This window comes from Lygodium microphyllum, chromosome 1 (assembly GCF_053477565.2).
Source record: "Lygodium microphyllum isolate KBCC chromosome 1, Lygodium_microphyllum_v1.1.10, whole genome shotgun sequence".
Lineage (NCBI taxonomy): Eukaryota > Viridiplantae > Streptophyta > Polypodiopsida > Schizaeales > Lygodiaceae > Lygodium > Lygodium microphyllum.
In genome coordinates this window covers 85,769,023-85,841,111 of record NC_141135.1, presented here as the reverse complement: position 1 = coordinate 85,841,111, position 72,089 = coordinate 85,769,023, and the positions used below count along the sequence as shown (strand labels likewise).

At 39.5% G+C, this 72,089-nt stretch overlaps 1 protein-coding gene across 1 annotated transcript; it reads left to right on the top strand.

Moving 5' to 3' along the window:
- The first annotated feature begins 38,710 nt into the window (after positions 1-38,710).
- Positions 38,711-53,497, top strand: LOC148041349 (uncharacterized). Its single transcript, XM_087679092.1, has 3 exons — positions 38,711-39,263; positions 52,223-52,303; positions 52,972-53,497. Exons 1-3 carry the CDS (start codon positions 38,897-38,899, stop codon positions 53,418-53,420), a joined length of 897 nt encoding a protein of 298 aa, XP_087535218.1. The 5' UTR covers positions 38,711-38,896; the 3' UTR covers positions 53,421-53,497.
- Positions 53,498-72,089: the final 18,592 nt, after the last annotated feature.

Genomic DNA, 72,089 nt, shown 5'->3' with positions numbered 1-72,089 from the left:
ACCAAAGTTCTTGAGGGAGAATGCAATTCAATCGAGCATGGAGGTAAGCTCATTACACTCGTAGGTGTGAAAGCGCATATGGCTATGTGAGAGGTAGCCATTGCACTTGTCCTAAATGCTTGAAGCAATAAGCAGTCCGTGGGTCTTGGTGGTCGAGCAAGAAGCTCACATAGTTTGTGATAGTTTGTTGTCATATGGTTCAAGATAGCACTTCATTCATTGTCTGGAGGTCACTTATGCTTCCTGGGATGTCTATTTGATGTTGAATCACCTAGGGATGTTATGCCAATGTATTGGAATGCTATGGGACTAATCTAAGCACTCTTTTTCTTAGTTCTATAGAGGATCTTTTATTGCAATATTAACCAAGGCTGAAGCTTATTTAATCAATGAAAAACATGCCTATTGCTCTCGAGTGCTTACCGACTACTTGGGCAATGCATAGCTGCTTATGGTTCATGTTACATGCTTGGTTATGCTTTCAGATTATTGTTGGTCTAAGATTGGAGCTTTGAATCTTGACATTGATTGTCATTCACTATTATATACGGTTATTTAATGCTTCAATAAGAGCTTTGCAAGTTACTTGCGTCAGATGCTCTTGGATATATGCTACTTGGATCTTGGATGTATGGATGCCTTCCACATGATATTTTGAGCTTTGTTTGCATTTGGCATTCAAATTTCATTCCATAGGAGTCAATTCTTGGCATTTGGATGTTACATTGAGCATTTGGTTGTGAGACCGTGGGACTTGGTGACATGTACATGCTCTTGTCATGCTTTATGTATGCATTTGATGCTTAGTGAGCTATTCTGACATTTCTCTTGGGCCAGCACCTACCTCTGTCATGATGTTATGAGTGATGTATGCATCTTGGGTGGTTATGTACTGAGCTTATATTACATTGCTCAGTCCATTATGCCTTTGGTTGGTCTCTTTTATTACCCGTGACATACACTCTATGCATGATGGTTATGCCAATTGGATGTATCTCAATCTGACACACTGATTCTTTGACAATCCTTGGTGCCAATTAGATATTCACTCACTACTAATTGGAGCTATTCCCTAGCAATTGGTAAATGATCGCAACATTGCCCCTAGTAAGTCCAATGTTAAGATTGAAGAGATTAATATTGTGCAAATTGATCCTAATAATGCTTTCATACCTCTAGCTTCTTCTCTTGATAGTTCATAGCTGACTAATGCTTCATGAGGGTATATTCAATGTTGTTTAATAGATTTAGGGGCTTTGTTTCATGTGATCCCTCATAGAGAGTGATTTCACTCCTATTGTAGTATGAGTCGATATATTCATTTGGATAATGACCTCACATTGAAGATAGTTGGTATTGGTGATGTCCAGCTACATTTTGGTTCATGTTGCATGTTTACTTTTCATAATGTATGTCATGTACCAGCTAGCAAAGAGCCTTATCTCTGCTAGCACTTTGGATGATGTAGGTTATGTAGTTTCTTCTGGTGATTTCTCATGGAAGGTTACCATGGGAATCTTGTCATTGCATGTGGTGCTAAGTCCAATACTCTCTACCTCTTGCTTGTATTTGGATCAATTGACCATATTTTGGTAGTGGATGTAGTTTCACATGTATCTCTTTAGCATTATCACCTTGGACACATGTCCTTGAAAGGAATGAAAATGCTTACTCGTACGTAGTAGCTGATTTGTATCAGGCTTGTCTCATTTGCTCACCTCAAGAATGATCCCAATGTGGTCTCCTCAAGCAAGTCTTGCCTTGTTTCTATACTCCCCAATCCACTACACTTACAAAAGCACAAAAGTAAAGGACCCAAAGAGAAAGCTAAGCCAAAAGCAAAAATGCTCTAGGCTCACAGAATGTGGGTCCTTTGTTTAGAATGGAAATATCTCAAAAGTTGATGATTAGTGAGGTTCATATAATCAATGTTGGCTTGTCAATCCAAGAATCTTATAGAGCAACTCATCCACTCTCCTTTATGCAAGTATATTAATGCTACATGAATCTACACTCTCACTTTGCCATCCATCTTGAACATTAAATCGTGACCATTTCTATAGATCAAACCTATTACTCAACTTAGCTTTTTGAACCACAAATCATCTTCTTTCCCGCTTTTGCATATCCACTACTGTATTCAACCTTTTCCTGAAATCAATAGTGATCTTCCTCCAATTTAAATCACATGTTGGAAGCTTCCATTAGTTGCATAGGAAAGTCAGGGTTTAAGATGACACTAGCAATAATTCATGCTAAATACTCCCTTTAGCATTAACCTTAGTGAAGCTCTTCCACATTCAACAACTTTAGATCTTTGATAATGGTTATCATGATGCCTGCTTTTTCTCTCTTTGTTTCCAGATTATATCCCCTCCTCATAAGGGTTCCCCTTTGATCAAAGAAATGACAATTGACCTTAAAATTCAAAGTCTTGAAAGCAATGGGTAATTTAAAAAATGTAAGAGCTCTACTTATTTATTCATAATTTTAAAAAATCATAAGAGCGCTACTTATTTATTCATAATTGAGGAGCATAGGTTGATTGTTGTTGAGTATATGCTTGGATATATCTACCAAATTGTGGAAGTCATTGTAGTTTGTGAGGTCTTTGCCTCACAATATTTGCCATTCTCAATTGGTTTGTTGTAAGGTACTTGTGGCATTGTGAGCCAATAGGATAGTAGTACATTATTCCAAGACACCAAAAGAATTATTAAGAATTGATCATCCATCCAACATCCCACTTGCGATCGCTATTTTTGTTTTGGACTATCAAGAATCGATCTCATCAATCCAACGTTGCACTTGCAATTTCTATTGTTGTCTTGGACACTACGAATGACACATCAATGATGCTCAAAAGTTATAGCTATAGTGGATCAGCAATGGGGAATCCTTTTTGTATGATCTAGCAATAGGGAAACCATGTGCTTTTTTGTATGGTCTAGCAATAGAGAAACCGTGTGCTTGTTAGCTTGCAAGAATGAGGATTGTGCTTGAAAAAGCCATTCAAACTTGCATTTGTTGCAACAATGGTCACTTGTTTGTGAAACAGTGGTCAAATGCTACATGGTGACTATTCTACAATATTTGTATATTGTTAGTGTGCCAATGATTCTTGTATATTCAATTTCACAAGATTATTCAAATTTGTAAATATCATACCAACTCATGACACATGGTCTTAGAGATGTTTTTTGTGGGAAGCTATAGTTTTTCTTTTCCTAGAAGATCTTATGTTAACCCCAATGCAAGACATAGAAAAAGGAAGTAAAAGAAAATTCAAGAAAAATCAAAAATTCGAAGCAAGGAAAAAAAGGTGTCCTAACTAAAGAATAAGAGAAGAAGAGGCCCAAAGCACAAGGGTAGCCTTGAAAGTTGAGGCGAAGGCAAAGGCGCATTTTGAAATGTAAAAGCGCCTCCAAATTTTTGTAAAAGACCACTAGGCCCTCTTGTGCAAGTTGTAAAGAGTAGATGGGTATAGGCAAAGGCATAATATAAGTAGAGGAGAATAGGAAAAGAGGACCTTGGCAAGATGGCCAGTCATGTAAAAAAGGGGATGGGTGCCTAAGGGGATGAGGGCATATATAAAAGCCAAAAAGTGAATAGAGAAGCTCCTTCTTGGTGTGTGGCAAAAATGGCTCTTCTTCTTCTTGCTTGCTTGTGCTTGAGCTTTGAGGGAGGGAGTGTGAGGGTGTGAGGGAGTGAGTATGTAATGATGAGAAACCGTTCTTCTCCTCTATTCTTCTTCTCTTCTCTTGTCTTGCACACAGCTATGGAGAATGGATCTTGAAGGTGGAGGATTGAGCTTGCTTGAGCTTCCATCTTGAATTGTGGAGTTACCAATGTGCTTGAGAGAGGAGGGTACTCGATCGGGCATTGAGGTAAGCTCACTACATTTGTAGGCTTGAGAGCACGTACGACTATGTGAGAGATAGCCATTAGCATTCGGCTTGAAATTCTTGAACAATAAGTAGTCCGTGGGACTTAGCGGTTGAGAAAATGTGGGAGCTTTGGCTTGACCACCAAGACCCACGGACCACTTATTTCTCAAGTGTTTCAAGCCGAATGCTAATGGCTACCTCTCACATAGTCGTACGCGCTCTTAAGCCTACAAATATAGTGAGCTTACCTCAATGGTAGATGGAGTACCCTCCTCTCTCAAGCACACCAGTAGCTCCATGATTTGAGATCCAAGCTCCTCCACCTTCAAGCTCCATCCTCCATAGCCACACACAAGACAAGAAAAGAGAAGAGAAGAAGAAGAGAGGAGAAGATGGAGAGCTTCTCCACCACCGTCCCTCACCCTCACATTCCCTCTCTCAAAGCTCAAGCATAAGCAAGCAAGAAGAAGAAGAAGAAGAAGAAGAAGAAGAGCCACTTTTGCCACACACCAAGAATGAGTATGTCTATTCACTTTTTAGCTTTTATACATGCCCTCATCCCCTTGGGAACCCATCCCCTTTTTTACATGACTGGTTATCTTGCCAAGGTCCTTTTTTCCCCCTCTACTTATACTATGCCTTTTCCTATGCCGATCTACTCTTTACAACTTGCACAGGAGGGAGCATGGTGGTCTTTTACAAAAATCTGGGGGTCTTTTAAATTTCAAAATGTGCATTTGCCTTCGCCTCAACTTTCAAGGCTACCCTTGTGCTTTTGGCCTCTTCTTCTCTTATTCTTCAGTCAAGCCAACCTTTCTGCCTTGCTTCACATTTCTTATTTTTCTTGAATTTTCTTTTACTTCCTTTTTTTATGGCTTGCGTTGGGGTTAACATTACCCCCCTCCTTGTCGAGTGTTAGTCCCATTGCACTTGTCAAACTTTGTTGATGAGGACTCGTGTGATTAAAGGGTGGTCGTGTGAGTCAACGATGGGGGCTTTCATGGGGATTGGGCATGGGAGAGAAGCATGTCGAAATGTTTGAGGTTGTGGAGGCTGAGGGTATATTGAGTGGGTGATGGGGGGCCTCCTAAGTCGATGGTTAAGTGTAGGTTGTTAGATTCTCCTAAAAAAGAAAAGGGAGTGTGCTACACCTGGGGGTGTGCCTACCTCACTGTGCCATGCATCGTGTCCGTGCCAGTGGGTGGAATTGGGAGTTGGGTCCCTCGGGTGTTGTCCCATACTTGAGGACCCAGTTCATGTATGGGGAAAGTGCGGTTAGTGTAGCTTAGGGAGACATGTCTAACCATAGGTGAGTGTGACCTCCCTAGGTATGTCCTACCCTTGATATGCCCTAAGCATAGGGTGGGGGCAAAAGGACTAATGGGGTTAGGAATAGAGCAGACCGACCAAGGACTTGAGGACCCCTAGGTGCTGTGATTGTGGCACTCATTAAGTGAGGTGTGTTTTCCCAGTTTCCATTTTATCTTCTTTTCCCTTCTTCTTGCTCTTGTCTTTCTTTTTTCTCTTTTCATTATCTTTTTCTTTTTCGTGTTCCCTTGTCCTTTCCCCCCTTTTTTTCTTTTTATTTCTTGATTTTCTTCTCTTTCTCTTTTTTTTTAAATGTGCACAAGGAACTAATCCTCGAATTCCAAGTTGTGAGAGGAGGAGGCTGGGGGCTTAAGAGATTTATTACAAGAGTTTCTACTTTGCATATAGTCTTTTAGATGCATGCATACATTTAGAGTTGTTGACAAAAATGGATGACTACACACCTAGTGAATCGATTGTCATTCATGTCTCCTTGTAAGGCCACACAAAAGGATGGAAGGAGGGTGGCTCGCATTATGAGCTTGGCCATAGCACAATTGTCTATGTTAGCTTTCAAATCAAAAAATAGGGGTGCTAGGCATAGTATTTGTGAGAGGTAGGTGGCTGCTTAATCAAAACCCTAAGTAGCCTAAGGTAGTTATAGGTTGTGATAAAGGCAGGATCGAGGTAGGAGGAGAATTCGCTAAGGAAGTGGGAGATGGAGGGTCCTAGGTCATTTTTGGAGGAAAAAAGAGCTTCCTCCTACTTAGCAGCATTTACATTGTAGATTTTAGGGAATTCATAGAGATCATGGATGTTGGGGTTAAAGTCCACCCCTACCCTTCTTGGATATGGCTGCAAAATGACATCCATGCATCTACATTCCCATTCTTGTGCCTCTGACCCCCGTTGTGTTAGATGTGTCTCTCTTTCTACACTCCATTGCTTTCCAAGCCTTCTACCCATGCTGATCACTTCCTCCACCCCTTCATGGGATAATGCCCGGTTGAGTGTGTGTGGGTAGCGAAAGGTGAATTTGAAGGGCTTGCACTTGTTCTCCCACTGCTCCCATACTATGAGTTCCAGGTTCTAGTTGACTACAAAGTATTCTTCTCTTTGCAAGGATGGGGGCTTTTGGGGTTGCTAGGGGTTGTGCCCTTAGCCTTTTGTGTACTTGCTCCAACATCTTCTTTCTTCTTTTCCTGATCTTCTCTTTTCTTTCCATCGTTGCATCCTCAAGTGGAACTTCCTACTAGGCTTTCAGTCTTGGAGAGGGTGGTTGGGGGACTTGTTCCTCATCTTGTTGCCTTACTTCAAAATCTTACCCCTCTTCTAGTGGTGCCTACTATTCTTCCTCTCTCATTGGCTCTTGTGGTCCCTAGTCCTTTGCATGCCCTAGCCATTCCATCTCGTGTACAGTTAGTCTTTCTTAGCAAGTACTCCCTTTGCTCTCATAGGCTTAGGCTTGGTTCTGCGTCGTGAGCTTGAATACATAGGCCATGTCTTATGGCCCTCTGAGTGATTTCTAGCTTCCTTTGTAGGACTTCAATGGCCTCCTTTTCTTCTGGATGTGTGATATCTAAGATTCTGTTGAGGAAGGCACATTGCTGAGATTCCATGCTACTGTCGTGCATTCTGCCAACACTTTGTTCCCTTTGGCATGAGCTAGATGGCCTATTAGTTCCCTTACTCTCCCCTCACTTTTGGCAACCCATTCTTCTACTCTTTGCTTCATTTCCTCTAGATTTTCATTATGCCTTCATGCTAGGGCTGCCATTCTTGGTTCCAATTCTCTCCACCTCTAGGTTGCTTCTTCTTTTTCCTTCTCCATGTGCTCAATTTCCCTCTCTAGCCTTTCTTACTCTTCCAGCTCTGTCAATAATCTATACTCCATTTTTTCCATGTTTCTTTGGAGTTGTTCCTCCCTCTGGGCTTTCTTTGCAAACTGTTGCCTCAAGCTCCTCTGTTGCCTTCTCTATTCTCTTCAACTTCTCTCTCAACTCTTCGTGCACAAGGATGAGCTTATACTCCCTCTGCAACCCTATGAGTTCTTGTCACTCTTCTTTGAGCCTTCCTTGCTAGTTATCTTCTTCTTTCTTTCTAGCCTTGAGTTCCTACTTCAACTCATAGATCTCTCTTTGATAACCTGCCACCTAGCAAGTCCTTTCCAATTAGAAGGTTCACATTGCTTCTCTTTCCGCTTCCAGTTTAGCTACCATCATTTACTTTTCTACCTTTACCCTGTCCAGCTGTGTGAGAAACTCTTTGACATATTCATCATAGCCCATGGACGATGGCGATGCTGTCAAGCATGGTCATTGTAGATGCATCTATTCTTTGCCTCCTGGGGTCTTGTCTAGATTCGGCATTTGCAACTCTTGTCTATCTCTTTGTCCCAGTCATTGTCGAAGCTCCCCTACTCGAATCTGGGGCTATTTCTTACACCTTTTTCAGGAGGTATTGCACCCAAGCTACCATAAGGTTTCTTACATCCACTATCCTAGTGGCACCTTGGGTGGTTGTGGGAGTTGTAAGTTAGGGCACTAGAGTAGGCAGGAGTGGATACATCAAGCCCTTTCCCTTGACTTCTACCATCGGTGGTGGTTCAGTCTTGGGCACTTTGGTGATGGTGCTTGGGCCTTCATCCCTCGATGGACTTATCGTAGCTAGCTCCTCCTCCCTCGAGGACTGTTCCACCAATATGTGGATGGCATGAGTCTACTTGCACCCTCTATAACTTAGCCTTTTCTTCCTTTGTCATCCTTTCCCTATTCTCTTGCTACTGCTTTTTGAGGGGTTGTCTTCTTTGGCCTCCTACGCCCTCCTTGGCCAGATGGTACCTCTAGTTCTCAGCCCTTACTTATCATCCTCTCACTCGATTGCTCCAACTCCTAGGGTGGTGACCTTTGAAGTGTCTCCCCCACAGCCTCTTGGATTATGGCAGTCAATACCCAGACAAACCCTATGATGGATGCCTTCGATAATGACTTCTTTCTTGTCATCCATGCTATGGAAGTCGGGGACTCCTCACCTACTAGTCTTGTCCCTATGGCTATAGTGCCTTTGCCAAAGCTTTGATTGTTTTTTGCATGTAGCCATTTCAATTTACCTCATCCAGGGACTTGTTGGCCGCAATGCTCACTAGCAAGGGCACTCCAATTCTGCTCATTAGGGCAATGTACCTTTCACTAAGAATAGCGCATGGATCACCTTTTTCTGCAACCTGATTTTGAGGTCCGGGATGTCGACTAGGCTGATGCCATCATTAGTGTGGATTAGGGGTTTATCCATCCCTAGCATGCCATAGACATCCCTCTTGGGTTGCCTCTGAACCTTGTTGGCCAAGCCCAAAGCCTTTTCCATCACTTTTCTAAAGCCTACTAATATAATGATGCCCAAACCATAGGTGGTGCATAATTGCATTGACACGAGCCACTTGTGACTTTGTAGATGAGCAACCCATTGGCCATAATGCCTATATTGTAGTTGGCACCTTCATAAGATGTGGCTTTAGTACCACTCATTGGCCATAATGTAAGATGCAGTCAAATGCCTTGGAGCTAGATGATCTATGCACATGCCATGCATTGCAACCACATGCATTGAAAAAACATTGAAGGGTCACATGAACCACACAACATAGCAAACTCTCACCCTTCCATTGATGAGCTTGGATTGCAAAGTTAATTCAAGTTGATGGACATGGCTCTCCAATCTTGCATGGTTCTTGTCACAAGTTTGTTGTGCCAATGGGTGGTAAATTCAAATTTGACCTATGCTTTTGATCTGCCATGCTATGTCACCTGAGTCACTCAATCAAGAGCAATGAGCTTCTACTAGCCAACACAAACTAGCAAAAAAAATGAAAATACAAACCTATCGTGTATGAAAAAGTGGGATCACAAGTTTTGGGTTACTAGTTTCAATTGAGTTTGTTTACATCAAGCCCATGTTAATATACACTTTCTTTAAATTAAGGTGAAAGGATTTCAGACTTGAAATACCATCAAACTTCAAAAATGTGAAAATCACATCACTAATTATTAGTTAATTTTAGAGCCATAAAGTATCCACATCAAAAGTAATGACCTGCCAACACAGATTTCAATCCCCATAGGGTACTTCTTTTTCTTAGGTTAGTTTGATGTGATTTGGTGACACGATTTTGTTTTGAGATGTGTGCGAACCCCTTTATCATAGATCCCATGGCATTGGGAGATGGATATCCATGATGGAAGACAATGCAGAGGGTAGGTGGAGAGGTTAGAGACAGGACAAGCAAGAGAATGCCAAAATAAGGTGATGGCTTCTTTCATTTTTATTAATTAGATTTTGAAATATTAATAAGTCCTATTTAAGTTAACATTAATCTATCAACAACACCACTCATTGATAACAAATAGTGGATGAGATGACATTAGGTGGAGTAGAGGTGAAAGAAATAACACTTTTCCATAGGTTGGGATAGGTGATGTGTAGCCAATGGCAACTACAATTAGTAATGATAAAATGGAGGTGAAGCTAGGCTAGTTAGGATGGTCTTTTTTAACAAATTAAATAATAACAATTAGTCCCTCCCCATAACTCTATCAATAGTCACGTGTTGGCAAAAAGGGAGTAGTTGCTACCAACACTAGTGTGATGAATTAATGATAAGAATTGAATCACACCAATGCTACCAACATGAACAAAAATGCAATCGGGCCCCAAGGGAGGGTGTGTTCCCTACTAGGATCATGCATGAGAAGAGGGGAGCAACTTAATGAAAGAATCTTCACATTAATGGTGGAAACTAGTGGACATTTCCCCCCAATTGGTGGATAACTACACCAAAAGCTGATCACACATATCAAAATAGTCATTGACTACAAACCGTGCTAGCTTTCCCTTAGCATTGCCCTTCTTGCAAGGGTTTGTAGGGGTGATGAAGGTCTATTATAACCCTACTCACTCCTTCATTTCCAAGCATGATAGTGTGTTTGTGGGGGGAGGGGGTTTACATTTCCCCCACACCATTAGAGCCGAGTGCAACCCTGCCTAAAGAAATTACAATAGTGGGTCTTATAATAATAGGCCCTCTTTTCTTCTTGAATAAATAGTCTTATTGTTAGATGTTGACCTAAAGTTGTAAGCCTCAAATTCAACACGCACTAATGGCCTTTAAACACTAGCTCACTTGCATACTTGTTGCACTATCATATACAATAAGCCTTATATTCTTATCAATAAAGCTTACTAATAAAACTTCTTTCCCCCTTCATATTCAAGGGTAGCCCTAGTGAAGCTTTTATTTAATAAATAAATAATCAAATATAAATAATCAAGGCTACAAAACGTTATAAGAGCCCCTCTCCCCTTCATAGTGAGAAGAAGACAAAGGCTAAAGAGGGTAATAAATTGTACCTTGGAGAGGAATACCCTCCACCCATCCTAAAGCAAAAATAAAATTTTATTTCATTTGATGTTGATGTCCCCAAGATTTAATGGGTAAAGAAGAGAATAATTTTCCCCCTTCATATTCAAGGGTAGCCCTAGTGAATCTTTTATTTAAAAATAAATAATCAAATATAAATAATCAAGGCTACAAAACGTTATAAGAGCCCCTCTCCCCTTCATAGTGAGAAGAAGACAAAGGCTAAAGAGGGTAATAAATTGTACCTTGGAGAGGAATACCCTCCACCCATCCTAAAGCAAAATAAACTTTTATTTCATTTGATGTTGATGTCCCCAAGTTTTAATGGGTAAAGAAGAGAATAATTTTGTTTTGGAAAAAGACTTGCACAACTAACTTGAAGAGGAGAGAGAAAACTCGAGTCCATGAGCCACTATTGAACTAGTAAACAATAGGATTTTTATTGATGTTGTTGAAGATGATGATGATGATGCCCTTTATGCATGAGATAAAGCTATGGTTGAAAGCAACTAATGCACCAATCACCAAAGCTCTAGTACTGATGTTGCAACTCTTCATCATATAATACAAAATATCAACTAAAAATTAAGAGAACACAAATAAAACAAGAGAGAAAAATAGAGACAAGAGGGCATAACATAAGCATTGGGTATAATCTTCCCATTTCATTAGTGAGCACCTCCCCTATGTACATATTTATGGATTTTGTATTAGCTTTTTGTGCTCAATATACATCAAAAAAGCATTTCTTTTTGGGCTTTCTTATTTCTTTATTTGAGTTCCATGCTTTTGCCTAATAATTTCTAACTCCTATCTAATAAACTTTTTCTATTGTTTAGAAAAATAATTGTCTAGCCCTCTTGGCCTTGCACAAAGGTCAAGATCAAATAAATAAATTGCAATTGTGTAGACTATAATTTTATACTAATGAAGTGACCAAAAATATTTAATCCTTGTGCATTAAAATGCACTCTATGTAAAATAATTATCATGTCAAACTTTATCTCATAATCTACTTACCACAATACAATACACATTAGTTCCCTACTACCTCCTACCAGGCATAATGCAACCAAGGTTACATGTAGTACCTTATGTAACAAGTCATGAATCATGTGGCAAATAGGAAATGAAAATCCACAAAGATAAATAAATAGAAATAGTATTATTTCACAATGATCATAACATTAAGGGAAAAAAAAAATCATCTTATTTTTGTAGCAATTATCATAACAAATTTCTCATTCATTATGTTGTTGATATATTTTATAGGTGATTGGACATGGACCACCAAGCACTATCATCTCACGAGTTGCGAGATGTTGTTGTGGTTTTGAGCATGGAGAGAGCAGCATTGAGAGCAGTCGAGAGGAGGAGGGAGTGAGGAGGACATATGTAAAAAGTGATCAATTAGATCTTTTGTTAGCATTGCCCTTTAGGGCATACGCTTTATACCTTATACAATGGTGTAGTGGCAAGATGGTGTACATCCCAAAAAAATGACCCAATGTTAACTTTAGTTAACTAGTCCACTTTTCACCCTTTTAATTAAGAACTATTTAACTTACTTTAAGTTCACTTTTTTTTTTCGATCAATCTTGAGAGATCCCTCATTGTTGGGGATAAAGGTGCATGTGCCTAGCTGCCCACATTTACTCACTATACATATTGTACTTGCATACATGTATACTACAAGCAATGGGTGCCTATCATTCTCACTTCATTCTTTATTCTTTTAATGACTATTGAATGAGGAAAGATTGGACACACAATGTGATTGTTGGAGTTCCCACATATGGTATCTCTCTCTCTTGCTCTCTTACTCCATCCCCCATAGCCCTTGCTTCACTCTTGATTCCGCTTGTGTGCTTCCACTTGGGATCTACCTTTCAATCGGTATTAGATCTTGGAATTGAGGAGCTTTGTGGATCATTTGCTTCAATCCATGAAAAAGATTCAACTCAAGGTTTCATGACAACCATTATTTCTTCCTCTCGAGGTATGCACTAAGTCTTCCCTTCTCCGGCTTGTTCCAACTTACTCTTGGCTTAGTAAGAGCTTCCCAATGCTTACCTAAGCCCTATTACATGCTTATTGAGTTGATAAGTAGCCATTGTATCCATTTTTAGTGGATATAGAGCATGCTATAGAAGTCATGGGCAGCTATGGCAACTTGACAATACTTTCATATTTTGGCCATAACTTTTGCATATGATATTGGATACATGTGTTCTATAGCTAGAAATAAGGAATGCAATGAGAAGTACATATCTAAGCACTCATAGAGTTAATTTTTTTTAGTTTTGAGTTCTTTGTTTTACATAAAATAGAATAATTCTACTTTGGATAGCAAGCATTTGATTGGTTCATGCTCTACTAATACTTATGGGGAATGTTTGCAATGCCTAGATGAGGCATTTATGCTCCCAAAAGGATTTTGGGCTTATTAGAGCTTGATTAGATCAATCATTGAAGTTCTTATTGTTGTAATAATAGTTTGATCATCAAGCATACAATAGTGACCTTCATGCTTTGAATGCCTATTGTGTCTGCATGGTATTTCAAGTATGCTACATCTACACTCATATCTAGCATTGATATATGAGCCTAGATATGGTTATGGCATGCTTTGGCATTGGATTTGAGCTACATTTTATGTGCTCAAGCTTTGTTCAATTGCTTTGAGCTTCTATGCTTACTCAATTGTGGGTATTGAAGTGTCATTGGACACGTATCATCCTAGAAGTATTTGTGATGTTCTTATGTTTCTCATATGCTTTGATGCATATATCTTGAGCTTTGGCTGCTCACTTTGCATTCCCTATTCACTTCGAGTGGGAGACGCTTATGCTTACTTGGAAGATCTTAATTCTTTGAGACAATGGGACTCTTGGTTCATGTATATACTCTCTTGTATGCTATTGGATGAAGTTACACATGTCAATGAGTTGATTTGATTTTACATGCTTTGCACACTAGCACTTATCTTTATCAATAGTATAAACACTCTTGAGATCTTCTATATTCATAATGTATATGCTTATGGGATATATGGTTTGCTTATACTTTGAGTATGTGACAATCTTATTGAGAGAGTCAAGCTCATCTACTACTATCTTATCCTCGACACAATAGCTGTGTTGCTTAATTGTCACTAGCATGTGTGTGTGTCCTAAATAAGTCGGGCACATTATGCCTACTAGAGTTAGTAGACTACAATTAAGATGTAAAACCTAGTCAAATTCACCAGTGTTTTGTAGACAATGAAGTATCATGGCATGAAAAGAGAATAATGAAGAAGAAGAGAACATGCACCTCTTAATCTTTGCTCCATCTCTATCATTGTCTTTCTCTCTTGCACTTTTGTCATGGTATCAGAGCCTGTTTTATTTCAAGAAGGTCTACAGCATGGGGTCACTATAGTTGCTATCCAAGGCCTATTGAGGCATCAAATGGAGGGTTCAATGGCTTGCAAGCTGTGTGACCAGCATACATTGAAGAGCAACAAACATGTGATTCTATCTAGCATGGACAGTGCTAACAACAATGGTCTCAATCTACGTGGACAACACATAGAGACGGAGCATATTCAAGCTAACTACGTGGAGTTTTTGGTTGATGGTATTCATAGCTACTATAGAGTAGTAACTCTGTAGCATCTTGGGCATTTATGACTAAGCAGTTTAGGCAAGAATCAACAGAAATAATCAATGTAAACAGTAGGTAAAATGCATCAATTTTCCCTTGAACTATAAAGAAAATTTTAGCAGGTCATCTGAAGTGGGTATCTCACTGAGATACTAAGAAGTCACTATGCATCGATTTGAGGGATATAGTTGGCATCAATGAACGCCACTTGAAGCTTGGTATTGGTCTCATGTTTACAACAATAATAAATGCATCAAATTAGGCCTAAAGATCACTTAACCTGGCTTGAAATGTACATGATGATCTCTTTGCATTGGCAATGATTAATGGTAGCCCACTGTTGATGAATGCCATACTTACCTGTAGAGGATACAATGACTAATAGTGATCATGGTAATACTTTGTGTGGTTGAGCACTTGTGGAAGCTATTGAGCTTCATGTACAGGTAGTTCACGGTAGACATACTATTCTCATAATCCTAGAATAACCTAAATCTTGGAGTTTTGGAGCTCATAGGAGCATGCATTGATGCCTAACCATGCCTAGATGAGGTCACATGGTTATTGGATGGCTTATGGAAGGTTGTGAGCATTAAATTCTCAGATCTAAACTAGTTTACTGATGTTATTATAGTGGAATGACTATTGATAGTCTATGGCAAGCATATGTGGCATTGTTTCTGCTTGAAGAACTAGACAAGCATTGGTGCCTATAGGATTAGGTATTGGTTCCTAGAGATTGTGACACATGGCTAGATTGAGTTAAGACTATCTCATTCCAATAGAGAATATACCACTAGTTATTCATAGACTGGTGGTTACAGATTGTTGTCTATCATTGAATGTTGTGTATACCTACATGTCTACTACATAGACAATGCTATTTGCTTTGGGATGCTATTACATCTAGATGTTTTGCCATATGTTTGGAAATGTAGAAAAAGCTTTTGATGATGCTTCTGGCATAATAACTCCTAGCATGATGACCTCTAGATATGATACAGCTAATAGCTTGGACAGTGAGCTTAGAATCTCGTCTGTGTATACTCCTAGTGTTAAGTAGAGTAGATATGTTTTGCCTCATGAAAGAGGGGAATCAAGTAGTGCATTACCATTGAGAGCTCATAAAGGGCAAGAAACCTAGTTTTTTATAGACTCACATACATTGGATATTCTACAAGCCATTATGTATACATGACTAATGTCATGGAGTACAAACTAAGGGAAGTTACTATATGTATATCCTCTACATCACATGCGTTCAAGGTCTATTTATAAATATCCTTATCTGTGAATTTTTCTTGAATAAAACATAACCCTTTTCTATTCGATATGTAAATAATCCCTTTATATTACACCCCTTTGTATGTAAAAAATGTATAAAAATTATATTTTAAAAGTACCCTATTTTGAACCCATATGATGCACACATATATTCATGAGTAACTTACCCAAGTACAAAGAAGCCACTACATTTGGTGATGTTGTCTTGGATAAGAACTAGTACAAAGAGAAAATGATTGCATTGGCTAAAAATTAGACTTGGGACATAGTTGCATTACGTGAAGGCAAAAACAATATTGGCTAGAAATGGGTGTATAAAGTTAAATGCAAGTCTAATGGCAACATTGAAAGATACAAGTCCAGGTCAGTAGCAAAAGGGTATGCTCAGCAAGATGGTTTAGACTATGAAGAAACTTCTAGTCCTATTGCAAAGATGGCAACTATCAAAATTGTGATTGCTTTGGTTGCAAAAAAGGTTGGAAATTACAAAAAGTGCATATGAAGAATTCATTCTTGAACAGTGACCTAGAAGAAGAAGTATTGATGGATCAACCTCTTGAAGGGTATGTACACCCATAGTATCCAAACTATGATTGCAAGTTGAAAAAGTCTCTCTGTGGGCTAAAACAAGCTCCAATAGCCTGGCATGTGTGCATTAGCAGTTACTTGTAGAGTTTTGGCTTTATAATTGGCAAAGCTAATCAAAGTTTATTTACCAAAAAGATAAGCTTGGTTGTGCTAGTCATCTATGTAGATGATCTCATTATTACAAGTGATGATGACATTGGAATAAAAGATGTGATGACTATGTTGAAAATTGAGTTTGACATGAAAGATTTGGGGAGTTGAAGTTCTTTTTGGTCATTGAAGTGGTAAATTCAACCAATGGACTTTGGTTGATGCTATTATAGGTGATGATGACATTCGAATAAAAGATGTGATGAGTATGTTGAAAATTGAGTTTGACATGAAAGATTTGGGGAGTTGAAGTTCTTTTTGGTCATTGAAGTGGTAAATTCAACCAATGGACTTTGGTTGATGCAAAGACAATATGCATTGGAAATGCTGAACAAGTATGGCATGGCATATTGTAAACCACTTAATACTCCATTGGATCAAAATACCAAATTGAATGTAGACACTAGAGATGAAATTGCATATGTTACCACGTATAGGTAGATGGTGGGAAGTCTGATATACTTAACCATCATTAGGCTTGATCTTAGTTATGCAATTGGGCTTATCAATCATGTTATATGCAGAAGCCCAAGGAACCCCATTTGGATACAGTGCAAAGGATCATGCGTTATGTCAAGGCAATGGTAGACTATGCACTCTTTTATGAGAGAGATAAGGACCTGAAGCTCATGGGATACACTAATGAAGATTGGGTAAGATGTCCTTATGATTGATGGTCTACTAGTATTGGCTACGCATTTAGCCTTGGCAGTGGGATGATTAGCTAGAGTAGCAAGAAGCAACTGACAGTTGCACTATCTAGTACTAAGGTAGAGTACAGAGGTGCTGCATTAGCAACTTGTGAGATTGGTTGGTTGCTGAAGTTAATGGATGATTTGGATATGCATGTAGAGGCTCCAGTGACATTCTATTGTAATAACTTGAGTGGTGTACTTCTGGCTACAAACCCTATTTACCATGCTAGAACAAAACATATAGAGATACACTATAACTTCATATGTGAGATGGTACTTGCAAGAAAGGTAGATCTCCTATCTTTCTAAAGTTTAGTCACTTCAGAAAATTACTTGGAGTACATTACCTTTCTTGAGCTTGAGGAGGAGTATTGAGAGAGTCAAGCTCATCCACTATTATCTTATCCGAGACACAATAGCTATGTTGCTTAGGTTTCACTAGCACGTGTGTGTCCTAAATAAGTTGGGAAAATTAGGCCAACTAGAGTTAGTAGACACCCAAAACCATTCAATGGTTTACCAATAGAAGATATGCTAAATTGGATCTACCATTTTGAAAACATGTCCGACTATCACACACGGATGAAGACTAGAAAGCCCTAGGAATATTTGATGTTATTGGAGGGCATTGTTGGGTATTGTTGCAACCTAGTTCATGCAACAACACATTCAGACCAAAGCAAACTGGAGAATGATGAAAGAATCATTAGTAAGAGATTTTGCATTGTAAAATGTCAATCAAACTCATCTATATAAGAAATAAGAAATAGAAGGTCTCAAGCAAAAGTGAAACGAACCTATTACACAATTTTAATCAAACCAAACTAAATTGGAGTCTAAGGAAAGAATCATTAGTTAGAGATTTTGGTCTATAAAATGTCAATCAAATTGCTCTAAAACAAATAGAAAAACCATAAGCAAAAACCAAATGATCCAATTGCACGATTTACTATAAGGTAAATTAGTTTCTTTTCCTAGCAAACCCAACAATGCTTGAAGAGATGAAGCTATTTTTCTTGTGGCCACAACTAGTACATGACATTTCTCGCAAGGTATACAACTAAGGGCAAACAACATATCACCAAGCAATACAAATAGCCCAATGCATCAAAGTAAATGACCACCCAACCAATACAAATAGCCACAGCAAAGCAATAGTTCGATCGGCCCACATTGATGGAGATAGACATTCAAAACATCCAAAACACATAGAGATGCACACCATATACATCAAGAACACAATCAACATGCATTTACTCCTGGCTAATGATACACAAGGATGTCCAAAATGCTTCTTCTACACTAATTATGGACGCATTAAGAAATATTGCCACAAGCTGGAACAAACCCAAACACAAAACCTACAAGTTGTGACACGTAAACCGATAGAACTAGCAATAATTCTAGAAAACATCTAGGTGAATGGATGACAAAGGCCAAACATTTGCAATGCAGCATGGATAAAAAGCCTTCATCATGTAGACACAGGGAGTACCATAACCTCTATTGCAACTTTTATATACTACCCACACAAGTGTTTCAGGTTGTAATGTGACTTGATTGGCTCTTAGAAAACCAAGCCATAATAGACGTTTAAACATGCACACTAAGGATAGGTATGACAAATGATATATCACTAAATTTGCTAATGAAGGAAAATAGAATAGAACTACACAAGTAGTAGAAGAAGAACGTAAAATCTCACCAAAAATTTGAAGAAAAGTTACAAAAAACCCCATCAATAGCCACAAAAGTAGATCTTCAAAGGGGGGAAACACAACGGGGAAAAATATTCCAAAGTTGACCATTAGTTTCCAACACCTTATCCCTTATTCTTTTGGGGAGGTGTGGTATCCAAGTGTGACACTAGCCATCTTTGTATAGGGATGTTTACACAAGTAGCTACCCCTTAATCAACACTAGATGTACATAAGTCATAAGTTTAGAATTCATAATAACAAATATTATTTTCTTTAGTTTTGGTTTGATTATGAAAAATTTATGAATGCCCATATTATTGTTTTATTTTCTCTATTGGTTATTGTTTGTAATGTTTAGTATATTTAAGCTTTGAAATCTTTATGATTGTTAACTAATACAATGTTAATACAATGTGCTTGAATACATGTGTTGAGTGTGCTTTTTCCATGATGCTTAAAGTTGTAAATCTTGGGTTCAATTGCATAATTTGTCAATAAGGTAACAAACTGTGAAAAGGCTTACCAAGGAACCATGTAATTCTGGCTTGTGTTTGGGCTCATAAGCCCATTTTGGACACATCAACCTGGATGTGTCTAAAATGAGTGTTGGAATACTTTGCAAATTTCAATTGGTGAAATTCTCACAAAAATTTGTTCAAGTGTGGAAAATTTTGGTGGACCTGACTACTACAAATGAGTGCATAGACATGTGTGCTTGTAAACACAAGGTAATGGGAATACTATTTCAATAGCGAGGTGCAATGATCAAAGAATGTTACCAACAAGTGGTGACCCAATTGATTGGGAGGGTGTCTGAGTTGCTTGAGGTCTCTAGTTCAAAATACATAGGGTAAGGGGGGCCAAAAAGTGATAGCCCCCCCTTTTGTGACATTTTTTTGGGTCAAGCGAAGGCCTATTTTGTGTCGACCCCACACACCACTTCAAAAAGGGGAGGCATACAAAAATAGAAACACATCTCTCCTTGCAATAAAATTTATGACTCATCACATATTTACAATTGGAGATTAATGAAACCCATACAATACAAGCCATCCCATCTTATCCAATATTGCCCTCCTTTTGTCCAAGCCTCTCACTAAATCGGCAATTACTAGTTTCTCTGATCCTGGCAAGGCTATTAATCATAGTACAAATCTATCCTCCTCATGCCCAAATGCAATATAGAATGGGATTATTACTATCCTTGCTCAAATATTGGCCAAAAACTCATAAGAAAATGTAACATGTTAAAAAAACCTATTACTACCAATGTTGGGGGAAAAATAAATTGTCAAGTTGAAAATCTACATTAATACTCACTTTGGATCATCGTTCCATTTTTTAAATGCACACAAACATGTGCCATTTCCCTTTAACTCAATCCTACAATAGACCAACCCACCAATTACAATGCACTATGATATTTATAAATTCATATTCTCTCTGATCTCCTTCTCTAAATAGCTCGTAACCTACCTTTACCTAATGTATGCCACACTTCCAACCCTTTGTGAGTGCAAGGCATGTTTGACTACAAGACATCCCTTTGTTGCTCATATCTTGTGCACAAGCTTGCTCTTGGATAAACAAAGGTGCAAGGTTTGTCTTTGTGGGGGCATACATGTTAAGCCTATTACATTTTGCACTACCCATAAGTGAGCATCTTCTTGCAAAATCCCATCCACTGTGGTGTTGCCTATATTGCAAAGAAAATTGCCAAAGCTAATTCCTACTTTAGAATCTGTTGATCTCTCATCTCAATCTATAGCCATACAGCCCCACCAAAGAAGAGGATTCATTGAAAGAAAATTGCCAAAGCTAATTCCTACTTTAGAATCTGTTGATCTCTCATCTCAATCTATAGCCATACAGCCCCACCAAAGAAGAGGATTCATTGTTCAAATTAATCATATATGCTAAAGTGATACATGCTTGATGTGGTACTTGTTAACTCCAATACCTCACACTTTTGCATTACCTACTAATCTCTATTTTAGTCTATAATTCCAATTACATTGTGAATGATTTTTTTATTAATATGTTATTATGCAAAATTATCATTGTACTCTTCAGTATTCATTATTATCTCACCCCTTAACTAACACTATCTTCATTTGCTTCATGTTTCAAGCAGACTAGTTGCACCTCTCCCCTACAAAAAGAATCCCAAAGAATGCCTCATTCTCTTGTGTTTGTGAACACAACAACCTATTTTTTGTGTTTGAAAACCTCAAAGAGTGGCTCATTCTCTTGTGTTTGTGAACACAATAGCCTCCTTCTTCTTACCACCATGAGGACTAGATGCACAAGGATTACAAAAAAAAAAAGGAAGTGAAAGGGGGGTGAAAGGCATATGTTCACACCAACCCAATGATGTTCTCTTCCTCTCCCATCCAATGCTAGAAATACACCAACAGTTTTGAAGGAGCTTGAGCCATCAAATACTCCAATTTCCAACAGTTTTGAAGGAGCTTGAGCCATCAAATACTCCAATTTCCAACCCTAAGAAATACACCAACAGTTTTAAAGGAGCTTGAGCCATCAAATACTCCAATTCCAACCCTAAGAAATACACCAACAGTTTTAAAGGAGCTTGAGCCATCAAATACTCCAATTCCAACCCTAAGACCAAGACAAGACAACTCCATTGGAAGAAGTTGGATATGGCCAATGCAATTATTGTAGATGATGAGGATATGTTTACGAAAGAGTGCTATAGGAAATTTGGCATGAGTATAATAGCCCTAGCTACTTGGCTGGATGGCAAATCCAAAAGGAAGTGAAGGGACCAAACTATTGTTACAACTGGTGATGAGGAGGAAGCCCTTCTCAATTGGACATTCAAAATGCAAGACATTGTGTAGCATGTCTCTTTAAGATGCCTAAGATTAAATGTTGTCGAATTATGTCAAATGCATGGGACCCCTTTTGCGAATGGCGTCCCCAAAAAGAATGGGATGGGTTTTGTAGAAGACACCCACATCTTACTTTTTGAGTAAGTGAAAATATGGACAAAGCAAGGGTAATTAGTCTTCATCTAGAAGTGGTAAAGACATTCCATGACAACTTGTGGAATGCTGATAAAATAGGAGTTCAAGATAGCAAGGACAAAGATATGCATGTGTTGGCTCAAAAGGGTTTAAAAGTTGTGTATGGCATAACATCAAACAAGTATGACTGGCTCAGATTCTTTATTGTGTCAATGTTGTTGAAATAGCCCTTCTAGGTTATTACATCTTTAAAGGGAAGAAAGCCATGCAAAACTACTTGATGGAATGTGAGGATGGAGCTATCATGTCAATGCAAAGGAAAGCATGGACGACTAGGCAACTAATTGAGGCATGCTTAGAACGTTTTAGAGCTACATTGCCCAATCCTCCACCTCCCTCTATTAACCACAAGAAGTAGGCAATGCGCAACATGCAAGCAAGCACAAAGAAGGAGCCTAATTTTCAAACTATTAGCCACAACATAATGTGCATGAAGCACTTGAATATTTGAATTCTCAAAATTTTGTAATGATTTATCATGTAAATTCTCAAGCTAGCTTGATCCCATGCAATTTGTAATAGTAGAATAGGCTCCCAAAGAAAAAACTGCAAAGGTTCTAGTTCATTCTCACCATAGGAAAAGCATGTAATAAGAGATGACCAGTTCTTGAGGCCCAAAAAGTGGGGTAGATGCCCAAGAGGGATGGGGAAACCCTAACCCTAAAAAGTGTACGAAAAGAATGAGAATGAATAGAAAAAGCTATTCATGTGTGTGTAAACTTGTAGCAGTTTTATTGATGGTGTTTAGACATGCATCTTGTTTCAAAGCGAATTATGTTTGTAGATAAGTTTTTGCATTGTTTAAATACATGGAGGATGTCGAAAGGAGAATATGTATGCATATGTAGTTCGAGTCACTAATCATGATTTTGAACGTTCACATATCTTTTGGTCATAGGCACCATGGCCAAGTGGAAATAAGAAAACAAACAATGTATTTTCCAAGGTGATATCTAGGTAGGGCAAGGTTCTTGCAAGCAAACCATCCGTCCTAAATGTCATTGTTCTTTCAACAAGATAGTTATTATTCCATACTATGTTGCATGCAAACTCATGCTAATCAGTTGTTTGGAATGCATGTCATCGACTTGGCTTGACTACATTTTCGAGTAAACTGTAGCATCTTTCACTCTCATAATCTGCTTGGAGCATTGGGTCAAATGGAGAGCTTTCATGATGGAGCTCTATAATCTTTCGATGGATTGCTTGTTGAGGATGCAAATCCCTGTCCTTAGATGTGGACTTTTTGTTATAGCCATGTACTTTTGGATCAATGGATTATGAGCATGTTGAAAGCAAACACATCTGCAATATCGGATGTAGTCAAGTTAATTCTAGTAGATGGCTGTGAAAGCGATCCATCATTCCAAGAGACTAGACGATTATCGAGAATAGATCGACAATCCAAGCTTTTGTTCGCAATTGCTCTTGTCATTTTGCAAACCAAGATGGATGTATCAATGATGCTCAATAGTTTAAGTTGTAATGGCTTTGCATTGAGAATTCGTTTTGTGTAGTCTGGTAAGAGTTACATCACATATTTGTTTCTCTCTTTCTTCGCAAGACATGGTCAGCATTTAGTTATCATCATGTTGACACCATGTTGGCATGCAAGGATGAGAATAGTGCTTGACAAAGTCGTTGTAACTTGTATTTCTTCTATAGATGGATCGTTCTTTTGCGAGTTGACAGCATGATGTTGCATTATGACTATACCACACGATGCACACATTGTTAGTCTTCCAATGATGCTTCCACATTTTGTTGCCCAAGATTATTCGATTTTTTCTATGTCGTACCAAGTTGCAACAAATGGTTTTAGTGATGTTTATCTAGAAGCCATAGTTTTTCGTTTTCTAGAAGTCCTAAAGGATACATTGTGACTTTTTTTATCCATAGCATCCATTGATGGTGATGAGAACAATATGTTTTTATCATAAAATTGCAGTATACTTGTTCACAGAAAAACATGTTAAACTTCATAATTTTATTTTTAAAAGATAATTCATTTTTTCAATGTGCAAGGATGATGATTTTTTTCTTCTTAATAGTAAATTTAATAAAATAAATAAACCAAATTAATAAACAATAATAATACTTTAAAAACTTTAAAAAACTAAATGAAATGAGAAAATGTGCTATATAGTATGTCGAAGAGTTGACACAAATCTCTTCATAATTAAATAATTATGGAAGAATGTGCCATTCCTCAGTCCATTCAAAATATCTGGTTTGTTGAAGATTTACATTTCATTTTTTTCAGTACGTTTGAAAGTTCATTATGCTTTTGTTTTTTGCCATATGCTCAAAAGATCGGTTCCTTTCATTTTCGGTTTCACTGCTATTTACTAATCCTAAAAAGAACGAATGAAGAAGATTTGAATCTAACCTTTTAGCTTACAAATGCGATGATCGAGGAACTGATGTATGCATCTCCACACACTTGCGTATGACCTTCCTCTCTCCTCAAATAAGAGATAAATTTTGTAATGAAAAGAATGGCCCATACTACTTAACTCTCCCCCCTTTATATAGACTTAAGGCTTCCCAAAGTTCAAACCTTTCCTTTAAGCTTTTTAAAGCTTTTGTAGTTTACAAACTTGAAAAGCCTAAAAGCTTTCAAACGTTTAAGCTTTTCTTAAAAATCTTTTTTTCAATTTTAGGTGTACGTTTGTGTTTTCCTTTTTTACCCCAAAAATAACAAAAAAATCATTACAAAATGTCACATAGTTACACTTCTAAAAAGGGGGATCCCCCTGCCCCCTGTAAGGGTATAGGCTTTGTAGCTATACCATGGTGTTAGAGCTAGAAACACCAATATAGGGAGTAGTAGTGACTCTAAGGTCAACTTGGTTTCCACTCTACTTGTGATTCCCTATACTCAATGGTGAACCTTCACATGTGCGGCATCACAAGGGTGTAGTCCTGAGATGTGAGTTGGTCCCGTGAAGGTCCATAACACTTGATATCAAAGCAACTCTAGCACGAAGCATACTAGCTCAAGAGAGGAGCAAGCTCACGAACACAAAGGAGATCCTACAATAACATGTCGCAATGCAACACGATGACCTCGACACAACACAATGCGACATGACCCTAACATGACATAACACGACATGACATGGTGCGGCTCCCCACGTTGTGACGCCCTCCCGGGCAAGTTTTCTACTAAAAATTGGAAGAGAACCTGATGTGCCAACAAAGTTGAGAGGGAGCCATGGTGTGATAGGGACGATGTCAAAGAGTTTACTGTCCATGATATAAATAATGGGATTCTTATGAACTCAGAAGAGTTTCACTGGGAATTATATGAGATATTTGCATACAAAATTCAGGCATTGTTATCCAATATCTACCTTAGTTATACAAGTTCTTTTGTATTTATCATATAATTTGCAATTATACCATGTACATTTATGAAAAATAAGTCTATGGGAACCTATAACTTGGACATCTGGAAGTAAATGACAGTCTGTTGGATAAATCACATTAATTCAGGTACAAAAATATGGACAAAACCCAAAAATATTGCCAAAAACTGTCAAAAAGTCCACTAGGTCCACATGGGACCAAAAGTAACTGGCTTAGGTGACCAGCAAGAGACCTAGGCTCGTCAAAAAGTGACCAGGGTTAGAGCAGAGAGCAACCCGCGTTTTTCGGTGCAAAATGCGGGCTGCACTGCCTGAGGAAGGCTGGAGGAAAGCTAGAGCTGAGATGCATGAAGTGGAGCATGCAAACTGAAGATGACAGGCCCAACTACTGAAGATGTAAACATGGTGAGAGCTCCACTTCTCTGCCTCTTTGGGCTGACGAAAATGCATGCTGAAACTGTCTATAAAAGAGGGGAAATCTGAGAGAAGAGTATTCAGCCTGCTCTTATCCACGACTTCTCTCATCTTCTCTACCGTATTCTTGGTCTAATGAAGCCCGACTTGTGCCCAAGTACTTGAGTGACTTTGGGGCAAGCAAAGGGTGAGGATATTGAAGACTTATGGACTGTTATGGGCTGAAATAACCAGTCATAAACAGGGCAGCCCACTATTTTGATCTATTTTTATGAGCAAACATGGGGTTTTTATGGTTTCAATAGAGGAAAATGACCTCTTTTCTTCAGGACATTGTTCATAGATGATCAAAGGTGCTTCTTCTTGAGTTTATGCACTCATTTTGAATTTGTTTATGGGCTGGAATTTTCTGTTTTAAAACACGGCTGAAGCTAAAATTATTCTTTTCCCATTCATTTCATGTATCTTTGGCCCAAATCTTGGATGTATTTGATTCTAGCAACAATATGCTTGATCCGAAGGATTGAAATCCATCTATGTACATGAAATTAATGCCATTAGAGCTTGCATTTGACATTCATAAATGAATTAGAAATCTGAAAATATCCTTTATGAAATGATGTATGCATCCTGAAGCATTTGATGTAATCAAGTTAGTCTTATTCCTTCTGTTCATGTATGTTAAGTACAAAGTGAGAAGGCTTGTATTCCCCTTCCGTACCTAAATTATTTCTAAACCCCGAATCTTATTAAAACCCAATCCATTTTTCCTTTTTGAATCTTGAATCCCAAACTCTTCTTCTGCACTAAAAGCCCCGATGGTAGACCTTCAACTCTTAAAGCGACGACAACGCACGTGGCATACCATTCAAAAATGTATCGGAGAGAGCTGAGGCTATGGGAGGAAACTTTCTCTGAAGAGGAAGACAAGCTATGTCACTAGCTCAAAATCACATACAAGAAGAAAGAGCTACAGCTCAAAATGATGAAGCAAATGAAGAAGACCATCAAGATGCTAAGGAAGACCCAACAAGGAGCAGATGTGCTATGCAATCTCGAAGAGAAGGCTGAAGAGTTGGATAAAGACCTCGAAGAGGTTGACTACCAATTGATCATGGTGCAAGAGAGAGCCAAACTATGGCAAGTGAAGATGGTCCGAGACCTCGACATGGAGTTATAAGAGAAAATCATGCAGAGGTGGGACTGGGAGACTTCCTCCAGAGTTGCAGGAGCCAAAGAGAGGGCCAAACCATACCTGAAGCAGATGCGGGCTGAAAGAGTCTAACAATCGAAGAATGGAGTGAAGCCAACCAAAGAAGAATCAAAGAGCCAAGAGAATAAGAAACAGGTGAAAGAAGAAGAAAAAATATGGTCGGATGCAGATGACAATGAAGGAAAGGGGGAGGATGAGCTCCACAAGGATCATGGAACACCTCGTCCCCAACAAGAAGAAGCCAACGGCTACTACCCAAAAGACTACTATCTAGAAAGCTATCCTAAAGACCAGTACTTCGATGACGAATAATACCTCTACATAAACTACCCCTATCCCAAAGAATGCCAACATGAAGGAGTTCAAGCAGAAGAAGAAATGATGGAATATTATGTGAAGGGAGAAGGATGGAAAGATGATGTGTGTTCAAAGGTAGAAAATATTATGATAGAGTTAGGATACAAAAAAGAAGAGGAAGCATGGTGGACATGTCAGAGGGAACCACTGCACCACAAGTCGTGGCCCAATCGAAAGAAGAACCAGTGCCAGAAGAAGAGAAGGGGGAGGATGAGCTCGATCCTGATCTTGGAACACCTCCACCTGTGGAGATTGAGGGTGAGGCCAAGTTGGCTCCCTCTTGTGAGGCACGGAATGCCTTTTATGAAGAAGAAGATGAAGAAGTAGATGAAGAGATAGAGTTAGAAGATGAGAATGGAAGGGCAAAAGCACCTGGGGTAGCAGGGCATCCACTATATGGAGCCAACACTTCTACTTTAGATGATGATATAGGTGAAGGAAAAGAAAGGAGAGAGGAATTAGAAGAGAAGAAAAAAGAACAGGGGGAGGATGAGCTCAGCCCAGATCTTGAACACCTCAATCTCAACAACCCCAACAAGAATCAACCAAACCCTCATAGTTCAATGATGATAGGCTATGAAAAGAGTTGAAGGAGAGAATCGTGCAAATATGGGATGAGATAGAAGAAGATGATGGGAAAGAAGAAGAAAAAGATTTATTAGATGGAGCCATAGAGAAGATCAAGGAAAATATGAGACAAGAAAATAGAAGAAAGGAGATAGAAGAACAAGTAGAGTTAGCTAGAAAGAAGCTAGAAGAAGAAGAGAAGCTAGACCACGATAGGAGAAAGCAAGTAGAAGAAAACAAGAAGAAGAAAGTTAGGAAAAAGATTGAGCAAGATAACAAAGACGAAGAAAGCAAGTTGAAAAAACAAGTATGGAGAGCTAGGAAGCCAAAGGAAGAAGATATGTTAGAGCGAGAAAAGATAGATCAAGGCAAGAAGGCCAAAGAAGAAAAGATAGAAGGCAAGAAGAAAGAAGAAGAGCAAAAGGTAGAGAAGGAAAAGAATGAGAACGAGACAAAGAAGAAGGCAAAACCAAACACCAAGAAACGAAGGTAGGCCACCAAAGCCAAAATGAGAGATGAGAATGAAGATGCCTCCAAAAACCCCCAAACTCAACTCGTGGCTAAGGAAAAGCAACCCTAGCTTTTGATCCAAGGCCACATCCCATCCCAGCCAACTCAGATCAAACTAGGAACCAAGTGCACTTCAGCAATGGAGTCTTTGGCTACGCCTTTGAGCCCGAAAAGGAAAATCCTTATGAGCTTGGACAGAATGAGTCAAAGGACAAAGCCTCAAAGAAGGGAGAGCATGAGGGAGTGCTCACAATATGGTCCAATCAAGATAACTTAGTGCCATGGAAGGGAACCTTGCTGGTTGAGCCTTGGAGAACTCTTCAACTCACTCTTAAGGTGAATATCTTTGGACTATGGAACCCATTGGGACCATACTCAATGCTGACAAAGATTGAGATCTCTGCATTTAGGTCGCAAGTAGTGCAAGGAGTTGTCATCTTGATCCTATGGATCTGTGACACACCAAGCACCACACATATGGGCATCACCCCAAGAACTTCAAGGATGTCTCTACTTCCACAAACCAAAATCTGGTCAAGTGTGACGACTTAGTCCATTCCCTTCCAAGAACCTCAACTCCAAATGAGGCTAAGAAGAGCTAAAGAGATATGCACCAAGACCACACCTTCTGTGCGAGAAGACAAGCTGAACCAACCGGTTTGTCTACTACAAAGCAAGCAAGAAAGATCCGACGGCAAAGAGGCCAAGGAAAATAGCCCAAGTTCTTGACTTGGCAATGAGGGAAAAGCGTCTTGGCAAAAGAACCAAGCGACCCAAGTCCCCACGGCCCAAGGTGATGGCACGAAGAAAGGGAGGACTGGCGCAAGGAGCAACTCAATGGACTACGTCCCTTAAGGCGTGGCACAACATGGCGACAACCGCGCCACCACGCCTTGACCCCAACAATGCGACAGCTTAGGATCACGTCTACAAAGATTGGCATGCAAAGCCATAAGTGCCAAGCCAACCTTGAGTTAGGACTATGAAGCCTCCACTCCTCGAATGTAATTAAGGGAATGCAAAACAATAAAAAGGAACTAAGTCTAGATGGGCACAAACCCTAGCTAGCTTGATAAGATAAGCTGTGTTAAGACCCCCAAGTCGTAGTGCGGCAAAAACTGACCAACTTGATAGAAAAGGCTATGTTAAGACCCCACTAATGAGTCAATCATCCTAGACTGGTAGACACTGACCAGCTTGATAACAATTCATTAAGTGAGGGCGAGTGTAAGGGTATGCGCTTTGTAGCTATACCATGGCATTAGAGCCAAAAACACCTATATAGGGAGTAGTAGTGACTCTGAGCTTAGCTTGGTTTCTACTCTACGTGTGATTCCCTATACTCAGTGGCACATGTGCGGCATCACGAGGGTGTAGCCCTAAGATGTGCCTCAATGTTGTATCTTTCGATATCATGAATACAAAGGTTCCTTATTGATATATCTTGTGTGCCATTCCGATGTGCCTCATGACAAGTTATGACTTGAAGTCCCATGAAGGTCCATAACACCCCCCCCCCCCCAACGATCATCTCACTGCAGAAGCTGCCCACTACACCAAGGCTCTATCTTCCCGCTTGGGTCTTCACCGTCTGTGCCCGGGCCACACATTCCCCACTACTCTACCTATCTGTTGTCTCATCTCAGTCATCAGCCTAACACCCCACTCGAGCCATGGCCTCCCCACCACCTTGCCCCCCCATCTCGAAAATTGTTTTAACTCTACCTTCCCAACCTCTTCTCCACCGTCTTGTCATAGCACACGCCTTAGGCTGCCCACTATCTATTATGCTTGCTCCTTCTCCTCTAGCCTTCTCCCACCTTCCCCTCCTCTCTAGCTCCTCCCCTTCTTCACCTTCTCCACTCCTTCGTCTCTCTCCACCTCCACCTCCTCCCTCTCTCCTCCAACCTTCGCCTCCTCCCACATCTGCTGATGCCAAGCCGCTCAGTGCCTCCCTCGCCCCCTCCCCCGATTCCACCATCATCTCTACCTTCATTGTCCTTCTATGCCTCATCTACCCACCACAGATCCATCACTTGCCAATGTTGGGCTCCAACCAACCATGTGTGCAGCCTCGTCACAACTTCACCACCACACTGCCACTAGGCCAACCCACCCAGATCCACCACCACAAACCAGCACACACCTCTCCCCATGGTTAAGTACACATACACACATTGCACATCCCCCCTCCCAATCCATGTGGATACCTATAAATGCACCACATACCCACACACACATTCCATGTACACACCACATGCACACACTCACACCCAGCACCTCACATGTTTCACACCACCTATCGCACATTAAACTCACACAAGACACCCCCCCGCACACACACACACACACACACCCCGTACACTACCTACACACATTATGTATGCATAACACACCCTTACACACATGCACAATACCCTTACACATAGCCCTATGCACATGTGTACACACAAACATGCACTTGCACATAGACCCATGCACATGTGCATATGTATACATACACTTGCAGGTTGATGGATATACGTGCATGCGTGCACTTGCAAATAGACCCATCCATACATGCTAAGCATACATGCACTTGCACATAGACCCATGCATACACATACACACATATGTACTTGTATACAGACCCTTGCACTTACACCCTACACACACCCTTACATCCTATAATACACACCATTGGATTTACATTATGTTAGACCGTAGGGCTTGTAGGGAGAAAACATTGAGAAGAAAAGAGAAGTGAAATTTAGATGAATGAAATGAATAAATGAAGTCAATCTAATACAAGGGTGCCATAGCACGAAGGATGCCCTAGAGTAGGGAGACTACCGAAAAGGCCTCTGAGTCTACAAATGGAGGGATGATGAAGTGTTTCCTCAAGCTAGGAGATTGTTGTAGAAGAGAAGCCTTTGAATCCACATCATAGGGATGATGATTGGTGATGCCTAAAGCAAGGAGACTACCGTTAGAGGGTGAGGAGCCTCTGAGTCTGCTGAGCCAAAAATTGAAAATGCAAATGTAGGTAGTCTTTAAAGATGGTGGTGCCATCTGGAAGTGTGACACCTGGTGAAGGGGAGTGGCCAGGAACCAAAACCCAAATGTGTGGAGTCTAGAAAGCTGACACCAAGCTAATGATGTAGACACCAAGTGAAGGAGAAGTGTCCACAACTGAAGGCCTAAAGAAGATCATGGAAGGAGAGAGGAGAGATGAAAGTCTCAGAAGAAGTGAGAGAGTGTGCTGAGAGTACAAGTAAAGAATGAATGGGAGGTGCCATATATATAGGCATAAACAGTATTGAGTCTTGCCTACTAAAGTCTCTCGTATAACACTCAGACACTCTCAAAAGATCCTAGAAAGCCTTTTTGGGGTTGGAAACCAAAACCAAAAATGGGAACGAAGAAGGAAAACTATATAGAATGATGTGATTTCTCAATACCCCCTCCCCTCTCAGGCCCAAAAAGGAGAACAAAAGAGGAGTGAGGTGAAGAGAAGAAGAATATCCACCCTATAATCTAAGAATGCCACCTAAAAGGAGACTTGTGAAGATAGTCAGGAGACCAGATGAGCAATAGAACCTAAAACATAACCTCAAGTGAGAAGCCACTAGATCTGTTACACCATGCTAGAAGGAATATAGAGGCCTACTCATAAAGTCACTGCTAAAAATCCAAGAGCCCTAATCAAAGATAGATCCTCTAGAGATTGGGTAGAAGTAGAGGAAAGGACTGCTCAAAAGAAAGCCACTCCTCAAAAGTAAATGATGGTTGGTGAGGAACTTCGAGAGTAGTAGGGTCCCCCTATGAAACTAAAAGAGTAGGATCCCCCTCTGAAACTGAAGAAAAAGAAGATGCCCCCTCTGAGGGCAAAGGAAAAAGATTCCCCTCTAGAGCTCCCCCTGAGAGAGATAGGGATCCCCAACTCATGGATCACAGACTCTGAGGTGTCTAATGACAAAGGAAGTACTGCTGGTCATGCCAAAGAAGGTATGTTGGCCTCGAAACGAGCAGAAGCCAAAGAGCACCTAGGGATGTCTTCTCAAACCTAAGGAGAAAAGGGTGGGATAGGAGAAGATTCATGGTGAGCCAAAGGTGGGGAATAGTTGCGGGCTCACAATGGAATGGATTGTGGAGGAGATGGGGGCCGTGGGAGCCACTAGACTCGGAAATGTGTGGGGGAAACTTCCACGTATTGTGGTGGTTTCTAAGAGGACTTATCTCCTCATGAGGTCTTAAAGCCTCCATCTACTCACGAGGACTTAGTGTGCGGGGGATGTGGCTTATGGCCTTGAGCATAGTAAGGGGAGAGCCAATGTAGAACAATCTTTGTGGCCTAGAAAGGAGAGGTAGCACATGGAGTGCTTGGTGGAAGATGCATATACTCCAGTGGGGTAGGGAGCAAAGGTCGATGTCAACAATCTTCAGGGATGTGACTGTTTTTGCCGTAGTAGGAGCACCTAGTAAACATGCAATTTGTTGATGGAGATGTCATGGTACCGAAGTGGCAACCTTGAAAAGGGAGAATGGGAGGGAGAAGAAGGATATCTCTCCTAGTGACACGATGAAAGAAGTAAGGAAATCAAATGTGGATGTCGAACCTACAACTTGTCTTTGCCTTCACTAATGTAGAGGATCTTCCAAGCTCACTTAGTGCCTCTAGCTCCGATACCATGTCAAGAAATTATTAAGCAACTAGAGAAACACTAGGGTTTACATGGAGAAACACATAGTGTGTATGGCAAATAGTGAGAAGAGAAGAGAAGTGAAACTTAGATGAATGAAATGAAATAATGAAGTGAATCTAATACAAGGATCTCATAGCACGAAGGATGCCCTAGAGCAAGGAGACTTCCAAAAAAGCCTACGAGTATACAAACACAGGGATGATGAGGTGTTGTGGAGATTTTCATAGAAGAAGAGCCTCAAAATCCACAATGCAGCGATGATGATTGGTGATGCCCGAATCAGAGAGACTTCCATTAGAGGGTAAGGAGCAAACACAGGCCTAATGAGTGACACCAACTTTTGGGAGTGATGTTGGAGAAGATGGAAGAGCCAAAAACTAAAAATGCAAATGCACGCAGTCTCTAAAGATGGAGGCACCAATTGGAAGTGTGAGACTTGATGAAGGGGAGTGGCCGGGAACCAAAATGCAAATGTGTTGAGTCTAGGAAGCTGACACCAAGTGAAGGAGAAGTGTCCATAGGTGAAGAAAGCTATCGCCAAGTTGGGGATGTTGATGCCAAACAGAGATGAGCTATCGCTAGAGTGGAGAAGTTGACACAATTCGGATGGGCTCCAAATGCAAACCTGAGGCTGAAGGTGACAGGGTGCCTAAACAAGATGATGGAAGGAGGGAGGAGAGACAAAAGTCTCGGAAGAAGTGAGAGACTATGTTGAGTACAAGTAAATAATGAATGGGAGGTGTCATATATGTAAGCACAAATAGTCTTGAACCCACTAAAGTCTCTCGTATGGCACTTTGACACTCTCGAAAGACCCTAGAAAGCCTTTTTGGGGTTGGAAACTAGAACCAAAAATGGGAATGAAGAAGGGAAACTGTAGAAATGATGTGGTTTCTTAGAGCCACCTAGGTGCACCTTGTGCATTATACCTTGCACATGAGCATTAACACCTCATTGCTACATCTACTAAGGTGCACTGCACACACTAAAGTGCTCCCAATTAGGAGCTCACAAGCACATACGTGCATGAGAGCAACATGACTAGTGTACTTACATGCACTAGCATCCCCCTTGGTGCAGCACAATACTTTCCTAACTATCCATGTGCACACTTAGGCATATCCCACATTCGGACATATACGCTAGGCACAAGTGCATCGACATTTGGGTGCATCATGCATTGAACACCTTAGCCTTGCACTTGAAGTTAGTGCACATTTTTCCCTTAGAACGGATTGTGTGATTTCCCATACTTGCACTTTCATAGCACTCCTAATCGCTTAGTGCACCTAGGGTGTGCATGCACTAAGGGCATGCATGCTGATCTAACCGAGTTAACTCCCTTCCATCATAGGCACATACATATGCAATCATAACTTTGTGCACATAAATGTTGCACTCACATACACCCATTCCACTGCTGGGTTGAACCTACCTTGCAACGCATCACACACTTGCATTAAGCACTTACACTGCATGTGTGCAAGCTCTTGTAGTCACATGTAACTCATGTTGCATTTAGAGTATGAACATGTAAATAGTGCACTTTTAGCACTATCCATACACTCACAAGTAGAGCATACACTACCACTTGCCCATTGGATGCCACAACCATCACAAGTAACATGCATTTAGCTTGCATCATTGGTTATACATGCACTCACATTGTAGGAGAGGGCCCAATCCTTGCTTATCAATGCAATCCCTTGGGATTAAACTTCGAGGGCACACATTCCCAACCCTAAAACATCTTTTAGTGCACCCATGCAATCGCTTATGGCATTACCTTAGTCTACAAGTGCATAGCACGAGTACCCAATGTCCAAGGCATACGTACACTAGAGTAGCATTATAGTCTATTACATTGTGCATCAACTCACCAACCTCTCCTCTTGCATACGCCATATATAGACACACATTCTTGCACATGTAGGCAACTCCTTAGTGCACTATCATTACACATATACCTATGACTTGATCCACACACTCCAGCACTAGTAGCTCCACATGCACATGCACATGCTCGCCCACACATCCATCGTAGGATCCACGTACCTACACATTTACCTGACATCTCACATCCACACACACGTATAGATCTAGGGCATACAGGTTACATTGCACTATCGCACATGTAGACATTGTTGTGCAGGTGAACTTTAAGTATGGAAACTAAACCAAAAGTAGGAATGCAAGGATTTGAGGAAAGTAAAAGTTGAAATATGAGGAACCATAGAGACTGGAAGCTCAAGAGCCAAGAATGCAAAAGTTACTATGATCATTGACATCATTTCTGACTTATGTATAGCTTAATTACTGTGCTGCAAGTTGTTTTAAGCACTCACAAGTGTTTATAAGGAAGGAAAGCCTGCTTGCGCACTACGCACATACACGTAATTGAAATCATGAAAATGTGCATTCTTTGCTCATGATAGCCAACATATGACCAAAACCTAGCACTTTCAACTCTATTATTCTATTTTATCCCCATCAAGAACAAAAAACTCTATACTAGCAAAAAGTATTGGACAATTTCCTAGCAATCATGAGTTATTATCAACACACTATGAAATCAAACCTCTCCACAATGACCCTAAAATACATAAAATAGAATGGCCATGGTGTAAATTGACTAGTAGATACAACGAGAGGTGAGAGGATTGAGTGCTCTAATGCTTCCATAGCTAAATCCACCAATGCTCTTGATATAGAACAAGGAAGCCTTGATTCTTTAAATACTCAAAACTTGGAAAGGAAAAACATGTTTAGAAATCCCAAACTTCTTCTCCAACTCCACGAAAAGACAACCCAACTACAATGCAAAATGAAAAATCTATACGACTGATTCAAGAACACAATACAAATAAAAAATGCCATGGAATCCTCTCATGAATTTCCCCATAAATACATAGCCCACAGCCCTTATAAGGCTAAAGATTATCAAACTATCTATCAATTAGGTCATGATGGCCACTACTGTCCTAGGCCATCTGTCTTGGGCCATGACCCACTGCAAATGACCCTCAATCCATTGAATATAGATCCACTCATCTGTTTCACAATTGTATTGAATGTAGGGGACCCCATAGCAATTCTCACATGCATGTTAGGCATGCTATCTCCACCCCATGGCTAAGGCTACCATAATTGACTCAAAAGATGATGAGCTAATCCCACCTACCTACCTTAGGGTCAAATTAGTTGTAAGGTGAGAGCACATCACTGAAGCTCTCATTGACGAAGGAGCTAATTACAATATCCTCACCTATGAGGCATGGACTTGCATAAGACAACCCAATCTTGTGCCTATTGAGGCTATAGTCAATCCTTATGGAGGATCACCGTAGTCTCTCTTAAGAAAATGTAAAATTGTAATAACCCTTGAGATTGAGAGTTTGCCAACCATGTTCTATGTGCTTCCCAACAAAGAGGACATATGAAAGGAAATTCTACTTGGACAACCTTTCAAGCGCACCATAAAGTGTGATGTGGACTTTTGAGCACATCAAATATGCCTAACCCAACTTGATGTCAAGATAGTCACAACTTTTGACAAAAGCAATCTTGCCAATGCACACAGGAAGACCAAGCAACCTATTGCTAAGTGAGCACGAAACTCAAGTAGAGAGAGTCACAAGGTTCTCAGAGAACTACTAGAGGCACAATACTAGAAGTAGATACCCACTAGTGCAAAGTTCCCTAGTTCTAGCGAGAGAAACCAAGCATCTAACATCTCTAATATAGTTCCTAATAGTGCCAAGAAAAAACCTCCATGAAAAAAGAGGTGAAGAACTTAGGGAACTCAGGAAACCAATGGATCTGGCTACCCAAACCCCCTATATCACCAACTCTGTCAACCAATGCCGAACTCTTGACCAATGCAAGGGAACATTGAAGAAGACCCAAATCAGGCTCTAGGTCTATGTCCAAAACTGTGAAAGAAATTGAACCAACTAAGATAGAAACCAAGAAGTTGAACTTTCTCTCTATCAAAAAAAGGAGAGTCAGCTCAACATTGCTGAAGCACAGCTGCTTGATGTTGTTGCCAAATCTAGGGAGAGACTGATAATAGCTAACAAGCCATCAACTTCAACAAAGGGAGCAAGGTGCCATTCACATTGTGCACTCTAATTGAAAATGAATGCTCAATGAAGGAGAAACTAGGGCCATTTATGAAAGTCAAGCAACCATTAGAGACTGTGATTAGCCCACTCATGAGTTCAACATTTGCTAAATCAACTTCAACTAAGCAAAAATAGGAAGCCTAGTAGCAACAATCTCATGTAACTGCTCAACCTATGCAAATAAACCCACAAAAGCTAACCAAGGATACTGCCACTCCCTATTAGGCTAAGGATTTGATCAAACAATCAACCTCGACTGACAAAAGTAACCATCCCACTAACTCAACTACTACCACTTCTGAATGGGGATTTCAACAGCCACAACCTTTGGATGTGAGACAACAGTCGCCACGTCCACAAAGGAACAAGCCCTAGTAAATCCACTCTCAGGAGTGATCTTTCAAAAAGCATATTTGTCGTATGTAGATCCTCCAGAGCACTTAAAGCCAAGGCATAAGAAGAAAACACTTGTGGAGATGGTTGAAGAGATAGCGGAACAAACTCACGAGCTAGAAATGAAGTGTTTAGTCTAGCTAGACAATAAGCTAACATCACTCATGCATGCATATATTTTCCCTAACATTGGTAAACAGACAAAAGAGCACATAAAGCTCTTAGAAAAGCCATTGATGTGGGATGAGCAACAACACATCTACTCTTGTTACATTGTTGGAGGGGTTTTAGTCGGAAGGTTGTATCCACAGGGGATCAGAGAGAGAAGGAAGTAGAGAATAAGAGATAGAAGATAAGAAAAAGAACAATGTATAATCCTTTTCAGCCTTCCGAATCTTCACCACCCCTCTAATCTCTCTTGTAAAGATGAAAACCTCATACATCTTTGTGCAAATCACATATAGCAATCTCTCTTGCCTAGAGTCAAAACCTTGTGGAAATTGCGCTTCTTGCTTAAGTCTAGCACTATTGTTGGAGAAAGGCTAGACGTCCATGGTGAATTGAAAGTCTTCTTCTTTTTCTTGAGAGTGATCCTCCTCTTTTCGATGTAGTTGTTGGTAGTGGTGTCTTTGGTTTTGTTGAAGTAGAAGAGGCTGGTTTGAGGAGCAGAAGAAGCCATTGTTGTTGCCAATAGAGAGGGTTGACTTCTTGGTTTTTCATGGAGTATTGAGAAAGCCATGAGAGAGAGAGAGAGAGAGAGAGAGAGAGAGAGAGAGAGAGAGAGAGAGAGAGAGAGAGAGAGAGAGAGAGAGAGAGAGAGAGAGAGAGAGAGAGAGAGAGAGAGAGAGAGAGAGAGAGAGCATGCAAGGTATCATGCCACTGAAGTAAAGTGGCATTGTCACTGTACTAGAGTAATAGTACCACTTGGCAGGGCATTACTAGTCATAAAAAGGGGGGAAGGTGTGTGCCGAATTGTTGGGCATTTTTTCCATCTCTATTTTTCCTTTTCTTGATTAATCCACCTCCAAATTGACATGTGGCAACGCCAAGTTTTTTGTGGGGTTCAAAGAAGGGCGAGCCTTGGTGGTCATGTGGTCAGATGGGTAGTTTGTAATAAAAATTGCCAGAAATGGGTGGGCCCCAATAGATGTCCCTAAATAGGCCCCCTTACCCTAATTGGGCAGGTCTACCACATCTTATCCTAAATAGGTTGAGTTTCGAACCTCAAATTTCTCATTACAAAAAAATTAAAGAATGCTAAATTTAGAAAGACATCTCAAAGCAATGTTAAGGCTTTAGCGGACCTTAATAATTGTGTTGGGAAGGGCGTTATCTTACAAATAACTTTCTAGACGGATGATCAACTCTCGATGCCCGAACGGCGGTAATGTGGTTCTTGCGGCTGTGCGAGAGAACGCCAGCTAACATGCGTCCCCTTCTCCGGCTTCATCGGCTGTAGGGCATTTCTGCACAGAGAACTTTAGAAATCCGAACCCTAATTTTCTCTGCGCCTCAGACAAGACAACAGATCCTAGCTCGATGAAGAGAGCCGGCGATGCCTTTGGCGATCTGTTGCGCCAGACTTTCATGTCCAGGGACGAGTACAGGGAGCTGCGGGAGGAGGAGAAAGTGTGGCGATGGCTGCTGCGGCCCTTTCTTCTGACCGTGGCCTGCTTGCTGTTCGCGTCCGTGCTTGTTGCGGCGTTCGTCTCCCTCAGCGTGGTCTTCCCAAGGGGAGGAAATCGGGCGTTCTGCTCCAAGCACCCCCTGCCTCCTTCTGGCATCACCGATGATTCTATGCATTCCTACTACTTCACAGAATATGAAGCGACACAGTTCTTCTGGCTTATGAATTTTATCCCAACCGCCCTCCTCCTCTGCATTTCATCCCCATACCTGATCGCAGGTACACCTAGTCTCGAAGCCAAAGTGGGAACGTTTTATTTTTTACTCACCTTCGATATTATCTATCTCGCTGTATTGGATCCTTCCCCTACCTGATCGCACGGTCGTCAAAGATAGACCAGGATTATTTATTCACTTGCCTACTACATCATTTGAATCCCCAGTAGTGGTCGCAGGAACGTCTAGTCTCAAATGTAGATCATGATCATATTTACTTGCCTGGTGTATCATGTATATTGTAGTGGACAATTTATGTTAAATATTTTGTTGTATTGGATTCTAGGTCATCAAGGATCAATGGCATACACCATGGGATAGGAGTCTTCATATTTCAGTTCCAACAACTAGATTCTTATGGTGTCTTTTCTGTGTTCCTGTGGAATTTGTCTTCGGCTAATAACATAGATTTGTATATGATCTCTTATCCGAACTGATAGCCACCAACATGCTACCGAGCTTGTAGAGATCAAGTCGATCTGAGAAGCCTCATGGGTGCATGCATTGTTGTATCCTAGTATTAAGCATTATTGCTGGTCTTTGCAAAGTCCCAATGCACGATTGAGAGTAATCGATGTCTGTGCGTGTGTGCTAAAAGAACTCAAATTGGTTTTTAGCATACATCAATTCATTATTTTCACTCTTCTAGTCTTGTAGCCAAGATCAATTGGTTGTTGAGGGTTTATTGGTCTGTCCTCCTCCCTCCAACAAACCATTAGAGACTGCTTCAATGGATCCAAGATGTGGGAAGAAATTGGCCATATTATTAGTGTTTTTGGTCTAACTTGAAATTGAGACCATTGTTTTTGCAATTAACAAGCATAAACAAGTATTAGGTTGATGATGGTGGCAAATATGCAGTAAGGTTTGGTGATGATGTGACATTTTATAGTTTGAGTTTACAATAGTTGTTTTACTTGTGGGTATTCTTTGTTATAATATCCCTATTTATATCACATAGGACAACTATGACAACTAAGGTAAAGGGGTAGGTTGCACAAGGGCCCAACAATTTTACTTTAGCCTTGATAACTCGAGAACTCAATGAAGAAGAGTGGATAAGGTGTTGTGACATTACCTTGGTAATCATTTTACCAACATGATTGCAGCAAGTGCAATTTTTAGTATTGACCATTGCATATACCTTGTATCTAAATGGACCTCCTAGAATACAATTGAGCACTCTTTTTGATGTCACATCATATGCCATGTCAAGGAGGCATGCTTCTTATTGCACTATTGCGAAACGTTTATATTTCAAGTGCTGTCTCATTTGCTTAGAATTGGTTGTTACCTTCTAAGGACATTTGGAATGTTGTCAAGTTTTAGATACATCATGGATTCCAGGCATAGTTTACATTGAAAAGTGTAAATAAATGGTTAGGGTTTGTGGGAAGCAATAGGTTGTAGGCCAAACATTGAGATATAGAATTCAAAAACATAGATAATGAATGACATGATGAATCATGTGCAATGATTATAGGTTGGAGACTTGAAGTCCATGTCATTGGGTGAAATTGGCTTGTAGGTTTGGTCTAAATGGCAATTTCATAAACCAAGCTATACACATGAAATAAATTAGCAAATAAACAAAAAACTCACCAAATAGGAGAGTTAGAATGCGCTCTTGCATAGTATATGAAACATGGTAGATCCTAAAGGTTGATACCCCTTTTCAATATTTCTTTATCAATATTTAAAGCTTGTATGGATCACAAGTGACTTGTTGTCACAAAAGGAATACTCTCTTGATGCGAGTGATTCCTATATGCCTTGCTTTTTGAATTAGCTCAAACTTGTCTTCAATGCAGTATCCTCAATTGATGTCATGAGGATATACATTTTTAATTCTTAGCTTTGATATTATGAAATTGTGCACATGTACGGTGCACATGTGAAGGGCAAGTTAGTTAAGGCATGATAATAGCCTAAGTAGTCCAAGTGAACATTGGGTGACATTGACAATAGTTGTACAAAGTTATGCTGGCTAGGTACCTGTGGCTACTTGGTGTGAGTTTGGATTCTAGGCCATTAATTGAGCCATTAAATATCCAATGGTGACATTTGTGGGACTAGCCATTAATTTATAAATTAGTATTGGTCCAAGGTCAATTAATGTGGATTGGGTTTCATCTTCCTTAGAGACTTGCCCTATTATCAACATGGAGGCTTTTCCTCGAGGCAGATCTTGTGATATCTCTTGAAGCTATCATAAGTGTTGCTTTTCTTAGCTTTTGTAGTCAGGATGCTTCATTCACATCCTCTTTCATGATACTCAACACCACATAAAGATGGACATTAGGCTGCTCTTTATTTTTCGGTATCGACATCCATGGTTGAGAGGGGGTTTCTGCCCTTCGTTGGTATTCTACGAGTTTCAACGTTCGTCTTCAACATTAGCCTTCCTTCTCTATTGCACCTCCCCTTTGTATTGCATGATCATCATCATCTTTGTCAAAGGATACTAAGGCAAGTGAATAATTTTTTTCCAAGGGACACTATCCAAAAGTGGCACTTGTTATGTGCGCATTCTCATCATGTAGGATTACTCTATGCATCTCATTGTGAAGAGCATCCCTAAGCAGATTGTGAGTTGTTTTCCACTAGTGGTTCTTTCACCATCTTATCACCATGCCTACATACTTTTTCTCCCTTTTTCTATGAGAATGTATAATGGAAGAGAAACACGAATAGAGAGAGAAAAGGAGGAGAAAGATGATAGGAAAGAAAGAGAAATTTGCATGGAATTTAGAAAGAAAGTTGAATACAATGCTAGATTGATCAATCCCTACCTAAGCCCAAAGTGATTGTGAGGGCATCAGATCAAGCTAAAGATAATGGCAGCATTGGAGGCAGAGAGGGAGATGTAGATGGAGTGCGCAACTTGTAGCCTTGCTACTAAAGATATGTAGTAGGCCTATTAGGCCATCAATGGCCCTAAACCTCCAAATTTGATCAAGCAACGAATTACTACTAAAAATATATAGTTGACTTGCCCAAAGCTGGTTGATTAGTCCAATTAAAAATGTTGATGTGGCACACTTTGGGTTGATGGTTGATGTTTGGGGTTGCATAACATTTGGTAGGACATGTGCAATTATTGAGATATTGTGCATACACCTTTGACACAAACTGGAGGAAGGAATGCACACAAAACTGAGTGGAAAAGATAGAGCTCCAATATCTTTGTTTGACTTTGACGAAGCTCCCAACTAGGAGATGACAAATTGATTGATTAAAATGGTAGGCTAATGCCTCCTCTCAAATCTTGGGAGTGAGCCTGTGGAAGAGACTTAATGAAGAGATTTGTTGCATTATCCTTTGTGGAACAATAGACAATCGGTAACTCAAAATTCATGATCTGCTTCACAACAAAGTGGTACTGAACCTCTATGTGCTTCGTATGAGTATGAAACACAAGGTTCTTTGCTAGATCTAAGGCACTTTGGTTATCCATGTGCAATTATGTGGGTTTTGTTTGGGGAATGATTATCTTCGTCAACAAGTGATGGAGCCAAATTGTCTTGAGTTGTAGAACGAAGTGCACAATACTTGACCTCTGTAGAAGATAAGGCCATGGTAGGTTGCTCCTTGTTGCTTCATAATATGGCTTCTAATGCGCGGGAGAAAGTAAAACCTATAGTGGAGTGTGTCAACTCCACACCACTTGCTCAATTTGAGTTACTCTATCCAGCAAGAGTGACCCCCTCTCCACACATGATCTCTTAGGATTGACTCCTCTTTAAGTAGTGCAACATGCACAAAGTAGCCCTTTAGTGAGCTTGACTAGGAGTCTTTATGAAAGAAGACAACAATTCTACCACAAATGAGATGTTTGGCCTAGTATGGATGAGCCAGATTAGTGATTCAACAAGATGTGTGTATTGTGTAGTATGCACAAGGGGATCTTTGGTAGTAACCAACTTGGACTCAAGGTCCATGGAGCAAGAAATAAGCCGACACTTGGCCATACCAAACTCTGAAAGAAGCTCGAAGATGTACTTGTAATGGGAGATGAAAATGCTTTGTACCATCTGATAGAGCTCTAGACCACGCAAGAAGTGAAGGATTGCGAGGTCCGTCTTGTTGAACTCTTGCCACAAGATCTTGAGTTTGATCAATCTCTTGTGAGTTACTCCTTGTGATAATCAAGTCATTTGCATACAAGATGACTAAGGCACACTTGTCATCTACAATTGTATAATGAAGGTTGGGGTCATGATTTGAGCGATGGAAGTGACTCTTTAATAAGAATCAATCAATCCTGTGGTACCAAGCCCTAGGAGGTTGCTTCAAGCCATAAATAGCCTTTTGCAATTTTTAGACACAATTTTCCTTTTCTTACACAAGATAACTAGGAGGTTGTGAAACATAAATCTCCTCCTCAAGTATGCTGTCTAAAAAGGTAGACTTCTCATCCATTTGAAATACAGGCCAACGGTGATCGGCTGCAAGAGCCAAAATAGCTGGAATAGTAGACATATGGGTTGTAGACATGAAAGTTAATAATCCAAACCCGCTCCTTGGGTAAAACCCTTGGCAACAAGCCTAGCTTTGTGCTTGTCCAAGGAACCATCAGCTAGGTATTTAATCTTAACGATCCACTTCACTCCATTCACATAGAGTAAAGTTGTGAACTATCCCATTGGGCATGTATCCTGGCTGATCTATGTGGGTCTAAAGGGTTGCAAGAAAGTGAGTAACACCTGCATTCTCCATGACCCGTTGATACCATTGAGAAATGGTGATAGGCTCATCTTGTTGTGAGGGAGATCGAGAGGTCTCATGTACCTGCAATGCACATGTTTGGGAAAGAGACTCCCTCTCATTGGGTAAAGGTAGATCCCCGTCATTAGAAGAAGAGGGTTCCTTCTTAGACGGCTCAAGCCCCCTAGAAGACACCCAAGGGGATGGGGAAGAAGTAGAAATAGTTTAAGAAGAAGGAATAGGAGTCGTCAAGGTGGAAGAGGAGCAAAAGGGGGAAGACGAGAAGGAGTACACTGACACTTATCGGCCAAATAACTGTCCTAGGGTCAAAATTGATACCAACTGACCCCAAAGCCCAACTAGCATAACTTATTACAACTTTTACACATCCTTGCAATACCAAGTGGGGGAGTGTTATATTAATAAGGTAAATTACGGGAAATAGGCAAGAGGGATGATCGTCTGGGGCCTTGGGCGTCCGAACGGGGTTTAGGGGAGCCTAGAATTAAAGAGAGTCCAGGAATAGTAGGACTCACCAATAAAGTGACGGCTGGCAATCGGATTACGATGAGAGTTGCTAGCAATAACTAGGCAAGGTTGGGAGGAAAAAAAGAATCTCGTGCCCTTTGAGTGTCGGACTGTGTTCTCTTCCGCTCTCTTCATCTTATCAGTCAACTTATAACATTGGTATTAGAGCTGCCATCGCATCCTGCTGGAGTCGTCGGGTCCTGATTTTGTTAAGCTATTCACGAAGTCTTTTCAGGCGACTAAGGCGAGGGTCAGGCGACTAAGGCGAGGGCTAGACGATTTGACGGACACGTCACCCGTCATTCGTTTAAAGACGCCGCAAGGAGACGTAAATCGTGTGACGTTACGAAGAGCGTGAGACGCTGCAGGGAGTCGTAAAGAGTGAAACGGTACTTCACGTGCCACACGCCACACACGATTGTCTTCGGAGAGCAGTTTTACAGCGGATTCGTCACCAGCTGACTGAAGTCAGAGATCAAATCCGTTGCCAGTTGACTGAAATCACTCAGACCCGTCCTATACATAGAAGACATACTAGTGGTTCACGTGACCATTAAGAAGGGGAATATTTAGTCCCGTTTCTGCCAATAAACTTCATTTCTAGCGTGACTGGCTTAGTTCGGGAAGATAAAAATTATTCCTCACTCTTCGGGCTTATTAATAAAACCAGCAACAGTTGCCCTGTCATTATAGCCAGGGAAGTACTTTACTTTGTATACAAATTTCTTATCTTTGCTTTCCAATTCCAGTGTATTAATGGCAGAAAAAGGGGAAGAGGGAGTAATGGAAGGTTCTAGTTCTGGGGACCACCCTATGGTAGATCCCCATGAAACGGAGATGCAAGAAGAACAGTGGGAAGAATTCTTTGCCACATGAGAACAATTTGATGATCTAACTGCTCGTGTGCAGGCACAGGGGGTTCAAATGGAATTTTTAACTCAAACACTCACTGAAATAAAATCTCAATTAACTTTATTACTACAAAGGGATAAAAATAAGATAGAAACCTCGGATATCCCATCTTCATCGAAAGATTTAGATCTGACTATGTGAGATCCTAAGGAACCTCACCACAAGTTGAGGGATAATCCAGTTCTAAAAGATATGAAACCCCCTTAGTTTCACGAGGAGGAAAAAGATAGAAATAAAGATACTATCTTTAATTTTCTCCAAAAATGGGAAGATCTACATAAACTTAAAAATACTCCACCACATCTCCAAGCACTGGAGGCCAGTTTAACTTTGGGGCCAAAAGCGTATAAATGGTGGCGAACTTTAAAGGAGGCAAATAAAATACCTGAAACTTGGGCTCAATTTGAATCCGTCTTTTTGAAAGAATTCCTTCCTAAAAATGAAATGGAAAGAAATTGGAAAGATTGGGATTATGTCAGACAAAAGGAAAGACCCCTGTTGACATATTTGGAGGAATATCGTGAGATAATTCTCAAATTGGAAGGAATAGATGAATTTCAAAAGACAAGAGGATTCATTAGGGGACTAGATAAGGCTTGTAAAAAGGAAGTAAAAAGGAGTTCACCTAAGACGCTGGAAGAGGCAATTAAATTTGCATTAATCAATGAAGATAGTACGCGTCCAGGTACACTCACTAGTCTCACTGATACGGAGCCCAAGTCTAAGGAATTGGAAACCTCAAAATTTGTGGGCAAATTTAAAAGGAAAATGCCATTTTTTAAGGGCAAAAAACAACCTTTTGAAAAGAAACAATATGTAAGGCCAAAGTTAAGTCTAGATGACTTTGATAAGGCAAAAAAAAAAAAAAGTTGTGTTTCAATTGCCTATCTCCTAACCATGCTGCTTGGAATTGCCCTCAAAGGAAAAAGGGGGAAGACAAAGGAAAGGATAAGGACAAGGGCAAGGGAAAGGAAAAACAAATCCATGTAGTGCAGACCTTAGAATTAAAGGGACATGAAAGGTATAAATCTTTAGAGGTCTTGGACATGGATGTACAACACAAGTGTTGTATGTCAACTTCTATGTGGCAGCCTACCTTTGGGCCACATGATTTAGTTAGAGTGCACGGATTGATAGGTGGAAAGAAGGTTAGAGTCATGATTGATGACTCTGCTACCCATAATTTCATAAATTATGCACTTGTCAAAAAATTGAAACTTCCCCAATAAAAGAGTGGGCATCAATATGTTGTTCGTATGATGCAAGGTCAAGATAATAAAATATGGGATACAATGGCATCTAATTTGGAAATTGAGATCCAAGGATATAAAGATAAACTCGATTTCCAAATTATGAATATGGAAAGAGCCGATATTGCTTTAGGGAGGGAGTGGCCATGGGGATTGGAACCATCCTTAAAACGTAGTTATCATCATAATACATTGGAATTTGAAAGGGATGGTAAGACTTTTGTCATTCAAGGTGAACATGAAGTATCTGATAATCCTTTGCTGTGTTCCACTGAGGTTCAGAAGCTGATAAAGAAGGAAGCTTGTGAGGTATATATGTTATGGTCTCTTCCTGTACAAAACACTTTTACTTTTTGTAATATAAAGCAACAATTTTTTTATGTTTGTGAGTTGAATGTAAATAATGAATTAAGTAGTTTGTTAGATGAATTTAAAGATGTGTTTCCTTCTGATTTACCAAGTGGCCTTCCACCAGATAGGGGTGATATAAATCACCCAATTGACACAAATAAGGATACATACCCTATTTCTAAACCACCTTATAAGTTAAGTGAAACGCAGCACCAAGAAATTGAAAGACAAATTAAGGATTACCTTGATAAAGGGTTTATACAACCCAGTAATTCACCTTGGGCTTCCCAATTTTATTAGTAAAGAAAAAAGATGGTTCTATGCGACTTTGTGTTAATTATAGAGCACTTAATAAAATAACGGTGAAGAATAAATTTCCTATGCCCAGAATGGAAGATCTTTTTGATCAATTACAAGGGGCAAAATTCTTCACAAAGATAGATTTAAGATCAGGCTATCACCAAGTAAGAATTAAGGCACAAGATGTTCCTAAGACAGCATTTCGCACTAGATATGGGCATTATGATTTTTCGGTGATGCCTTTTGGCCTCACTAATGCACCAGCTACCTTTATGAAGCTGATGAATAGTGTCTTATGGCCCTATCTAGGACATTTTGTAGTAGTCTTCTTAGATGATATCTTGATCTTTAGTAAATCAAGAGAAGAACATTTGGAACACTTACAATTGGTATTCCAACTGTTAAGAACACATTACCTTTATGCGAAGAAAACTAAATGTGAATTCTTCGCACAAGAGGTCAAATATTTGGGGCATATTATCTCGAAAGAGGGAATCAAGATGGATCCAAAAAAAGTAAGGGCAATTATTGAATGGCCATCTCCAAGGAACCTGGAAGAGCTATAGATCTTCCTAGGTTTATCTGGATTTTATCGTAGATTCATTCAAGATTATGCCAAAATAGCTGTTCCAATGACAGACCAACTTAAAGGGAAAGGAAAAAGTTTTAATTGGGGAACATACCAAAATGAAAGTTTTCAAAAACTTAAAGTAGCTATTGCTACAGCTCCAGTACTATTAATTGTGGATCCCAATAAACCATTTGTGGTTGAAGCCAATGCCAGTGATAAGGCGATAGGCGCGGTCTTATTACAAGAAGGTCGACTAGTTGCTTTTGAAAGCAAGAAATTAGACCGTGCAAAACAAAATTATTCTGTTTATGAGAGGGAGCTATATGCCATAGTATATGTAATGAAGAAATGGAGGCACTATCTGTACGGTGCCAAACTTTTGATCTTGTCGGATCATGAAAGCATTAAGTGGCTTAATGATCAACCGGATCTACACGGACGTAAAGCGAGATGGGCCGAACTCCTCCAAGAATTCGACTATGAGATAAGATATAGAAAAGGAAAGTATAATATAGTAGCTGATGCACTCAGCAGAATGCCCATCATAAATGAATTGAGTTTTACTCAGTTCACTTCCGATTTGCTTGAATCTTTAAAAGGGAAATGCTAGGTTGATCCGGCATATTCCAACGTATGGGAAGCAATAAAAAATGGGGATCCAAATGAAAGTGCTTCTACTGAGGAAGGAATATCTGAGGATGTTCAACAAGGAAATGGAGCATCAGGGGTTGCTCAAACCGGATTCAAGTGGAAGAATTTTACCATTGATAATGGTTATTTACTCTACAAGGGTAGGGTATGTGTCCCGAAAGATAAAGAAATAAGGCGCCAGATACTCTTTGAGTGTCATGATACCCCTAGCGCAGGACATCCAGGAGTTAATAAGACTTATAGTCTTATTAAAAGGCAGTTCTATTGGCCTCGAATGAATAAGGACGTCCTTGACTATGTGGTCAAATGTAATAAATGCCAGGTTAATAAAGCTGAAAGATTGAAAATGGAAGGACTTCTCCATCCACTAGAGATTCCTTCAGGAAAATGGGAGAGTATCTCCATGGTTATTGTTGCATTACCCAGAACAGAGAGGGGGCACGACTCTGTGTGGGTGATTGTGGATAGGTTAACCAAAATGGCTAGGTTCATTCCAACTTCAACTGAGGTTAAAACACCAGAATTGGCTAGATTGTTCGTAGAGAACATATACCGATTGTATGGCTTTCTGGCAAATATAGTTTCTGATCGGGATAGAAAATTTGATAGTCAATTTTGGCGTGTGGTATTTAGTAAGTTGGATGCTAAACTTAGCATGAGTACGGCAGATCACCCGCAAATTGATGGGCAAACTGAAAGGATTAACCAAATCCTTGAAGATATGCTTAGGGCATATGTAAGTAAAAGGCAAACTAATTGGGAAGAGTATCTACCAATAGCAGAGTTTGCATATCATAGTGCCAAGCACTCTTCCATTGGATATAGTCCATTTATGTTAATGTATGGGTTTCAGCCCAGAGCTCCTCATGCAGTAGGACTGCATAAGGAAAAGGTTCAGGCAGCCAAGGACTTTTTGGAGGATATGAATAGTATATTAAAATTTGCTTAAGAAAATATTAAGAAAGCTCAAAATCGAGCTAGAGCTTATGCAGATCCTCACCGAAGAGACGTCTCCTTTCAAGAAGGAGAATTGGTCTATCTTAAAGTGCTTGAACAAACTAAAACCATGAAAACGGGACAATGTCCAAAGCTTTCACCCAGGTATTGTGGTCCTTTCACAATGCTTAAAAAGGTGGGAGAACGGGCTTACCAAGCTCCAACTACCTACTCATAGTAAAATACATCCAGTTTTTCAATCGGATCCATAGGAGTAGTAATGGGCCGACAAGTCTCCATCTCAAAAGTCACCAAGAGCTCTTGAATGTACCTCTACTGAGAGATGAGAATGTTAACAGTCATGTTTGTTATGCCTTGTCATCTCGTGCCTGTGAGCCTCAATCTGAGTCAGACGAGGACATTAGGAGCTCTGACATGTCCGTCATGTGTTATGATGGGGGAGGCTAGTCACTCTCGACTAGCTGTCTTAGGATGTGTATTTCTTTTTGGTCTCTTTTAGTGGGTAGCCACTGGCTGCCCGGCCACTTTTTTGGTCATTGATGTGGGGTGCCCATTTTAGGGCATTTTTAGGGTTTGTCCTTTTGTCTATTTATAGGCAGCCCCCCTCCCCACTTGATCACTTGTCTTCTTGCAGATTCCGACACTCCTCCTCCCCCGTGGTGGTGCTGCCATCTCAGGAAGTGTAGACTGCATGTGCCAAAGGTGATCTTGTACTTATATAACATAAGAAAGAAACACTAGATAGTATCCTTTGGCTCGAACTTCATTTGTTGGAGCTGTTCATAGAAGGTAATGGCATGCATAGTTGAGGGAGCCTCATACAACATTTGAAGCTTCTCCCATACCGTTACAACGATCCTATAGGAGGTGACCGTCGGGAGAACCTCTTTAGAGATGCATTAGAGAAGAGTAGAATACGCACATTCATGATCAGATTCCCATGTAGGCACAAGTTGCTCATGGTTGATAGGGTCCCAATCATCTAGGACAGGAATGGGAGGGTTAGGCCGCACAACAGCTCCAAAAACCATGTTTATCATCAGTAGGACAGCAGGCAAGTGCCATTGGGAGAGGATAGGATGAGAAGATAAGGGAAAGCAGAGAGAGAGGACAGCCAAAACACAGCACCTACTGCACTATCAGGAGTTCACATGTAGTGCAAAGAGGAGCTGATCAGAAAATGACTGCAAAATCTGAGAAGTCCAAGGTGAAGACAGTCAGCAAACATTGACTGCAAAATCTGAGAAGTCCAAGGTGAAGACAGTCAGCAAACATTGTTAAAAGGTTGGAAATGCTGTTGCCCAGCCTGAAAAGCATCAAATGCTGAAAATGCAGCAGCTGTAGGTCAAAATGCAGACAGGCAAGGCATTAAATGCAGTCATCAACATGAAAATAAAGCAGAAAGTCAAAAACACAGGCAGCTGATGACTAAACACAGGTATAGAGGCTGAAAATCAGGCCATTTTGAGCAAGGACAGGTTGCTTGGGCAGCAGCAGATAGGAGGCTGATCAGCAGCAGCTACGTGTGAGGGTAGACTGCACAACATAAAACAGCACCTAGAGCCCAAACACAGAGGTGTCATACCATGTCGGAAGTGAGTGTAGTGATGGAAGCGTAGAAGGCTGTTGTAATAGACAGCACAGCACAAGAGAAAACAGAAGAAAAACAAAAGAACATTTCACAGGGAGAACTCAGAGATATGCTCGAAAAATGGAATCCATATATTGAACCCGAGATAGTTGCGTGCAACAGTGATTCATTGGTTGTGTAGGCATTGGCACTGGCTCCCTCTCTCCAATAGGCCTTGCACTGGGAATTTGCAAGTGGGTGATGATGATACAAATTGAGGAGGGAGCCAAATATATAGGAATAAAATAATGCCAAGAAATAAACAGGTCAGCCATCATATTGTCATAGTGTAGTGAATGTGGAAGTGTATGGACATAAGATTGAAAGAAAATGAACACGAGAGAAAGGGAGAGAGAAAAGAAACAGAAGAATGTAGAAATCTGTAGTCAATGAATGTTGAAATGAAGAGGACAGATATACAAGGATTGTTGATGTATTTCCTTGAGCTGTCTCTCTCCCACCAGCCCTTGAAAAGCAAGTGAGGAGGGCAGGCTGCCAACTAGGCGCCTAAATAGGAGGAAATTATACAATAAAATAATGCAGTCGGCCAGCAAAACTGGCTGACCTAATCAAAAAGCTGCTGACTACATCAATAATGAATAAAATAATCATCAACTAATCCTTAATCCTCCAGCTGCCATGTGGCATTATTGCCCTCCGAAAGTACCTTCTAGAGAAGTTGCTGCACCAATGGTAACCTGAGAAATGCTAGTCCAGGGGATGACTAATCTCTAACACATATGCATATCCCTAGACTCACCAAGGAGCTGACTAATTTGCTAACACCTATTGTATAATTTGACCATCCCGCAGCCTTTTGATGCCAGATTTTTCAAAATTTTCTTTTATCTAGTGACCAGTCAAAAGCTTTCGAAAGGAAATTTGCAAATAGCTCCTTTTTGATGCATGTATACATGTGCATGTGGATGATCCTCAGTATGTGCATTGTCCGTGCATGCAAGCATATCTATCAAGACATGTTGTTCAAGAGGAGAGCAAGTCAAAATATTAATCATGGTTCTTTTCTGCTTTGGTGTTTTTTCTGAGTTTCCATATTTTGTGATTTTTCCACAGCTTCTTGATGATATACAATCAAATTGTGGCAGGTATTGCTGTAGCTTACTCTGCTCCAGAGAGACATGGCTGTATAAAGGTAGTGGAAAACAATTGCTGTGCATCAAAGCGAGGTAAATTACTTTTCTACTTTGTTTCAATTTTTGTTACTTCAGAATTTTTCTGAAAAGGGTGGTTCATTCCCAAATACACCCACTAGAAGTACCTGAAATTCATGCATTTTCAGCCAAATGTGCACCTACTAACTTCTATATTAGAATTGTTTAGGTGTGAGATAAGATATTTCTTCCAATACAATTGTCGGCTAGCAGTAAGGTTCTTAGTGGAGTGGGTTCGAAATCAGTTTTTAGGCTAGTAACTTCATAAATAAGTCTTTCAGGCAGATGAATTGCATAAGACTTTTGAGTGTGTCAAATGTACTGGCAATCATAACAGAGATATTACTCAATTTCTAGATTAATGTGAATGGTAAGTATTCCAAGTTTGAGGGTGAAATTATTGTTGAAAAGCTATTGTATGTATCATGCCTTCTGCCAGCAATACGAAAACAGAGAGCTGAGTGCCAAAGTGTGAATCTAAAGAGGAGGGGCCTTTGTCATATGGGAAATCTTATGAGCATCAGTGTTTGTTGCCTTGCACTTTGATGTCTGTTCAGAGATGTCTAGACTGCTAAGAAAAAGAGGAGACCTTTGTGGTATGGGAAACCTCATGAACACATCTATTTGTTGGGTTGCACTTTGGGGGTCTGTTAAAACTTACTAAAGATTCATCTTTGTTTCAGGTGGAGTGCGTTGCCTAGCTACTTTGAATGCTTCCTTTGCGGTTGTGTTTGGCTTTTTAGCTGTTTTTTTGGGCTCCATGATTTTACACTTCAATACAGATTGCTCCCCTACTTTATTCTGGTGCTATGAAGTAGCTTGTTGGGGCTTGGTATTTGTGTATAGTGGCACTTTCTTCGTTCTTCGTCGTAAAGCTGCAGTAATCATGGATGAAGGTGAGTATTTTGGGAGCCGAACGATTGGTATGGAATTGCTGGAAGCAACGGTGGACCCAGAAATGGAGAGGCGCTTGAATGCAGGATTCAGATCATGGATGGGCTCATCAATTCTTCCATCAGATGAGGAAGATGGACCAGTATTGGGGGGCCTGGATGATGATTGGGATGATAGTGATTTGTATGTAAACCCCGACCGTGGTCTCGACAGCGAGATAAGAAGCCGACAATTCTAAGTTTGCCATTGAGCACGTAGAAAGTTTCTACAATCTGTACACTATGTATATGCTTTTAATTTATGAATATGAATGTTTTTAGCAGTCAGGTCAGATGACCAGTTTATAGAGTTTTGAGCATCATAATGGTCCACAGATATTTACCAAGAAAAAGAGGAAGGCTAAGACACAAAATGAGCTCAGATGTAAGTTTAGTTTGTGTGTGCGCAGAGCGTGGAGTAATTTATATTGCTGGTCCACATTTAGGTTTCCACCACACTGGGTTTTCCGCAGTGTATGCTTGCTATTAGTATGTATTTGTTTAATCCCATATCTACACAGTTGTGGTGAAATCTATGTTGTATGCTCTGTACTTAGTTTTTTAGGTCTGGGCTCACATGAATGTGCAGAGCCAATGTGTATGTCTAATCCAATACAAGTTTCTTATAAAATAACATTGTTATAAAACATCATATGCAGTGCATCTGCTATATTTCTGGCAAATTATTGTACTTAGAGCGGAAGGTATTTTTGGAGTTATAGATTCCTTTTACATTTTCATTTCAACAAGGCTAGATTTGCAGTAGTTTTAGGTAACGATCTTCGTAGTGTTAGACACATGTACTAGTATATACTAATTTTCTTTGGTAGTTTCCACACCAGCCACATTATTTCATCCTAATGGTAGACATTGTATGTAACTATTAATAACAATAAGAAATGCATTCTATTGGATTAAGGGGTGGTGGAATTGAGACGGGATTTTCATCAAAGTAATAAGGGATGAAAGCTTTTTTGTTTGAGATGGTTAAACCTCCGTAGGATGGGACCCTCATTGGTGACCCTACCAAGGAGCAACCATGGAGAGTTCGAGCTATCAGGTGTGGATTTTCACCAATACACCATACGGCATTCCCCCTACACTCCCAAGTTATGGGCCCAAGTCTCAATTGCTAGGCAATCCAATATTGAAACATGGTTCTATGATATTTTCTTATTTAAGAGTGATTTGTAAGCAATGGTCTGCTTGCTATTAAATTGTAGCATATGCGATCCGCACATTACCTTTCAAGTGAACTTAAATAAAAAGTAATAAATAAAAAACAAATGATGTCATAAATTAACTTCTTGTTTTTACGGATGGTCTCACATTATGAAATGGAAAGAACTTGAAAACCTTGATTGAACATTTCTACAAATGGATAGTTGGAATAGTAAGATTTTCTCAATTGATTGCTAGTTGTGAAGGATAAAAGATTGCACATAGAGGAGTAACATGGATCCATGAATGTGAAATGGATGAAACAACTTTGGTAGTAACAAGTTTGGTTACAATTTGTAAGGATTGCTTTGCAAAAGTGACTACCTCTTTAATAATGCTGACATTCCAAATTATTCTAGTGTTAAGAAGCATAAGCTCATACAAGAAGAAAGGTATCAACATATCACATTTCTCCTTTTCCATCATGTCTCCATAGTTAAGCTAGTACCCATGTAGATGATCACTGAAAAGCGACTTGTTTTGTCTTTGAGGTATAGTTATGCTTGTTTCACCAAATATAGTTAAACCTTGAGATTTGGTGGTTGCTTTCATGAATTGAGGCTTCACTCATGTATGGGAAGCTAATTATTCCAACATTGTGCTTGCAAACTCTTTGGTGGACACAAAAACTTATAATTATGAGTAGCCATTCTACATTTATGTGGTTATAGATGGGCCCAATACCATAATAATATCAAAGTAAAATTGATATAAGCTTCTTCAATATGTAAAGCAACAATCGCCTGCAATGTGCACCACAACATTGCCATGTGTTATTTTCTCTTTTTCTCTTGTTCTAGTATTGATAGTTGATAAGAGAGAGAATCAAGCCCTTTAAAAGAAAAAGAAATATAAATCTAAAAAGTGCTAGTTGTTTAGGGCTAATTTTCCACTAAAAAGAGGCAAGACCACCTAACAATTACTCTATCATACCCTTACAAAAAATGTTGACAAAGTATGTTGCTCAAAAGAATGAATATGTGGCCAAGTACATAATCCAATGCATTATGACTTACATCTCCCCTTGCCATGGTTCAAGAAGTTCTCCAAATGTTTGAAGCATCCACGCCAATGCATTATGTCTTACATATCCCCTTGCCATGGTTCAATAAGTCCTCCAAAAGTTTGAAGCATCTTGAATTGGCCATGCTTTTGGTCACTTTCTCATCCATGTCAAGCATTGTCTTAGCAATATTTTTGTTACATGGTTTTTGACCGAGCCTTTTGTTGGTTGTACCTACAAAACAATCTAGATCCAAGCATGCTAGTTCATGTGTGTGCCCCCGCCCCCCCCCCCCCCCCCCCCCCCCCCCCCAGAGAGAGAGAGAGAGAGAGAGAGTCTCTTTTTTGTGGTGCCCAAAGCCTTGTCATCATTGACATGTAGAAACTCTTAACTATATGATGCCAAGGCTTTAGCCATTAGAAGAGGGAGTGTGTGTGTGTGTGGGGGGGGGGGATATAGCATAATCTGGCTTCACATAAGATAGCCAAAGCATGTTCAAGCAATCAAGGGAATATCATTGTCTGGATTCACTAATCTTTCTTCTTAATGATATAATACCTTTGTTGCTTATATATTCATAATAGTATATAACCACTCTGCTTATTTTTCTAAATGTCCCTGCGAATAGCAAGGTCATTTCCCCTTTTTAAGCCTTCTCTCTTCTCTTGATTTGTGAAAGGTTAGGTCATGTATGTTAGACGTGGTCAACATGATTATTTCATGAATATGTATTTTCTTATATAACTTCACTTTGGCTTAATATATTAATACTTATTATTTAGGCAATAATATATGTGCTAGCTTTTGTTCCAATGTTGTGCTACTCTATGGTTATTAGCGTGTCTTAATCTTGAGAGGTGGGGCATGAGACACAATGATCACTTCATTGTTCTACTACTTTGCATGTGTGGAAGGAGAGGAGACTTGAGCATATTCCATGTGGCTGTTCTAGTCCTCTGTGAGTTATCATCGTTAGTGGATCACTTCCATGTGCAATATATCTCTTGTATTATGCATTTATGATTATCACATCTTGTTCTTTTGCTTCGATTGCTTTATTGTCTTTTGACGTATCAAATGTCTAGGTCAAGTTTATGAGATCTTGGTTGCTTTTGGTTTTTGGAGTATCTTATAGTATATCCATGATTGTGTTTCTCATGATCCAATTGTGCTAACCCTGGCATTTTAGTGTCTAGAGGTTGCTTGTTAACACGTGTATACCTACATTTGATGCACAAGTTGGACTTGTGTTTTGTTGATTGGGTAGGCTGATTGATGATCCACCTTGACACTTGATGATGCCATGCACTATGTACACACTACCCCTATGTGGATTGCGCAATGTGACATTAATTAGCTCGAACTTGATAGCATTTGGTGATTGATATGGTCATAGATTTTCTTGTGCTTAGGTTGTAGTGCTTTTTGCTCTATTTGATAATAGATCATTTCAACCTAAGCATACCATTGCTAGTTATAAAAAATGGAAGTTGTATAAAGTATGTCCTTCTTGTTTATAGTCATTACATATGATGGGTTTGAGAGAGCTACTTGATTCAATATCATTGATGAAGTTTTGTTGTGAAAAGTGTTTACTTTTTACATGTGTGCCAAAAAGCATATGATAAAGGGTGCAATAGAGTGTTCCCTAATGGTCTCCCCTTGGTTCTCATTCTTAGTGAGTTATATAATATATTTTGATAGTACAACATATTAAAATCAAATAATAAATTTGGGGCATTTTGCTATCTTTATCAAGTAGACGTAGCTATAAATTAAGGGTTCACAAAATAGTGACAATGAGGGGTTGATGGACTGAAGCTAAAGGATGCACTATTTTGAGGTTTTATAAAATCCAAACCTTAAAGAGTGTTTGCTTGCCTCACATTGAACTTGCTATTAGTAAATAAAAACTTATTATAAAATGATGACTTGTAATATTGTCACTACATTTCAATGGGGTGCATTTTGCTTTTGGAAGGTATCATTTTAGTGGCTTCTTTACCCAACTTCTTGCATCCAAGACATATCTCCATTCATGGGTTGCACTTGGCCTGAGTGATTTATATATTACATTATATACCCATTGGACTTCCCATTGGTTAAGTTCATGTTGTATAAGTCTATGGCTCCAAATGGCTTGACCATCTCTTTTTTGTATGGATGACAAACATCCAACAATTGGTATCTATTTTACACCATTTACTCCACTTGACATGTTGCAAAATAAACCTTATAAGTTCACAAATATAACTCTCTTTTGAACTACTTCAATCCCATGCTAATCTCCCAATTTGGATCACATTTTTTCCCCAGATGATCTTATCTACACCATCACTTTGGCATGCCACACATGTATTGGAATACCTTGCTAGCCTTCCAAGTACATGCATGGATTTCCACACTAACTTTAATGTGCTTGGAGACTTCAACATCTACATTTCTTAGTGATCACTTAGTCTTGCATCTTTCGCATTGGCCAACTTCTTCTCATCTTCCCAATGACTTTTTAATAGTGCTAGCATTGATAACAAAACATAATTCCACATCCATCATGTTTTGTCAAACGTCTATTCCAATATGCTAAAGGGAGATCAAATTCTTTAGGCCAATCCTAGTATTTGGTTCATCCACCATCTCCCCCTCATACTTCGTCTTTCAATCTCTCCCCCTTATATATTGATTGTATGCAAGCCCTTGTGATTACCTCACCTTATGTATTGTTAACTAAGTAGTTGCCATGAGTTGTTGGCACGTGTTGTCCCATTCCCAATATTGATAATCCTATGTCAACAAGGGGTTGAACAATAGTTCTGTAAAAATAAGAATGTTGTTTAACATCTGGGTATACAGTTTGCCTCTTTGACTTAAATTTTGTAAATTCTCCATCTCAAGAAATAAGTTGAGATAGATGGCATTCAACGTGAACACACATGTTGTAACTTGTAGAGGTGTGTCTTTGACTCAATCAATAAGAGAACATGCAATGGAAAAAATTTCTTTATGGCCACATGGCTCATCTTTCGTTCCATCATCTTAGCATGTGAAATGTGGGGAAGCCATTCCACCCACATCGATTTTGACCATTGTGTTTTGGATTTGCAATTGGGTATTATGTGAATTGAAAGGTGTGGTGGAGGGACTTTTGAAATAAGGCAATTGGTGCATAGCATGCTGGTGAATAAGAGGCATTGTTCAAGAGAGCTAGAAAGTATGATAAACACATTGACACCCAATGTAGTGAATATGTTGGGCAAGTGCTGGTTTTGAAAAATGCACTAATATCATTGAAAATATCTATTGCTAGGTTTAATGGATTGCTAACATAAAAGAGTCAGAGTTTCCATTTGAATTGATGGGTGAAAGTGTCTCCTCAAAAAGACTTGTGAACCTTTCTTTGTTGTTTCCTCATATGCACCATTTGGATCTTTTTGACCCTCTTTTTATGCTATTACAAATGTCATCTCTTATAGTGTCTATTGCTCAATTCAATAGATTATTGACATGAATGGTTTGATGCATCAATTCTAGTTGCATATTTGGATAGGCTTTTTATGATATGAGTTTGTAATTTTTATTTATTTTTACAAATCATTTCATAAAAAATTTTTACAGTTCAACAACAATATTGGTGATGTTTAAATTGTGGAAACAAGGCTATGTTTACATATATATTTTATTCTTATTGACTTTAACAAATGATTCTTTGAGTCAAAGTTACTAAAAAGTGGTTTTTTGCATTGGTACATTGTATAATGTGATTTTTCATCTAACTTTACTTGTGATAAGTTTAACGTTTTCATATGTATATGCGAATAGGGTGTACTTTTTGAAATTTGACCTCTCTTACTTAGTTTTTCACTCCATGGCCTATTTAAAATCTTTTTTTTTTTGCCTTCTTTAGATGTCTACCCCCATCTACAAATATTACCTTGCATAAAAGACACAACTAAGTCTCTAAAAGAAATTCACATATGTGTTGTTAGATCCCATTGTCGAGTGGTTACCTACTCTCCCATATGTGGAATCCTCTAGTTCAACATTTGTAGAGATTCAATATGGCTCTTATGTCCATTCTTTTTATGTTTTAGCCCCGTTGGATGCATTCTTGATTCAAAAGATACATTCTTTGCACATCCCACAATGTTATGAGCATCATGAGTTCATGGATCTTTTTTGTTTGGTTAGGGTGCATCAATTATGCCTTCGAGTTGTTGTGTCCAGTGGAACAAAGATTCACATACATTCTTCTAATTTAGGTAACTAGAACTGTATTTTCTATTTGATTTTGTTTCTCCTTTCACAGAAGACCCTTACGTACAAGTGATTTGTGCATTTATTTTAGGAAAAAGGAGGTTTAGAAAAATAGACAATTGCAACCATCCATGTAAAACTAGGTTGACATGCTCAACTAAGTAAAGGAGTATGAAGTTCCATATGCAATATGCTTTCTTGTATGTTTATTATGTAGTAGTTTTACTGATGGTGTTTAGACATGTGACGTGTTTTAAAGTAAAGTACATTTGTAGATAAGATTTAACATTGTTTAAATACATGGAGATTCTCAAAAGGAGAATATGTATACTTATATAGCTCAAATTAATGATCATGAGTTTGAAAATTCTTATTTTTTTTGCTATGTTAAATGAGGTTTCTTCTCTTCAAAAAACAATACTTTTTACATCTTTTTGGGTGTTCGTATAGGTTCTTCTACTCTATGATGGTTGCATTTTTCTTACAGATGGTAGCTTGCTTCAAAATTCCTAGCCTTGTCTATGCTATCAACTATTGCTTCTATGTTAACCTTGAAGTTATCCTTGAACAACTGGAATGTTTCTATGTCTTTCTTCATTTTCTTAATGGGATTTGTTTGGTGTTGTTAGATTCTTTTCTCAATGTTGGTCGTCTGCCCTATGTACTCCTTGTTGTTTTTCTTACATCTTATGATGTAGATGAAGTACTTACTTTTATGTCTTTGCGTTAGTGCTTCTGGATTGGCTCATGGATTCTAGTTGTTGCAGATGGTGCTAGTGGTAGAACTTGCAGCGGTTGAGGCTACAAGTTTGGCGCATTGGCAGAAGTTTGATTTCTTCTTGGTTTTCTTTTGTTTGCATTTTTGTGAGAGAAGTTGTTATTATTATATAAAAATATTTGAGAAGGTCATGTTTGAGAACTTGCATGTTACATAGTTTATGTTGTTGAATGGTTCGGAGTTGGAACTCTGTTTCGGGGTGTAGACCTCTCTGCTCAATAGGTATGTGGCCTTCTCGATTGTTTTTTCATGATTATCACGACTATGATTGTAGTGGTTCTTTTTTATGTAATCTTCCAGTATGCCATTGCCTTCTTTTTTCGTGACTTCTACCAACTAGTTGAGCGAGATGTTAAAATTGTTGCACCAACTTAACCAGGTATGTTTCGATGCCATTTATTCTTGTGCCCATAAGCACTTGGGCCGTGCTTGTTCATAGTGGATTGTCAATCGAGTCTTCATACTCAAGTTCAAGTATATTGAGCATGTCTTTAAGGAGTCCTACATGTTAAGTGCATATGAGTTAGCATTGTTGTTTCAAGTAAAATTGAAGGTTGTGTACTAGTTGTGATCTTGTCATTTAATACAAGACGTTGTTCGTTATTGAGAATTTGGTGGATGTGTGGATGTGGCTATTAGTTTTTGGAGATCGTTGTACATTGAAAAGCCATTGACACATGTTGATGGCTTTTGCCTAGCGACGTTTGCCATTCTCATATGGTTTGTCGTTACGTACCTATGATTTTGTGTATTTGTAGGATTGTTCTTGATCTGGCGCTAGGTGTTCATGTGGTTTTGAATGATGCATAGGTCAATGTGATTAGGGGAAGTAATGTATTTGTATTTTTATACATACTAAGTATGGTTTGGATTGTGCGTATCTCATCCGGAGTCATCTTTGCCTTGATGCGAGTGATGTGTATCTGTAAATGAGAAAATGAGGAAAATACATTAGTATGTTAATAAATCTATTAGTAGGAGAAGAAAATTAGAAAAACACATTAGTATGTTAATAAATCTATTAGTAGGAGAAGAAAATTTTGAAAATACATTAGTATATTAGCAAACAATGTTTAAACAAGGTTTTGAAGATTGCTTTATTACTTGCTACAAGAAGTGTATGAGATTGTTGTGTGATAGAATGTCGTATGTTTAATGTTTCTTTGTTTTTTGTTTACCACTGTTGTTTCTCTACTTAAGTCATGATATTAGGGAAGGTGTTGGAGTGAAGGTAGATGGATATGGAAGGCCAATGATGAGTGAATTTCTTCTTTTGATTACATAGCAGAGCATTACATAGACCAAACCGGACATGAATGTGCTTCTTGTGTGTAGAAGTGCTTTTTGGTTGAATGTGGCTCCTTGCGATTTGTGACTGGGTGATTGCATATGAGAGTGTCAAAGAGAATGTGGATTTATGGTATCACTTGCTATTTAGTGCCTTGCATTGGTGCTTGTTGCCTTGTAGGAGGGTGAGCTATTGGTTCATTGGCTGGATTGTGACATGGATTCCTAATATCAATTTGTTGTTTGATGTGTCGATACGGTTGATCTTATACATTGCACCGTTTGCTGCACCTATGGTGAGGTCAATGTTCTCAGTTATCATTGCAATTGCCTCGATTGCTATCTTGTCTATCTCGTGGAAGTTCTTGTCATGTAGCCAGGTCTACAATACTAGCTCGTCGTTTGTATTTGTCTAAACATTGACCGTGTGGATCCGTTTAGCTATGTAGTATTTGTGTAGAATCTGATTGTTGTAGTTGTGAACATCTTGCTTGTGTGTGCATAAGATTGTTACTTTTTGATCGAAAAAATCTAGGACATCCTTCTCATCGAATATGCATTGATGTAAGCATTCATGTATCTCTTGCTTTGTTGGACAATGATGCTTGATCACTTGTAGAAACTGTAGGAATGTAGATGTGGCCAATATGATGAGGAGGTGATGTGACATTGTTTGTAGAAATCGCTTTGATGGTTGCAAATAGGCGGCAACTGTGCAAGATCACCAAATAGTATCACAAGCTTCTTGTTGCTAAATGGATTGAGTAGTGAGCCTTGGCAAACACTAACTATCTGGCGCACTATTATATCAAACATTGTCCTTGTTAATATGGACATCTCATCGAACATGATTACATTAGATTCTCTTATTGCAATGTAGTGTTTGTTTGTCTCTTACAACTGTACTGGATATTGCAGTGCATGTACTGGTATCTTGAACTGGTAGTGGCTCATTGTGGATAGACTGCGTAGTCTAGTTTTGTAGATGCTCCTATGCTTGTTGTCAGTAGTATGCTCTTATTCTTGGCAATGAGGTTGTAAGGATAGTAACGTATGAGGAAGCTCTTTCCAGTGCCTGGTGTACTGCTAACAATGTGTAGGCCGTATGTTGCATTGATGAGGTGGTTATAGACATCTTGTTGTTCTGTTTGTTAGGCTATTGTCAGGAATTGTTCGGAACTCTTTCATGAGTTGTAACATCTTCATTTGATGAAAGGGATCTTTTGAATGATCATGTTCATCTGTTGGTGGGTTCGGTTTGAGGAGGTGAGCAAGTTTCTTTGCATGTAGTCTGTGTGATGAACATTTTGAGGTCTTCCTCATTGGCCACGAGACCATGGAGTTAGCACTCACAATGTAGTATGATTGTGCTGAGTTATTGGTGCTTATTAGTTTGCTCTCTGACCTAAAGCTTGTTGTTCGTTGCAATAATGTGTTAAAGAAGAAACCTTCAGTTTGGTGGCCTGGGTGAAAATCAACGAATCGTACTAGTCTATGTTGCTTCACGATATTGCCATAAGCATTGTGGAGAGTGAGGTTGAGATTAGATGTAGTGGTGGTTTTGGTAATGCTATAGTTTTTGTGGTTGTGATAGAATATTACATGATCTAAGCTTGATGGCTGGGCACAATAAAGGTCTATAAGGCGCATGATGATATTCCCTATCCTTGTGAGCTTCCACTTTTGTATTTCTATAGGGGAGCTGTCAATGTACTCGATGGACTTGCTTCATGTGACCATCGAGATTTGTAAACAATTTAACACTGCTTCGGTGGGTGACATTGGCTTACATGATATTGCAGTGAAAATTAATTTTTGCTTGTTTGAGTCCAAGTCTTGCAGTCCTAGTCTATTGGCATCTTCTGTCTAGATGTTTAACTTTCCATACTTGAGTAGGTAGTAAGAGATGGAAGAGTTTACATTGAATATTCCTGTGAGCTTCTCAGAGGAGCAATAGAATTGGGTGATATGGCACAACATTTTGATGCTTATCTCTAGGACGGTAGTAGATGCATCATTGAGTTTTAGGGTCTGTTGTTTGTTCTCAATCATCACATGAGGTGTACACAAATCTATACTTGCATTTGCCATGGCTATTACTTTTGCTTATGTAGCAGGCGTGATGGCACCTATGAATTTGCTTTGCCATGATGAGGGCTCTTAGTTTTCTTGTTGAATCGCAACGATCATCGTTGGATGGAATGTACACGCATATCTTGTTTGTCCTATTTACAATTTTTGCATGATGTAACCATAGGATGACATGCGCATGTAAGGAGCCCCTATGTTGGATCTCGTACCTAATGACATGGTGATGGGCACACACAATGCAAGCAACTCTACCAAGAATGTGATCGGTTCTTTGGAATGCCTATCGTCAGCTTAACTTGACTATATTGTCAAGCAAACTGTAAGCTGTTTCATTCTTTGTTCTGCTTGGAGGATTGGATTGGATGGAAAACTTTCATGATGGAGCTCTAGAATCCTTTCGGTGGATTGTCTGTGCCGATGAGGATACAAAGCCCTGTCCTTGGATGTGGATGTTTTGCTATAGCCATGTACTTCTAGATTAGTGGATTATGTAGCATATTGAAAGTTAACACATCCGCAATATCAGATGTAGTCAAGTCAATTCTAGTAGATGGCTGTGAAAGTGATCCATCATTCCAAGAGACTAGAGGGTTGTCGAAAATATATCGATGGTCCAAGGTTCCATTGGCAATTGCTCTTGTCATTTTGGAGACCGAGATATATGTATCAATGATGCTCAATAGTTGGAAGTTCTAACGACTTCGCATTGAGATTTCACTTTGTGTAGTCTGGTAATTGTGAGACGATCTACTTATTTCTATCTTTGTTTGCAAGACATGGTCGACATTTCGTTATCATTGTGTTGACTTTATATTGATGGTATGCAAGGATGAGAAGAGTGCTTGAAAAAGGTATTGTTACTTGTATTTCTTCTATAGATGGTTCACTCTTTTGTGATATGACAGCATGATATTGCATTATGACTATACCACAGGATGCATACGATGTTACTCTTCCAATGATGCTTTCACATTCTGTTTCCCAAGATGATTCGAATTTGTCTATGCCATACCAAGTTGTAGCAAAGGATTTTAATGATGTTTTTCTACAAGCCATAGTTTTTCTTTTTCTAAAAGTCTTGAAGGATGCCTTATAAAATTTGCATAGCGTCCATTGATGCTGATGAGAACAATACATTTTTATCATTCAACTACACTATCTTGTTTATGAAAATAACATGTTATACTTTGTAAATACATATTAAAAAAAATCTATTTTATCTATTTTACGTGCAAGAATGATGATTTTTCATTTTTTTCTTAGTGTTAATTTTAATAAATAAATAAAATCAAATAAATATTAATAATACTTAAGAAAATGAATGAAAAAACATGCTATATAGCATGCCGAAGAGTTGGCACATGTCTCTTCGTATTTGAATAATTATGGGGGAAGGTGCCATTCCCCCAACAATTCAAAATATCATGTTTGTTCAATATATACAGTTTTTTTTTTCAGTACGTTTGATAGATCATTACACTTTCGTTTTTCCCATACGTTCAAAAGATTGTTTTCTTTTTCTTTCATTTCATTACTAATTAACTATTAACTACTACAAATACTAACTAATTAACTACTACTAATATTACTAATAAGTCTAAATAACATAAGTCTAACTACTAATACTTCAACTAATAATTCACTATTAACTACTACAAATTCTAGTAATACTATACAAGTCTAACTAATTAACTACTACTAATACTACATAAGTCTAACTAATTAACTAATAATAGTACAATGTCTCTCTCTCTCTCTCTCTCTCTCTCTCTCTGTCTCTCTCTTAGGTCTCGCCCTATTAACTAAAATTTTTATTTTCTTTGCCTCTAGTTGTCCCTAGACCCCTCTCTAGCTCCCAAGCCCTACATTATCTTTGTCTTGCTTTGCCTCAACTAATCTTTTACAAGCCCTACACTCCACCTTAGCTTGCCTAAGTCATCATCTCATCGCTCTGCCTTTGCTTGTCCAAGTCTTCAATTCCTCCAATTCTGCATGGTGGTGGTGCTAAACCTAGTGGTGGCTTCGATGTAGTGATGATCAAGTCTAGCTATGGTGGGTTTATCGTGGCATACTACCTATCAAAGGCAATGCTAAGGGTGTACTTTGCTAGGACTCAGCTTGGCCAAGTCATCAACCTGTGCAATGACTACTTGTGATTCCTTATGATCAATGAATCACTTGATTCCTTAAGGTTACTATTCCATCCACTACAAGATACATGCCTCATATCAACATTCAAAGTGACGAAAATGTTCACAAAAAAAATTTCCCGCGTCGTTGCTAAACATGTCGGTATTAGCGACACCATAGAACTGTCACTATTCACATCGCTATCAACGTCACTATCATTGTTACCCGATTCTGTCTCCTCTACATGCTCCAAGCTTTGGGCGGTCTCCACCCCTTGCAATATCGACCCCTCTATTTGCATACTGTCCTCATCTATGCTGGGAACATTGCTTCATCATATACTCTCACACTTCGGGGAGTTGAAGGTACAACATACCACCACCGATGTTATTGGGGGTTTGGATAGAAAATTACCTATTCACAAATCACATACAAGAGAGATTTAACATTTGTGACATATACCATGTCGTAATAAAAGTTTAAAAAACATGAGTTCATGCATCTGTTCAAAATGGGCCGGCAATACAAATGTGTCACACAAATCTGTCCATCTTTTTTCGGAATTTACTTCAAGAAATCCAGATGGACCTCGTCGAATAATTGTCTCGGCTCCTTCCAGTACCACTTTGAACCATTTTACATCGAATAGGATCATGGAGAAGATACGGTAATCCATCGTGATAATATTTTGCAAGTTCCCAAAATACTCCATCTCTTCTATAACGGTGTTTGGATTTGTGGCTCGCCGTCGGCTCTCTTGCTCAAACTTTGCCATGACACCACAATCCGTTGTGGAGCGCATTTTGTTGATACGCTTCACTCGGAAATGTCATTCACGTGACCATGCCACACTGTATATTTTGTACTGTATATTGAAACGAATGATTAGTTGTCACATATAAAATCTAGATATGACAGCTTATAAAACATGTGGTCACCTTTGGACTACATCCCCTCGAGAATTTCCACTCCTCAATAGAGAGCTCCACCCCTTCGCAAGAGGCTGCGATCAAAGCTCCATGCAACCATCACATAGACATAAACCACGGCATCTCCTCCATACCCTCGAGATATCAAATTGGTCGGTGGCGCATACTACGTCAAAATTCGGATCACACTTCTTCCCGATCTTTCCTAGCTTGCTCGTGCCTACTGAGTCACGTCTCCATGAAGGCATTGTGCAACATACAAAAATGATTCACTTTCTCCAAAAGAGAGTGCAATGGGAGCCTCACCTTAGGAGAGAGAGCGAGAATGGACCTTCGATCAAGCAACACAAGACAAGAGGGAGGGAGGGAGGGAGAGAGAGTAGAGCAATAGAGAGGGAGTGAGTGAGCACAAAAATAGGGGGTGAATTAGCTCATGGGTCGGCTCTTTATAACCTCGGGTATTGCACACGTGGTGATTACATGCACATTCACTGTGGCATGTGCGAGGAGCCTCGCTGGTGGACATGTGGTGCCTCACTCATTTCTTGACATTTGAATCCACAAGCATATACTTATCCCAATCCAGTACAATAGGATTGGAATCAGTTTTCAGATTTTGTGCAACAATGGGGCTAGGCAGTAGTCCTCCTTGATGTTAAAAAGGGCCTGGATATCAGACAAGAGAACATACTGCCTTTTGCCAATAGGGAAGGAGGGGGGCAAAGCTATGAGAACTTCACCAACATCCTTCTCAACCTCTTGCTCAACAATAGAACCCACCACCTCTATGTTCTCCCTTCTCAAAGTTTCAACATCAAGTTGAGCACTTTGTTCCCTCTCATTGGCCACATCTACTAGGGCTGTGAAACCTCTTGCACTCCCTCTGTCTCCACTTCATAGGTTGTTGTGCATTTTCTAGGTCTTGGACAAGCTCTTTTCCTTCATCCCCTAGCAACACATGCTGAAAGCATACAAACCCATGAAAGTACTCGACGAGATGGCACTTCTAATTGTGTGCATGCCATTATAGATCTGCCTTTTTCATGCCCTTAGGAACCCTTAGCACCACCCTATAAAACCTTTTTCTTTGGGGCTTATCAACAAAGCATCAATCATGTGAACATACTGCAGACCCTCGATAGGAACCTCTCCAGTAGACGTCCGCTCCAAAAAGTGGCCTCATGTTCCTCAAGGTAGACTCGCGAGGCCTTGATCCATTTGTTTGTAGAGGCATCGATAGAAACACTTGGTATACTTGTGGTAGTAGATGCTCTTGTCCCACTCGACCAGGAAAATCTATAAGAATCTCCTCAGGATAGTGTCCACTCCTCCTAGGCTCTTATGTTGGAGTGCTGGGAGTGCCTTCAATACTAGCACGCTCTTGTGCCAGAGTGTTAGGAGTGGCTTCACTCCTTGCAGGCTTAGGAGTCCCCTCCATATGTTGCATACGAGAAACACCGATCGATAAAGGGGGACTCAGACAATGCAAGGGGGGGAGGGTTCAAAACCTTGAGGCCTTGCTTGTGTTGTGGGGATCCTTAGCGGTTTGGGGTGGGGTGGACCCGCACAACGCGAGGGGGGTGGAGTCCAAAAACTTGAGGTCCCCCCTTGCACTGTGCAGGTCCTTGGTGGTTTGTGACGGGCATAGGAAAAATAGCACAATACGAGGGGGGGTTCAAATCTCGAGGCCACCTCTCACGTTGTGCTGGTCCCTTGCTGGTTGTTTTGGGATGGAGGGACAACACAATGTCGGGGGGGGGGGGGGTTTCAAAATCTTGAGGCCCTCCTCTCGCATTATGTTGGTCCTTGTTTTAGGGCGAAAGGACCACATGACACAAGGGGGCCCTCGAGATTTTGAAACCCCCCTCATCACGTTCTACAATTCCAATTATCGGGGGAGGGGATAGGGGGGGTGCAAGATACTAAACCAAAACAAGGGAGAGGGAGGGAGGGAGAGAGACTAGAGCGATAGAGAGGGAGTGAGTGAGCACAAAAATAGGGGGGCGAATCTGCTCCTGACTTGGCTCTTTATAGCCTTGGGTATTGCACACATGTGGCGATTACATGCGCATTCAATGTAGCATGTGTGAGGAGCCTTGCTGGTGGTGGACATGTGGTGCCTCACTAATTTGTTCACATGCAAAGGGACTACTGTGGCAGACACATGGCATGTGCTTTTAATTCTGACATGTGTGTTTTAAATATAGATTTTTAAAATTAGTGCATGGTAAATTTTGAGCAAGTTCCAAGATGACCATTTATAAATAAACACACGTTGTGAAGCCAAGTCAGGTTGGTTTTTACACAAACTTTCATTCTATGCATTTTTTTCTCTCTCCCACAAACACACACCTTGCGCATCGTAAGCCAAGAATACCTGTGCTCTTGATGAAACCAATTCATGCTCACAAAGTGATACATTTTTAAGGAAACAAACTTCTATTGGTCATTTGTCTTATGCATAGGCGTTGTGATTTATTCTTAATTTAATTGTGAGTAATAGAAATGATTGATTAATTTATTTTAAGGAGTCCATCTTTACTTGTGTTAATTTTTCCCATTGTTGAACGATGAATTTTGTCCAATGAAATGCGATAAGACTCCACAAAGCTCCTCAGACCTTTGTAATTGCCTTTCATAAGTCATCAACTCAAAAATCGCGCATGCCTAATGAAACACGAAAGATGATGCCACGGTTTGTTGCTTGAATACTCAACTCACGTTTCATAAGCCGTAAACTCATAAATCTCCCTATTAAGAGCATATTCCAAGTGATGTAGATTGAAAAATATATTGTTACTTTTTGTTGAGTCATTTTGAAAGCAATCAAGACTTATACAAATTTAAATTACTTATTTGGATGTAAGAAAATGTGGATTGGTTCTTTGTATTCCTAAACTTATCTTATTGTTTCAAAATTTGGTTCAGTACGTAATCATGATTACTAAAAGGAAGATTTCTCTAAAGGGAATTGAGGAAGAGGATCTGGAGGATACGTGTGATGAGAAGCTCTTTGATTTCCTCCATGCAATTGGAAATTCATCCAAATTCAACTATATTAGAGATATGCTCAATGTTCCCTTTGATTTGCAAGAGCTCTTGAAGGTAAACAAGGTTTAGTCTCATTGATGAGGAATTCAAGAAGTGGGAAGCAGATTGCCCGTTTCATCAAAATCAGCATGAATGTCTTCTTGTCCATATTAAGGATATTGGATTTCTTGTATATCTTCAGTATATAGATAGTTCTTCTTTAGATAAAATACAAGAGAAGACAAAGAATATTGCAAGTAAAGATAAAGAGGTTGAAGAGAACATAAAAATGTTTTAGGAGGATGTTAAGAACCAACTAGTACATGGATTTGATGCTGCTTTGTTTAAAAGTGAGAATATTACAAAAGTGGAAGAAAATGAGATAGAGTTGAGTGCAAAGATTAAAGAAGGTCCTCTTGATTGTGTCCCAATATTTCCCACTTACCTCATCTATATAAAGAGATATGTATTGCTAAATGATATTCAACATCTTTTTGATCTAAGAGAAGATTATTGCTTAGCAAACCTGGCAGGAAGGGGCAAAATTATAAGAATTTTATAGGTTATGAATAGAAATTGCTAGCAAGTCTTGATATTGAGGGAAAGAATTTTCAAGATAGCTTTGTAGCCTTGCATTCATGTATTAATCAGATCGTGAAATATGAAAAGAAGGGGCTACCTATAATAGAAGAAGAGCTCTCATAGGTTCAACATAGACTTGGTATTGATGACATGGGGTATGAAAACAAACTTAAGTCTCCATTAGAGGAGAAACAAAAAATTTCAATAAATATTTATGATGATAGTCTTCTTGAAGAAGATGAAAATCATAAGATATGGAAGATAAGTTTAAGATATCCATTGAGGTTTATATTAGAGTTTGTTATGCATTATAAACAAATATTATAGGATATTTATCTATTGAAATCTTACACTATTGTGGTTTATTATGCAAATAGAAATTGAAGATCAAACAACTTTCTTAGAAGAGCCAAGGGCTCAAGGCCATTGAAGCCCCAAGGCCCTGGTCATTATATTAAAAACTTAAATAATCAAACAGTTGCAATTTATCATAGTAGGTTTTCAAGCTCTCCAAGCTTGCCAATGATGTCTTTGAAAGCTATCTCCAAGGTGATTGGATCCTAAGTTGTCAATAGAGGATCAAAGAAGATAATTTTGGTGGAGAAGATAATTTTGGTGGAGAAGGAAGAAGCTATAAGAGTTTTTGGCTTCATGCCTAGATATAGTGGATCTAGGGAGGATATTTTGGAGTTCTTGGCTCTTATTTGCTCTCCTATATGGGAGATGCCAAGAATTTGAAGCTCCTTCCAGGCTATAAAAAACAAGAGTTCTTGAAATGTAGAGGTCTTATTGAGTGGGATGAAACAAAAGATCCCTCTAGAGGCCCTAGTGAGTTGCTTGAAGCTAGAGACTCTTCTACACACAACAAAGTCATACTATAAAAGATGTCAAGGGTTTCTTGAAACCCATCTTTTTCCATCTCTTTGTCTAGTTTGTAACCATTCTAAATCCTCTGTATCTTCCAACAAGGAGCTGGACAATGAAGAAGATCCATCCATGGATGCTGACATTGAGAGGGCAATAGTTCACGCCACTCTTCACAAGAAGGGTCCAAATCGCCAATTCTCGGTGATTCAAACTCCATCAAAATATCAAGGTAAAAGCTTCAAAACCTTGATTGATTGTGGCAGTACACATTCCTTCATTTCACCAACCTGTGCAAAAAGATTAGGGGATAGCCTCAATAGATGCACCTACTTTACCTGTGGAATTAGCAAATGGTCGTGAGGTCACTTGTACTAGGCAAACTGCTAAGGTGAAATTCCTACTGGGTGGGAAGCCAACTTCTGTGAGATTCAAGGTAATGAACCTAGGTGTCCACAAATGTTTACTTGGAATGGATTGGCTAATACCCAATGATGCCCACATCCACTGTGGGAAGGGCCAAGTCTCCTTTCGAAATTCTGAAGGGGAACTAGTCATGACTCAAGGTGAGGCTGGTAAGCCAATAATACAGTTGGCAAAAGCAACACATATAATAAAAGGTGTTCAAAAGGGTCTACCTGTCTATCTGATTAAGCTGAATAAGCTAGATCAGAATCAGGAATCTGGAGAAGAACCTTCA

Excerpts from the sequence above, each read along its gene's own strand:
- LOC148041349 (XM_087679092.1), top strand. The coding sequence starts at position 38,897 with ATGAAGAGAGCCGGCGATGCCTTTGGCGATCTGTTGCGCCAGACTTTC. Across the intron at positions 39,264-52,222 it reads ATCCCCATACCTGATCGCAG|GTATTGCTGTAGCTTACTCT; the intron begins GTACACCTAGTC and ends AAATTGTGGCAG. Across the intron at positions 52,304-52,971 it reads TTGCTGTGCATCAAAGCGAG|GTGGAGTGCGTTGCCTAGCT; the intron begins GTAAATTACTTT and ends TCTTTGTTTCAG.